The following is a 72089-nucleotide window of genomic DNA, read 5'->3' as shown; positions in this document are numbered from 1 at the left end:
ATCGAAGGAACACACGTACAATAGTTGCATTCTTCCATTGTAACCATTTTTTCCCATGTCGACGTTTATCATATGACTACGATTTTGCAACATTTATCAATGGAGGGTGTTCAATATCAACAAGTCCCTTGGTATATCCATCAATAAGGGAATTATCATTGTCAACATCATATGTATCAACATGTACTTGTTCAAAAACATTCATACTAACATTTAGAGCCACAAATCAACGACTACATTCAGAAAGAGGGAGCTCTAGAAGCAAATGAAATGTCTCTTGTACACCGATATCTCTGTCAACAATAGTTTCACACAACAAACTCTTGTATACATGGGTTGCAAGTTCATTTGGATTTTGAATAGAAGATACATGAATCAACATATGATGGAATGTTTTTTATCCTTTTTCATATTTTGCAACATATTTTTCTATGTAATTAATGACGACGTGCTTTGAAAGAACAGGTTGCCAATCTATATTAACCCTCCACATCATCAATGTTTCATGATTGTGCATATTCAATCTATCATCATTTCGTCTTAGTTCATATTTATTTTCTTGATTCTCATCAACATGGAATTTTGACTCATCACATAGATCCCACGGTACCTTATATCAATATACCAATCTTCCTACTTTCTTTCAGTGGCAAGATATTTCATTTCATGTGATGTGACACTCATCTGATACACATTGGACATGTATTTGTATTAATTACTTGAATTCCAGGATATGATTCTTCACATACATAAAACATTTGATTTTGAGCCAATCAATCAATCCTATCATGAAATTTCTGATTCATTGTATGCATACTAGTAAGAATTATAGGTTTTTCATTTTCTTCTTCTGTTTTTTGTTGAGACTTTCTTTGTCTATATGCTCTTTGATATGCCGCTCAATTTTCTCTATTCACCCTCTATTCTTTAAACTCTTCAGTTGTGATTTGTTGTGCATTTTCTTCTCTTTTTAGTTGTGCCTTTCTTTGTCTATATGCTCTTTGATATGCTTCTCTATTTTCTCTATTCGCCCTCTATTCTTCAAAATATTCAAGTGTGATATGATGTGCATTTCTTTGTTGATTTTGCATGTCATCAAGAATTATAGGTTGATCTTGTTGTTCATATTTTCATTTCCTTTTTTCTTCATTCTTTTCACATGTCATTTCCTTCATATTTTCTTGTCCATTTCTTTTTTTTGTTCCTTTATTTGTCATATTCTCTTTGATATATTGCTCGATTTTCTCTATTCACCCTCTGTTATTCAAACTCTTCAATTGTGATTTGTTGTGCATTTTCTTCTTCTCTTTTTTGTTGTTCCTTTATTTATCTATATGCTCTTTGATATGCTGCTCGATTTTCTCTATTCGCCCTCTGTTCTTCAGACTCGCCCTCTGTTCTTCAGACTCTTCAGTTGTGATTTTTTGTGCCTTTACTTGTTGATATTACATATCATCAAGAATTATAGGTTGATCTTGTTGTTCAGATTTTCATTTCCTCTCTTCTTCATGCTCTTTAGATGTCATTTCCTTCACCCTTTCTTGTCCATCTCTTCTTTGTTGTGTATTTTATTCTTCTATTTTTATTTTGTCTTTCTTTGTCTATATGCCCTTTCATATGTTGCTTCATTTTCTCTATTCACCCTTTGTTCTTCAGACCCTTCAGTTGTGTTTTGTTGTGCCTTTATTTTTTGATATTGCATATCGTCAAGAATTATGGGTTGATCTTGTTGTTCATATTTTTGTTTCCTTTGTTTTTCATGCTCTTCAGATGTCATTTCTTTCACCTTTTCTTGTTCATCTCTTCGTTGTAGTCCATTTTTGTCTTCTTTTTTTTGTTGTGTCTTTCTTTGTCTATATGTTCCTTGATATGCTATTTGATTTTCTCTTTTCACCCTCTGTTCTTCAGATTCTTCAATTGTGATTCGTTGTACATTTTCTTCTTATTTTTTATGTTGTGTCTTTCTTTGTCTATATGTTCTTTGATATGCTGCTCAATTTTCCCTTTGTTCCTCACTTTTTTTCATTCTTCGATCTTCTCTTTCTTCACAACATATTTCTTTTGAGTTCTATATTTCTTCTTCTTCTTGTCTAACACGTTCGCGTGTTTGTCTTCTTATACTCTCAAGAGACACATCATCCATGTGGTTATTATGAGATGACATGGTTATATCAATTACTACAACACAAAAATTAATGCATCTCTTCAATAATCAATAACTACTTTGAATAAATGCTAAAATAAATGCATCAATGCATTTAATATAATATGATTAAAATTAGAATTCACATAGAAATCAACGCTGAAATAAATGCAAATTAGAAATGTTTGAATTATAATAATATAAAGAATATAAAATTCGCATTCACACAAAAATCAATGCACGTAGTGTACTTATATATCAACACTGAAATAAATGCATTTACTACAAAATAAGATTAGAAATATTTGAATATGCCAACACTTAAACTATATAAAATAGATTGTCTAATAACATTTTTAAAAAATATTTAGAGGATAAATAATTTTTTGAGAAGAGTTTTCAGTGGAAATCACATAATAATGCATTTGCATCTCTTGCATATGTATTTATATTTTCCCTCTTACATATGCATTTATACATTGTTATGATAAAGAATGTTCTCTGAACACTTGAAAAAAATATCCTTAAATACATTAAAATACAATTTAAATATCCTTAAATGCGTTTAAATACAATTTAAATATGGCCAATAGAGAAAACATTTAACTAATCATGATTCTAATGCAATTTAAATGCATTTAAGGATATTTATTAAAGTGTATCTAAATGCATTCAAGGATATTTATTAAATTGTATTTAAATGCATTTAATGATATTTAAATTGATATGCATTAGTTAATTTTGCAGGGGTTTCTGGTCACAAGCTTGCTACAGTGAGGTGCTACAGTGCTTGCTACAGTGCTACTACAGTACTGCTACAGTGCTACTGCTACAGTGCCGCGCGCTCCACGCGCTATGCTGCTGTCACTTCCTCTGCTGACTTGGCCTTGCTGTGTCTCTTCGATTATCTCTGATTACTGACTCCTGGTGAACCAGTGGTGAACCTACTCAGAACTTTCACGCTCTTGCAGCCTCAACAATGGCTTTCTCGCCTAACAATGGCCTTGGCGTCCCTTCATTCCTTTGGCGAACTTCCTGCGAACTTCGGATGTAAGCTTCAGAGATAACTACTACCACAGTAGACATTATATATGCACAAAGTATTCAGATGCAGAATGGTATACTCATTTTATTTCAGAATGGATAAAGCTTCTTACAGAGAGATTCTTTACAGAGATTGACTATCTTCACATTTATCGAACTATATGTTGTTCGCAAGGAACAAGCAATACCAAAGGCTACCTAGTGAAAGATAGGCTCTACCTTAGAATATGACTTCAACTCATATACAGACTGGATGACTTTCTAATATGATTCGACCACTTTAGGTTCTCACCAGTGCCGAGCACACTGATGCGCAGGCTCCCAAATCACCTAAGGACTTGAGTTCTTCTCGTGATGCAAGCAGATCAGACTGAACGTCCGCAGATGCAGAGCAGGAGAGGCACTCGACACAAAAATCTCAAAGACTCAAACTAACTCAAACTCTGAATGCCTTTGCAATGAGCCTTACCCTCCTTATATAGGAAGTGAGGGGGGACAAACATCATTGTAGGTCATCCGTGATCTGACCTAAAGGTGAGTGGAATCATTACTTTCGGATAGTGCTAGGGCAACGTCCGCACAAAGATTCTAGTCCGATGGATGGAATAGTTGCTTTCGGGTAACGCCAAAGCGACAATCAGAACATAGATTCCTGTTCGGAAGAATAAATCTTATGGAAGATAACAAAATGGATACTTTTAAGCCCACGAGAAAATAGTGCCGACAAAACAAAGTGGATGCTTTTCATAAAAGCCCACAGGAAAATATAGAACATATTTTATTTACACCGTGAATGCTTTGGTACAACAAAGCTCACAAGAAATCTGGTCACCATTTGGCCCTTGTGACTGGTACAAATTATTACAATATGGATGCTTTTCTCGGAAAGCCCATGAGAACCGTCAAAATACTGTTAGTCTAGGAAATCTATCTCTTTTGTACAACATTTCGTCCCAGGATTTTGTGTAGATCCTATGGACAATCATCGGTTTTCCTAGTACAATCTGATATTGGACTTTGGTTAATACAAGCCATTCCATATGTTCTCTCATATATTATTCCAGGGAATTATTATAAGGTAATGACCTGTAAGCTGACCATTCACCTTCAGTCATTTGTTTAACAGTGTTATAAACAGGGTGAATACAGTCTGTAGTACATTGCTCAATACATGGTTTACAATGGTTTTTGCAATATTGTTCATGCCACACAGGATCCATTGTTGTTCTGCTGACTCCATAATCAGTCCACCAGTCTCTGAACCATTTACATTGTTGATATCCTTGATAATGACCAATGACACTGAATTTGAGTTTGGGGTAGTAGGTTTCTACCTTGTCGTCGATGTTGAGAAAGTCCCACCACAGCTGCTTGTAGTCTGCGAAATTGTACACTGTATCTGGAAATATGATCTTGGGATCATTCCTTGGCCATCTGGCAGCAGGTTGTGTCCGAACATGTCCAGGTTCATTCCAGAGATCTCTTGTTTTGTATATGCAGACATATCTTTCATAAATTCCTATGAGGCGTCCACCATGGTACCAAATAGTGGCAATGTCATGAAAATTCTGCTCCAAAGCCTGCCGTGCAAGATCAACATCTCGTCTTGCTTTATCATATATCATATCATGAATCCACTTGCCTCCTTTAGGGTACACCTTTCTTTCTGGGACAAAGTGTTGGATATCCGTATGAGGCTGCAAGTTGGCATCTAACACCTTTGTGTTTCTGAGCTGCCAAGTGGGTTTCCAGTTTCTCTTATAGGTTTCCCAATCTTGGTCATCTGGGATAGTCCTTAAGACTTCTTGCTTTTGGTGCTGGTCCCACTCAGTGATGATCATCATGACATGATATTTTGTTTCAATATATTCTCTGCTTAAAAAATCAGGAAGATTATTGTCTTTGCCTTTAATATGTTCTACCTGAAAATCAAAGTTTGCAAAAAGAGCTTGCCATCTGGAAAACTTGGCTTCTCTGGCCTTCTTGATGTCTTTTGTTAACACCTTCTGCAGAGAAGATGCATCAGTTCTCAAAAAAAAAGATTTATTAATAAGATAAACTTCAAACTTACTGATGCAGTTCCATGCTGCCTTGACCTCTTTCTCTATTGTGGAGTAGTTTAATTCGGCTGGATTCCATACTCCTGATGCAAATTGAACAACTTGCTCTTCTTTTCCAACCTTTTGTTTTAAGACTCCACCCCATCCAACATTACTTGCATCTGATTCAACAATTTTGTATGCAAGATCATCAGCAACATACAGAATAGGCAAAGATTTTACCTTAGCCTTGATGTTCTGAACTGCTTTTGTATGGACTTCTGTCCATTCAGGAGGATTCTTCTTCAGTCTTTTGTTTAATATCCTTCTGTCACTGGCACAGTCTTGATAAAAGTTGCTGACATAGTTGAGGCAGCCTAAGAACCTTTGCAGTTGGTTCTTGTCTGTGATGACATCTGGAAACTTATCTGCAAACTCTAAAGCATGTTTTTGCAGAGAAATCTGCCCATTGCAGATCGTATGACCCAAAAATTTGATAGTGGTTTGAAATACCTCTATCTTCTTTTTGCTAAGCACCAAACCATTGTGCTTAACCAAATTCTTAAAAATATTTACATGTTTAAAATGTTCCTGGATGTTCTTGGAAAATATTAATACATCATCAATATATACAATCAGCCAATCAAAGTATGGCTTAAAAATACCATCCATTACCTTTTGAAATTTTGATGGAGCATTCTTGAGTCCAAAAGGCATAACGTTCCATTCATAATGTCCTGCTGGAATGCTGAAGGCAGTCTTGAATTTATCTTTTTCAGCAATGGCCACTTGCCAGAATCCCGCTTTCAGGTCAAACTTGGAAAAGATCTTGGCACCTGCTATCCTTCTGATTAAGTCTCCTTTATGTGGGATTGGATAGGTGTCATCAGCTAGGACTGAATTTAGAGGCTTATAATTGATAACTAGTCTCGGGATGCCTCTGATTTGTTCAGCTCTTTTGTTTACATAGAACCCATAACAGTTCCAGGGACTGTCAGATTCTCTGATTAATCTTCTACTGAGGAGCTGCTGAATTTCTTTCTGGCAAAGATCTCTGTATTCTTTGCTCATCGGAATAGCTCTGCTCTTACAAGGTTTACCAGCATATCCTTCCTTGTAAGGGAGCTTGACTGTGTGCTGCTTCCTATGCCATAATGCATTAGGTTCCTCTGAGCAACAATCATCTTCTATTTGTTTCTTTAATTCTCCAATTCTGGTTTTGATCTGGGGTGATTTGAGCTGTTCTTCGATTCTCAAAGTAGATTTCAGATCTTTTAGATCTGACAGTTTGGCTTCGGCTCTATCCAGATCTTGCACAGTATGTACCATTGTAGAAATTCTAGGATTGGAGATATATGGAAGTTCAATTTTCTTTCTTGTCCCTTTTGAAGTGGGGACAGAAATAAAATATCCAGCTTTGCCTCCTTTGAGTTTGAGTGACCCATGAGGTTCTACTGCTGCAAGAAAGACATTACCAAGTATGCAGTCTACTGGGATGTCAGCTACTGCAAATTTCAAATAAATACAGTGGCTATCAAAACAGACAGATGCTTTGGGTACTTCATATCGGAGCTTTTTATTACCCAAGCCTACCACTTCTCTTTCAGCAGCCACCCAATATTTTGCTGGAATATTTTTTATATTCAGGATGTTAATATCTGCTCCTGAGTCAATAAGAGCAATCATTTCAAACATTTGCCCTTTTATGCAGATATTTATCAAAACATGATGTTGTTGGTATGAGATAGTTAATAACCTCATATCTCTGAATCCAAAATTTGGATCCTTCATACCTTCAGCAATTTGAACTTTGTGATTACTGCTATATGAAGCAGTATTCCATGGCTGATCATCTTCTTCTTTTGTCATCTATTTCCCTTTCTGTATTTCTACAACTTGAGTTTTTATTGCAGAAATTTCTGTCTTGAGATTATGAATCTCTCGACTGACTTCTCCTAGAGTAAGTGATCTTACTCTATCAGGCTTCTGTTGATGCCTCTGGAATGATTTTGTATTTCTTTCATATGATGCATCAACGAATAGAGGTTTCTTACCTGAGCTGTTCGAAGCTTTTGCTTTTAGCTGATCCATAAAAGCTTCAGTCAGGCGATTTTTCATCTCTCCATCCTCCATGGCACGGATCTGGGACAGAATCTTCAATTCTTCTTCTTTTGTTGCAGCCATAAGGACTTTTTCTTTCTGGGGCTTAGGCTGTTCCCCTTGTGCATCACTTGATTCACTGAAATATTCAGAATCAGAATTATATTGAATTTGACAAGCACATTCTTCAGAGTCAGAACATAAACAATCTGAAGAACCAGAATCTGAATATTTTTCCATATAAGCATGGAGTTCTTCTGCAGAAGAAGAACTGAAAGAATCATAAGAAGACTCTTCTATCTGATGCTGCTGAGCTATGTCTCTGATTGTGACATTTGGGCAGCGTTCTGTGCTGTGAGCATGAGAACCACATTTCATGCACACTATTGGTCTTCTTCCTTCTTGCTTTACTTGTTTATTTCTTTGGGCAAAAGCTTGGGATTTCTTTCCCTTATTTAGCTTTGACTCTTCACCCTCTGGACATCTAGAGGAAGTGTGTCCAGTTTTCCCACATAGCCAACAAGTAATTTTATTCCATCTTTCCTGCTTACTGGTGTGCAGGTGAATATCTGAGGGATTATAATAATGTGTTCTGGGAATATATTTATAATACCCTCTCTTTTGTCTGGAGGCTTGACCTTGATCTTTGGATAATTTCTTCGGTTTTTGTAGAAAGTTTCTTTAAACTCTCTTCTGGCTCTTTTCTTAGCCTTCCTTCTCTTTACCAAAGGATCATCCAATGTTAATCCATACTTGTTGCATATAGATTTTCTATCAAGCAATCTGGAAATTTTTTCCAGAGACTTATTTACCTTTGAGCTAGTACAAAGACTGACCAGTGTCTTTGTAATGAGATCATAAATCTCTCCCCATGTGTATGCCTCAAAAGGTAATTGAAAGACTTCCTGCATCCTTATATAATCAACAAATTTAGATGGCAGAGCTGCAAGATATACATGTTCCATAACAGGTTCTTTGAGTCCTTGACTTCATATATCCTCTGCATCCAATCTCTGTGGAAGTCATCATATTGGGACATTTTATGGCACTTTAAATTCATCAAAATAACTTCATTTTTATCAGCAATTTCTGTTTCACTTCCACACCAATGTTCCAAGATCATTGATGTAAGTGCTCCTATCATGTTGCTGATAACTGTGCCATCAGGATTATGTATTACATCTCCCTTTTCATCTTTTAGCACTTCTGCTTCCATTGTTTCTATAAGCTTTGGAGATGATTCTGTTTCCCACCACCTGAGGAGTGTCCCTGTAAAACACTGAATAATTGTTCTGCAAGCATCAATTTCAGATTTCCCTCTAAGACACATGAGTTTATATTCTGTATACATCATGTCAATCATTTGTCTTATTTGACCAACACTCATGTGATCGATATTCCACTCTCTGTGGGAATCAGGGAAAAAGGTGTGTGCTTCAGGAAGCTTTCCTTTTCCTTCTATGTCAGGTGCAGGATATCTGGTGAACCTATGCTCAAGTGGTTCATATATAGGAAGGATCTGTGTATCCTGATTTCTTTGTTCTTTCTCTTTATCTGATTCTTCATCCTTAAACAAGGATGCTATTGTGATTTTATTTGTAGCCTCAGTATCTGAAGATGACATGGCTACCTCTTTAGGAAATAATGCTGGAAACCTGTCTACAGATTTCACAGGATCCTGAATTCTTATGCTTCTTTTTACAAGAAAGGAGTTTGGAACTGGTTTCTCAGTTTTGGACAGATTCAACTTTTCAACTTTGTCTGTTAAACCAGTTATAAGCTGTTTAGTTGTATCTAAGTGATCAACTAATTTTTCTTCGACTCCTTCTATTTTATTCAAAGAATCTCTTGCATAAGAACGAATCATACTGGATTCAAACTGTACATTGTTCAAACATCTATTTACATCATTAAGTGATACCTGGACAGTATCAAATTGTTCCTTGACTTCTATTGTTTTTGCAACATTCATTTCCAAGCCTTTTACTGCAGTATTTGTCCAGTTAAGCTGTTCACTAGCTTTCTGAATTCTTCCATCAATGCCTAGAGCATTGTCATCTTTCTGGATCAAAGGGATAGCTTTGGCTGCATTTTGATTTTCTCCTATGACAATTCCCTTGTAAGGAGGAAAGGTCGTAGGGGTTTCAACTTTAGATCCATCTAGTGCAGTCCAAGCATGCTTACTTGCTAAGGTGCTAGTTGAACCAGTGAAGACATTCAGTGGAGCAATATTATCTTTCCATGAATAGAAAAATATCCAAGTTTTATTCATCTCCATATAATGCTTCCAATCTTCAGCAAATTGTTTCTTCTCTATGGGTGTATAGTTCTGGTCAAATTCATTTGCTTGAGGATTCGTATACAGATCCCAATTCAACATGGCTTTCATCCATTGGGCACTAATCTCGGATTTCAAGCATCCATCCATAAAAGAGAAGAATTTATGAATTTCCATTACTGCAGGCTTTTTACAGTAAAAAAGAACAGGGCGAAATCTGCAATCTGTGATCAGACCATGTGCCTGCTCAAGGTATCCCAAACCTTAAAATACAATTTAAATATGGCCAACTTGGAATATCCTTAACTAAATATCTCAGGTTGAGAAGACTAACTAAACGAAATCATTTAGTAAACGTAATTAGTACATTATTTAATAATATTAAATGATTTTTAATTATATTTATTTAAAATCTAAACTTAAACAATTTAAGTGGAGTCTAGTAACATGATTTACGACATTTAAGTGGATTGTCAAATAGCATTATTTTAAAACCAAAAAAAGGCGCAATTGTCGATACCTTTGTTGTGCTCAATACAAATCGAGAATTAACATAATATACATATGGCCAACCTAGAATCGATAACAACCTGTGTGGAAGTTTTGGTATAAAGATTACACATCAATTTAAGCATCTTTTACCATAACAATGTATAAAAAATAACTTGTAGAAAATTCTTAATGCGCTAGTACAATGATTATGTTCAGGAACAGTAGCGCATTCATGCGCTAAAGAACAACAATTTTTGAAGGCCACCAGGGGAACCATCAATCCACTTAAATAGAGAGTCAACGCTCTACCTCCCAGTTTAATTCAACAAACAGAATTTAATTTTTTTAATTGTTCAGAGAGCATCAGCTAACTGAGACTTTGAGACTTGTTTTGACATCTGCCCTTAAATGTTTCTCAAACATCCTGGAACGTAGCTTCATATGCCACCATTATGTATCTTATGATGGCTTTTATATTGTCTTAATATAATGAATTTCTGTTTTTTTCTCTGAAAAAAAAAACTTAAATTCGCCCTAATTTTCATTGATTCAAGGATCTAAAAAACTAATTTAATCATTGTGTCTGCATTTGGCTAGTTAAAATAGAAAGGATTTCAAGAGGATTTGGCATCCTCCATATTCGGTGCTGGCTTAGATTTCGTATTAATTTTTATAGTTTCTGGGAATGGCATTTGTTACTAGGAACATTTGATTTGACCGATTGAGTACAGGGTCAAAATATGGTATGCAATTTTACCCAAAAATGGTGGTTCGATTTAAATTTGTTCCAATACTAAAATTTGAAAACAAAAAATGGAAAAAACATGAAATGTATGTCAGGAGTAAGAGAAATCGAAATCAAACCTAAAAATCAATCGCAGCTGAAATCCTTCCTTGGAAATATTATTTCACATTTCACAGTTTGCTAAAATGCTTCCTCACAAATAGAATTCCACATTTTGTTTCTCGTGTGAAATTTAGGAGTTGTTTTTAGTGTTACTTTTTGGACTTTCGGGGGCCGGAATCAGGTGGAAAAATTTGAGGTGAAATCTTGATTTGTGTTATTTAAACTAGTCTTTTTTACTGTATAAATGGATTCAACACCCTGAAAAATCCCTAGGGCACTTCAATTGTGGAGGGGTTACCTATCAAACCTATCAAACTTGTGATTTCAGTAAATTCCTACAGGATTAGAGAAATTAGAATGGAAAAACCCACTCGAAAAACTTCCAAAAAGTCGCACTAAAGACAACTCGTTAAATTTATATATATAGATAGAGAGAGACGTGAATTTTCATTAGGGTTGACATTAGTTGAGATTAGGTTAAATTTTTAGTATATGTTAAATGTTAAACAATACATGTTTACATTTACGTTTACATTTACATTTTTAAGTGAGATCTAGCCCCATAAACATTAGTTTACATTTACATTTATGTTTACGTTTTTACGTGATATCTACCCTCATACATGTTTATGTTTATGTTTACATTTATGTTTACGTTTTTACGTGAGATCTACCCCATACATGTTTATGTTCACGTTTACATTTACATTTACGTTTTTGTGTGAGATCTACCCCCATACTAGACTGTGCCTCTTGGCGTAATAAGTTCTCATTTATGATATGTTTTCAACATTTTCTACTAGACATATTTATGATACGTGTATCATAATGACGTGCATTATTGGCTTCACATTTTCAAAGATATACAATGTATTTATGGAAAGAACAATTTGAATTTTTTGAAAAGTGGTTTTGCACATGGCTAAAAGAAGACCACAGATAAAGTTGATGCGGATGAATATTAATCAATCTTAGGTGTAAAACTGATAGGTATTAAATGCTCTGATTTTATTAATTTTATAATTAATAAACTGTAAGTTGTCTTATTTATGAAATTTAGGTGTTAAATTGATGTGAATTAAATTGAGATGTCTTTAAGTGTGATTTTTTGAAAAAAAAACTACTTTATGTTCCATTTTTTTTTTGGTCAAGAGTGGAACCTTCAATTAACTGAACAAATATTACATATGGTACACATCTTTACAAGTGTAAAGACCAACAAAAGACAAGCTAGTTGGAAAACAACAAACAACTGGGTTAACATAACCCAAAACCTTACATACATAACCACAAACGCCCCTAGGCATAATTCCTAAGTGAACAGACTGCTAATCACTTCGCAATTCTTTTCCTTCAAGTCTTACCGCTCAATCTCCCCAAATCTTATCCATCAAACCCCACTGTCGATCTACCTTTCAATCGGACGGTAGATACTCACTCTGATCAACCAAGATCTACTGAGATCCACCATTGATCTAGCCTTCAATCAGATGGTAGATACTCACTCCGATCAACCGAGATCTCCCGAGATCCACCGTCGAGCTAACCTTAATCGGACGATAGATACTCACTCCGATCAACCGATTTGCACGTTGATCCTGCGTCGTTGATCAAAACCCTTTTGATCTGACAGTCCACAAGATATCGCTTCAGAAACATACGTGGTAATTATCCGCTTTATGGACCCGATCTAGATTATAACCTTGGTCTAAAAAGATATCAGGTCCGCTCAACCCCTTAACCTCCGATCAAAATGAAACCCGATATCCATTTGATATCGAAGGCCATCAAAACCTGTGGTCTGCAGCCCTTCAACAAGCACGTTGTTTAACAAATCCTCTACTCCCGTAGTTGGCTATGGCGTAAGCAGTTACTGTAGGATTGACGGTTAGGAATCACGTCGGCACTTCGACCAAGCTCCAGGACTTCCGCTGTTGCCCTCTCCCGCAAGTCTCCCTCCTGCTTATTTTTCATGATTTGGAAGTACTCCATGTCTTTTGCCGCCTATCGATGACAATCGTCCCTCAGTTTACCAGAGGGTATAGAATCCCAGTCATACCAGATATAGGTCTCCTTGCACATCATGCCTTCATTCCCCAGACGATCAGCTAACATATTTGATTTCCTTCTCACATGAACAAAACTGACAGTTCTTAGGGTTTGCAAGTGGGAATGAATACACTGAAAGACCTGCGAGAGCCTTCAGTGTTTCAACACTTTTCCAGGTGCCGTTCCATTACACATTTTCTTGGCCACATTAATGACCAATTGTGAGTCAGCTTCAATGATGGCATTGTGTAAATTTAACTCAATCAGGATTTCTAGGCATTGTTCTAAGGCCATGAGCTCTGCCATGTTATTAGTGGCAGTCCAAAATGACTATGGAAGATATCCTTTATGCTCCCCTATTAATCTCTTATGACACCTCCAAATCTAGCCATCCCTGGGTTGCCCTTAAAGGTCCCGTCTATATTGATTTTCAAAAAACCATGAGGAGGAGGCTGCCAGAAATCTTTACTAGTAGTTGTTTTGCTCACTCCCTTAACAGTTCCAAGGGGAACCAGAGAGTGGGGATCCAACTGCCTCAAAATGCGAACCTCTTGGGCCAAGGGGGGGTCCTTAGTAATTTTCCACATAAGGGCTCGTACTGTATCTTTGATCTATCTTAGAATTTGGACAATGATATTCTGGGTCGAGCCTAATTTGTTCTTGAAAATCCTGCCATTGCGTTCTTTCCAAACATCCCATATAATAAAGCCCAGAACCAGAGTCCAGGCCTTGTTAATTATTTCATTACCTAAGAAGTATTTCCTCCAATTCTTCAGAGTGTTGGTGATGTTGAGTCTGTCTCTGTCAGTTTTCCTAAAGACTGAGGCCACCCAATCCCACAAGGTAGAGGTGAAGGGGCAGAGGTTTAGTAAATGCTCCATCGTTTCTTCCTGTAAGCCACATAGATGGCATTTGGATGGGCCAACAAATCCCCTTTTCAGAAGATTCTCCCAAGTGAGAATTTTCTTTTGGTGCACTAACCACATGAATAACGTGACTTTCATCCATTGCAAGTTCCTCCAAAGGTTATTCCAAACATAGTCAGGGTTTGGATAATCAAAACCTAGGGCCATGCGTTTAGATTCTTTGAGGTTAAAAGTGCCTTTAGTGTCTCGACCCCATCTCAGTTGGTCAGACGAGGAAGGCACTAAAAGCTTCCTCTTCTCCAAGTCAAGAGCAAGGGAATCTGCCTGGGCTTTCAAAGGGCTCTCTTCACTGTATCCAAGATTCTTCCACATTCACCATTTTTCATTGTCCCTTACGTGATCCCAGAAGTCACTTACCATGAGTAAACCTTTGTTATATGTGTCATTTTTTAGAGAGGTTAGTTCTTCTCTAAACAAATTTGGTTCCTGTTGCTAATTATCCTCCCAAAACCGAGCAAGGTTACTAGCTCTAATCTCCCAGAAACTATGATGCTGGACAATGCCTCTATTCTCCCAAGCAAGGTTCCAAATGTGGGAGCCCATGATGAGCCCTAACATTCTGATATGATCCCTCTCCTGCCAATTACTTGGATATTTCTGCTTCCAAAGCTTGGCCCAAGGGGTTGCTGATTCCTTGAGCCACCTCCACCAAATTTTTCTCCCGAAACTTTGCTTAGGATTTTAGGGTCATGAAGCCCCAGACCTCCATGGGCCTTAGGTTTGTAGAGCTTGTCCCACGCTACCAACGGCCACTTCTTTTTCTCCTCCCCTTTGCCCCAAAGAAAATCTCTTTGAATACTTCTAATTTGTTGTATGACACCTTTGGGAGTAGGGAGAGCTGAAAACATGAATATGGGTATAGCCTGCAGGACAACCTTTGTAAGAACAAGGCGCCCTGCCAAGTGCAAAGACCTACAGGTCCATTTCCTGACTTTGTCTCGAAGTTTATTGGTGGCTGGTTCCCACACTCCCTTACTCAGAGGTTTTTCAGTAAGAGACATTCCAAGGTACTTGGACGGTAACTGAGCCCTTTGAAACCCAATAATTCTGGTGAGGTTCCTTTGAATAGCAATGTCAGTATTGAAAAAAAAACCTTTGATTTGTCAATGCTTACCTCTGTACCAACCGCCAAAGCAAAGTCATTTAGGATTTGTTTGAAAGCTTTGGCTTCCTTGACCATAGGAATTCCCTGCAACATTGTATCATCCACAAATTGTTGATGAGTGGAGGCATCCCCATCCGGGGTAAGTTTCAGACCCTGGATTCTTCCTTCAGCATTTTCCATTTTGATCGCTCTGCCTAGTCCTTCCATCATGAGAACAAAGAGGAAGGGGGAGAGCGGATCCCCTTGTCTAAGACCCCTAGAGGGAATAAAGGTTCTAGATGGAGAGCCATTAAGCATAATTGAGAAGCTAGCCATGGATACAAGGGCCATAACCCATCTTATCCAGTTGTGGTCAAAGCCATAAGCTCTTAGCACTTCCTTGATGTACGCCCAACTTAGCTTATCATAAGCTTTCGCTAGGTCTAGTTGCATGATCATACCAGCTTGCTTATTGCTCTTAAGAGAGTGTACCACCTCGTGAGCTTGTATGATGTTGTTGAGAATCTGTCTTCCTTCCACAAAACCAGTTTTCTCCTCTGAAACAAGAGCAGGAAGAAGAGGCTTGAGTCTGTTAGCGATCACTTTGGAGATAATTTTGTACACCACATTACATAAGGCTATGGGTCTGAATCTGTCTGGTGTCATAGCTTTTTCCTGCTTTGGAATCAAAGCTATGAAAGAGGCATTAAGAGCTTTCAAAACAGTTTTGGATCTCCTAGAGTCTTCCACAACTTCAAGGATATCTTGTTTGACTGTTTTCCAGCAAGCTTTGAAGAAATCCACATTGAAACCATCAGGGCCAGGAGCTTTCCCATTTTGCATCTCATTGATAACTTTACTAACCTCCTCCTCTGACACTGGCCTGTTAAGATTGTGGTTGTCTTCCCTGGTTACAAGCTTAGGAATGAACTTTGTGAATTTGTTGATGAACTGTGATCTGTCAACGAGAGGCTCCTCTGCTATGCTAAGGAAGTGTTGAACTAGGACAGATTCTATTTCTATGTGTGAGACAAGCTCTTTCCCTTGAGAATCTTTAAGTTTGGAAATTCTGTTATGGGATCTATGATCCAAGGTTGATCTCTGAAGAAAATTCGTGTTTGTTTCTCCTTCTCCAATCCACTGCACCCTCGATTTTTATCTCCATAAAATCTCCTCTTGCATGCACCGATATTCCCATTCGTTCTGTAAAGAGTCAGCCTGAATTTTCCTTTCCTCAGTAAAACCCTTTGAGATGTTGATCTAACTAATCTCCTAGATTTTCTGCTCAACTTCTTTTTTGGCTTTAAAAATATTTCCAAACTCTTGTTTGTTCCAATCTTTAAGCCTAGATTTGATGTGTTTGAGTCTCTGCTGTAGTATGAACATTTTGGTGCCTTGAATGGGCCTTTCTTCCATCCTCTATTTGTCAATATTTCTGGTGAAATCAGGGTGAGAGAGCCAGATATTTTCAAACCTTAAAGGTCTGTTCCTCAGTGTTCCCATAAAAGAAGCTTCCAACTGAATAGGCCAGTGGTCTGAGTCTCTGAAGGGAAGGATTAAAATTGACATATCAAGGCCTGTGATAAGGAGTTCCTCTGAGATTATGAATCTGTCTAACTTAGAGGTGACTTGAGAAGCCCCTCCTCTCTTATTATTCCAAGTAAAAATGCCATTTGCTGTTTTTGTGTCCACTAGCACCATGTTATTCATGAAGTTCTGGAAGGCAATGGAGTCCCTGCTTAGTTTTCTTGTACCACGTTTTTTCTCTGTAAGAGATCTGATCATATTGAAATCTCGTGCCAGAATCCAGGGCATATCAAGATATCTCTCCCTAAGTTCCTCAAGGGAGGTGAGAAGCTTTAGTTTGTCTTCTAGTTTTTGAGGACCATAGATGTTAGTGATCATGTATATCTCCTTATCCCCCAACGGTTGAATCACCATCGATAGATAATTCCTAGAAGCTTCAACATCCAGGATTCCAAGTTTTTGAGGATCCCATAGAGTGAGAATCCCCCCTGCCGAGTTATCTGCTTTAACCTCTAGATACTCATACTTGATTAACCACTTACTGTCTATCTCTCTGATCTTGTCCATCGAACATTTTGTTTCCTGAATAAAAATCATATCTGATTTTTCTTCTTTTATTCGATTGCTAAGATTCCTTTGTTTCCTTCTACTTCCTAGACCCATTATGTTCCAGGTTGTAAGCTTCATTAAGAAAGGTTTGTAAAGGAGTAACTGAATTGATCCTTCATCTTACATGAGTTAATAATAAGTTTCCCAGATTCAGACAGCAACTCGTTCTGTTTTTTCCTTCCCCTTTTCCTACTCTGGTTCTTTGAAGAAATCATCTGTGTATCCTCCGTCGTTTTCACTCCCCTATTCTCTTGGCTGTCATGGTTTCTTTTGACTCTAGAGCACTTTGTTTGTGATCTCCAAAGGAAGAGCTGTTGAACCCTATCAAAATCCTCTTTAGCAGAGATTCAACCCCTTTGGTGATTCCCTGCTCCAGAAAAATTTCTAGATCTAAATTCTCTCTCTCTCTAGAATCTCCTACAGTTCATGGTCTTCCATTCCTGCGTCATTGGTTTATATTCTAATTTAATTTGTGTAGAATTTAATAATATTCATTGAAATTACAAGTTTGATGGGTGAAATCTGCACAATCGAAGTTCCTTAGGGGTTTTTCAGGTTGTTGAATCCATATATGTAGCCAAAAAACCAGTTTAAACAACACATATCAAGATTTCACCACAATTTTTTTTTTGTTAGATTCCAACCAACAATCCACTGGAAGCTCCAAAAAATCACGCATAAAGACAACTTCGAACTAAAATGTTTAATTTATAAATTGAATAACAAATTGGATAATACTAATAGAATATGGAATTATTATAAGAAAGAGTCGAGATGCTTCGTACCAACCAGAAATCCACTAGAAGCTCCAAAAGACAACTTTGAACTAAAATGTTTAATTTATAAATCGAATAACAAATTGGATAATGCTAATAGAATATGGATTTATTATAAGAAAGAGTCGAGATGCTTCGTACCAACCAGAAATCCACTGGAAACTCCAAAAAATCACGTATAAAGACAACTTCGAACTAAAATGTTTAATTTATAAATTGAATAACGAATTGGATAATACTAATAGAATATGGAGTTATTATAAGAAAGAGACGAGATGCTACGTTTTGACCACGAATGGAGTGAAAGCTCCCTGGGTCTATCTAATCAATACAGGCTACAACATGCCTCCAGAGACTTGAACCTGGGTGAGTGGGGTGGAAAGCCGCAATCCCAACCACTTGAGCTAAGAACCATTAGCACATCTATGAAATATTGTTCCAAACAAGTCTATTTGAAGGGATCTCTTCCCAACAGAGCCTAACCCCGAGAGTGTCCAGAGAATTTGAACTCATGACCTCGCAATAGCAGAGGTGCTTAATTACAAAAACTCAACTAATTAAGCTAACCCTCAAAGCGAATTTTGGTATAATATATATCTATATCTATATCTATATATATATCTATATATATATATATATATATATATATATATATATATATATTAAATTCATTATCATTTTTTGGGTTAAAAATAATAATGTGAAGAAGTGATTTGGAAGATCCAAAAGATGCTCAAAGTTCCAGAAAATGCTTAAAATTCAAAGTTTTCAGATGATTTTCAAACTAGCTCCATGGTGTAACTCCAAATTTCATGGATAACTTTGAATCTCCAAATGTCATGGATAACTTTGAAACCGTGCTCACAACGTTGAATAAAGGTTTTGGATATCGTTATAGGGAAGGTTATTGAACTTTGAATCGTAAGCTTTATGAATCTCCAAATGTCATGGATAACTTTGAAACCATGCTCACAACTAAAGAATTTTTCTCATTAGAAGATAGTGATTTTGGGGTTAATCGCTTGGCTAATGGGAAAGCTAAGGACATTGAAGGTTACCAGGCAGAAATCTTAAAAATTGGAGGTCTTGTCCTCATCCCCCACATTCACAAGCTTTTCAATCAAGCGGTCAAGAAAGGGTTACCTAAACCATGGAATCAAAGCCTCATTATCCCTATTTTTAAAAGTGGGGATACAAATAACCCCTCTAATTATCGGACAATTATGATCAACCCTCTCCTAGCCAAGTTATATGGTATTAATTTGAAAAGGAATTGAGCATATGGCTTGAAAGTGAAGGTAAGCAGGCTAAAGGCCAAGCGGGTTTTAGAAAGCAACACTCAACAACAGACCGCATTGTTACACTTAGTATCATTGTGGAGGAATGCCGCAATGATAAATCCAATCTCTTTTGTTGCTTTGTGGACTTTATAAAGGCTTTCAATACGGTTCCTAGAAACAACCTTTGGAACAGATTAGAAGAGCTAAAGGTTCCTTTTGAGTTGAGAGTTCTGCTATAAGGTTATACGAGAATGTAATTTCCAAGTTAAAAAGCAATGAGGGGTGGTCGAAAGATATTAAGTGTTATATCAGAGTTAAACAAGGTTGCCCCCTCTCCCCTACCCTATTTGGCATTTACATCGATAAGCTAGAAGGTTGTTTAGAGGAAGCAGGATGTGCTGACACGATCTTAGCTGGGATAGTCATCATCCTTCTTCTCTATGCTGACGATATTGTTCTTCTTGCAAGGTGCCCATCTGATCTTGATAAGCAACTTAGAATTCTTAAGGATTTCCGCTCTACCATCGGTATGATTATTAACACTGACAAAACAAAAGTTATGATTATCAAATCTAAGAAGGACACTTACGCTAATTTTATGTATGACAATAGTAACTTGGAGGAAGTGTCTTCCTATAAGTACCTAGGAATTGATATTCATCACAAGCTCAACTGGAACTATAGCATTGAGAAAAGGATTAATGGAGGATGGAAAGCTTATTTTGATCTTGAAAATAATTGTAAAACGACAAACCTCGTAATGTGGGATAGAAAGAAGTTCCTCTTTAAAACTTTAGTCACTCTGGTTATCTTACATGGATGTGAGGTTTGGGGTTGTAGCATCTCTAGAGAATCCTGGAGAAAGATTGAGCAAATCCAGAAGCGTTTTATAACGTATAACCTCAAAATTAAAAGCAACACTCCCTATCGTATTCTCCTTCTAGAATTGGGTCTTTCCCCTATCGAGAGCCTAGCTATGACTAGGCTTCTATTGTACAAGCACAAACTCAATAACATAGGAGACCATAGACTTCCTAAGCTAGCTTTAAATTCTAGCCAAAACCACCTAATGCTCAAACGAGGTTGGTATAAAGACACCAGGGCTTGGTTAAACCATTGGGAGATTGACAAGAATGTTGCATTGCAAAACATTAATAACATTAAAAATATTGTTACTTCTAAGTTCAAAGAAAAATGTGGTGTGAGAAAGATTTAGCAGCTAAAAGAAAATTAAGTTATTATAAGGAGGTCATCAACTCCACCCTAGAAGATCAAAAGTATCCCTTTGTTTTAACTAGCTCAAAGAAGAAAATTAATATAGCCAAGATTAGAACGAACTCTCATGAGCTCCATACTGAAACAGGTCATTGGGCAGTTCCTATAACAACATGGATGGAAAGGTTCTGCCATCTCTGTGAGAATACAAACATCGAGGATGAAAATCACTTCCTCTTAGAGTGCCCCGCGTACAACCACATTAGATCTCAGTTTCAAAATCTTTGTTGCAACACTGACCTTCCTAGCCTTTTACAATGTCAAAATTACAGTGAACTCAGGGGCTTCTCTCTAAGCTTTTTGAGCATAGGAATAAAATCTTAAATCAAATTAAATAATTCGTTTCTTTAGGTTCGATAAATCAAAGTTTGGTCTCAATGGACGTTAACCACCACCACCACCAACACCACTATCATCATCATCACCACCACCACCACCATCATCACAATTAAAATGCAAATATAATTTAAATATAGTCAATAAAAAAATATTTAATTAATCATGATTCTAGTGAATAGGCAATTTAAATACATTGAAGGATATTTATTAAATTGTATTTAAATGCATTTATTGATATTTAAATTGCATATGCATTAGTTATAAAATACAATTTAAATATGGCCATGAGAGAAAATACAATTTAAATATAACTAACCTGGAATATCCTTAACTAAATGTTTCATGTTGAGAAGGCTAACTAAACGAAATCATTTAGTAAACGTAATTAGTAAATGATTTAATAATACTAAATGATTTTTAACTATATTTATTTAAAATCTAGGCTTAAACGATTTAAGTGGAGTCTAATAACGCGATTTACGTCATTTAAGTGGATTGTCTAATAACATTATTTTAAACCAAGAAAAAGCGTAATTGTTTTGTTGTGCTCAATACAAATCCAGAATTAACATAATATAAATATGACCAACCTAGAATCGATAACGACTCGTGTGGAAGTTTTGGTATAAAGATTACACATCAATTTAAGCATCCTTTACCATAACAATGTGTAAAAAATACCCTGTAGAAAATTCTTATTGCGCTTGTACAATGATTATGTTCAGGAACAATAGCACATTCGCACAACAATTTTTGAAGGCCATCAGGGGAACCATCAATCCACTTAAATAGAGAGTCGACGCTCTGCCTCCCAGTTTAGTTCAACAAACAGAATTTAATTTTTTCAGTTGTTCAGAGAACATCAACTAACTGAAATTCGCCCTAATTTTCATTGATTCGAGGATCTTAAAAACCTAATTTAATCATCGTGTCTGCATTTGGCTAGTTAAAATAGTAAGGATTTCAAGAGAATTTGGCATCCTTCGTATTCGGTGTTGGCTGAGATTTCGTATTAATTTTTATAGTTTCTTGGAATGGTATTCATTACAGGGAACATTTGATTTGGCCGATTGAGTACAGGGTCAAAACATGGTATGCACTTTTTACTCAAAAATGGTGGTTCGATTTAAATTTGTGCCAATACTAAAAAAAACAAAAAAGTGAAAAAAAAATTCATGTTAGTGTTGGGCACGAGATCACGTTATCTGTCTGTCCATTTTTATCATCCTTTTTGACCTTTTTTACTCATTTACCCATGTTGCTATGCTAAACTCACAAGGCAAATACCCTTGCCCTGTCTCATTGGAATATTTTAATTAATGAAGTAAAGTCATGGAGTCTTATCTATTCGCAACACTAAAACATGTGTTTGACTGTAGCTTGGAGAACAGAACCCTTGCTTCAACATCTCGCAATAGATCTGATAATGCCCTTGTCATAAGAAGGTTGCGCAGCTGGAGTCACGATTCCCTGAAACTATTCTTGGGCCTTTTTTGCTATCTTGGTTATCTGATGTTGGCGCCGTTCCAACTGATGTATATTTTTGAATATGCAGTTACCATGTTTCAAGGAGATATGTTATTCTCCCGCGCTGTGTATAAAATGGGGATTGTTCCTGTGAATGGGGGTTCTCCCATTGATGCTGTAATCACCTCTTATAGATTAATGAAGTATCACCTGTTTTGTTGTTTTAATCTTCTCCATGACTAACGCAGCCTTGATCAGAGAGCTGGGCCCGCTCTTCTGATCAGGTGATGCGTCTTTGTGTGTATGTTATTTATTAGTTTATGCTTGTTGTTATAGTTATTTACTATTTATGATTATTTCTGGAATCCTGTAGTTAATTTAATCTTACAACCATGTTTTGAATCTTAACTGCAAACCCTTGGTCAGAATGGATTACGCGTTTGCCCCTGCATATACTTTGTGCATTGCCTTGAAAGGATACGCACTCAGATTGATAAATTAATGTCGAAATAGGGTGAATAAATCATTCATACCTGGACATCAACATTTTGACGCCGTTGCCGAGGAGGCTAACAAGGTGCAAACAATGATTCGGACCAACTAGAGGGTTAATCTCTCGTCCTAGGGAGAGAATGATTTTTCTCACTCTGCTTCAGGTCCTGAGTGTAGGTGTTTTTTCTGCTTGTTTATTTTTTCTTTTTAGTTTGATTTTGGGTCATTCTCTTATCCTGGGGAGGGAGGAGTCATTTGACGCCTTGCTCCAGGCCCTGAGTCAGATTTATTTCTTTTTTCTAAAACCCCTGTGTGTTTTCTTTTTGGGAAACCCCTAGCTTTTACCCTAGGGAGGGAGGAGTCTTTTGATGCCCTACTTCAGATCTGAAAGTATTAGGCCTTCCTGTGGTTTGTGTTTGTTTCTGGTTCTTGTCCCAGGGAGGGAGGAGTCCTTTGACGCCCTGCTCCAAGCCTGAAATCCTAGGTTTTTGTTTTTTGTGAGTTTTTTCATCTTTGGGAAGGAATGGTCCTTTGACACCTTACTCCAAGATCGAAGCATTGTAGGTTCATACCAAGACCTTCCATCATACCAAATTTTGTATGAACAAAGAACCAAATAAGAGGGGCAGAGGGAGAGCCCCAAAGAGGGGAAGACCAGATCTAGGAAGAAAAACCTATATCCAGCATATCATAGCAAAGGATGAATCAGAGGCGTCCTCTCGCATAGTTGTGAGACCACGGGAAAGGAGAGTGAAGTGCGAGGGACAGTCAGTGGAGCAACTAGTGCTTTCTATGACATTCTCTAGTAATTCGACACAACCAATTCCTCTGGCAGTGGAAGAAACATCCAACAATAGACTTGACTAGGAGAATCTTGTGCTGGTAATAGCAGAGGATGAAATTGCAAGCAGGACATTAACAGGGTAGACTTCTCTAGTAAGGGAAAGGAGGTTGTAGCCGGAGGGTCAAGCCATCAGGACACAGGAGGAGGAAACAAGGAGATACTTGCATCACCAAGAGACTGGGGAAGTGCTACTAAAGCGACTCGACTCCTAGTAGCAAGGAATCCTCAGCCATCCTCCACAGAGATTTTTGAAATCCCCAACGATTATTGGAAGATATTTATGGCTCCCACAACTTCCACCATCAATTTTTCGATCAGGAATCATGGAGTTGGTGCACCTACAAAGCCCATTCCAATAGCAGCCCTACCAAACTTTCATGGGCTTGCTTTAGAAGACCCTGACACATTTCTATTTGAGTTCGACATAGTGTGCTGAGGGTATGACTACAAAAGAGACGCCCACAAGTTAAAGATTTTCCCCTCTACATTAAAAGGGACGACTTTGCAATGGTTCATGGGCATTGGAAGAAAGTCTATTTCCATATGGGAAGATATGCAGACAACTTTTCTAGAGAAATACCAGGATTAGTGTAAATCTTGGAACATCAAGGAGGAGCTTTTCAAGTTCACACAAAAAGAAGATGAGAGTTTGGAAGATTGTGTGGAAAGGTTCAAGTACACCTTACAGAGGTCAGGTCATTCTGACCTAGATAAGGAAATTTTAAAGATTATCCTCCTTCGATCCCTTCGAGAGGACTCGGTGGAACTATTGAACATTGTGGGAAAGGGAGACATCTCCAAGGAGACATTCTAAGATATTTGCAAGTTATATGTTTAGTGCTTGAGAGGGCTTGCAAGAAATAGGCTAGGCATCCGCTCAGCAAAGCGATCTGGCAGGGGTGTTACAAAAGCAGAAATTGGAAACTTGCTAGACAACTTAAGGACATATATCCTCAGTACCCTGTCGGTACAGATGGAAACTCTGCAAGTAAAACAGAAGCAGCTGGAACTGGACAGGACCATGGCAATATTTTTCCCGAAGTGCAGAAAGAAGCACCCGGAAAGGGAATGTCCACTAAACGCCATAGAGGAATGTGTGATCTGTGAGATAAACCATCCGACAAGCTCATGCCCCTCCTTTCCAAGCTTGAAAGAAATATTTCAAGGAACAGGGGAGGACACTGAGCAACTGTACCCCATGGGATCTAGGAAGCCATGGCAGCCTCGACCACCAATGGGAAATCAATGTATGTACCCAGATCCATCTCAGTATTTCAATAATTGTAATATGAATCCTCAGACCATGCCTTATTCCCCCATGTGGTCACCATACCAGTTCCCACTACGGCAGCAGTGGAGCCCTCAAGCCAGTACGAGCTCTCCATGGGCTCCAACTTGGCGAGGATCCTCTCCTGGTCATTTTCCTCAAAAGATGCCACAACAACAACTCCAACTGCCCTCTAATGTACCTCTTGGTAATCAGCTTGCCCCTCCTCAGCTTCTAATGCAACCTAACCCTAATCCTAACAATAAGAGGGCTCATCAAGCTAACATTGTTTAACTGCCTTCATATAGTATCTCCACTACAGAGTTGTATGAAATGAATCTGCGGACAGTTAACATTCAACCTCCTCCAGTTGTCATTGAACAACTTGATAGTGAAGGTAAGGAGGCAGGACCGATTAGTAAAGAGCCAAAACAAACGGATAGAAACCAGGTGCCTCCTATTAAACAACATCAATCTGAACCACCTTACCTAGAGAGACTAATTATGAGTAAACCTAGCCCTCAAGCTGAATTTGATTTATTAGGAGAATTGCAGAACTTATTTGTTAAAATTCCCTTGTTACAAGCTATGAAGGATGTGCCAATCTATGCAAAGACTCTTAGGGAATATTGTTCAAAGAAACCTGCAAAGAAAACTAAAGATCCCCTCATTATACATGTTATGGGAAAATTATCAGACTTCATGATGGGAAAATCAATGCCGGTGAAATATGGAGATCTAGGGAACTCGATTTTGACAGTACAGATTAATGGGGTAAAGATTCCAAATGTGCTGGTAGACCTAGGTGCTGCCATAAATGTCATTACTATTGAAACCATGCATGCACTAGGTCTTCGCAATTTGAAGCATACAACTATAGTATTGGAATTGGTAGATCGATCGATAGTTAAACTTGTAGGGAAGTTGGAAGATGTGACAATTTTAGTGGATTCATGGCATTATCCCATAGATTTCCTGGTATTATATACACAATCTTTAGTGGGCGGTCATCCTTTGATTTTGGGTAGACAATGGCTGGCTACTGCAGACGCTTACATCAGGTGTCATTAAGGAAATATGGTCGTTTCTAATGGACATAACACTAAGAATTTAGTGCTATATCCGCCCGTAGAACCAAATTCACCCATAAAGCCAGCAGGTGGCAAGAAAGCTGTATCTATGGTAGAGGCCGAAATGGAAAATGAAGAAGTGAGCCTAGTCCTCACTATTGGATAGGCCCTTCAGTTGAAAATGGAATCGAAAGATGATGTAATAACTTCCTTCATGGATGACCCTTGCTCCGTTTCAGAGCCAAACCAATAGATCCTAGAATCTATCCTAAGCTGTGAGACTCATGAAACTATGAAAACAACAAAAGGATTAGAGGGGCCCACTGTTGATGCACCCCATGAAAGTGTTCAAGTGGAATTGGAACCCGAGAAAACCTTGAATATTAACCCAAACTTGTTATAATCCTAGAAGAAGCAACTTGTAGACGTTATGCGGAAACATAAAGAAGCCTTCGCCTAGGATTATGCAGATATGAAGGGGATCCCTGCCAACTTATGCACCCATCACATATATATCAAGGAAGATTGTTGTCCTATAAGACAACCTCAGAGAAGAATGAACCCTGCATTGAAAAATGTTGTGAAAGAAGAGCTTCAGAAATTATTGGATGTAGGTTTCATCTACCCTATCTCAGATAGCCAATGGGTCTCACCGTTAGTAATGGTCCCCAAGAAGAATGGTAAATGGTGGATCTGTGTGGATTATTGAGAGTTAAATAAGGCGATGCAGAAATATCATTTTCCCTTGCCATTTATTGATCAAGTTTTAGACACATTGGTCGGCAAGAAGATTTTCTCTTTTCTAGATGGGTTTAGTGGATATAACCAGATCCAGATTGCTCTTGAGAACTAGGACAAGACCACTTTCACATGCCCTGGGGAACATTCGCTTACCGGGTCCTTCCTTTTGGCCTGTGTAATGCTCCTGCAACATTCCAGAGGGAAATTATGGGAATCTTCTCTGACCTGATAGATGATAGTGTTGAAATCTATATGGATGACTTTACTCCATATGGGGACTCATTTTTAGAAGGGCTGAAAAATTTATAAGAAGTTCTTGAAAGGTTATACAAGCATGTGTCTCTCTGAGTACAGTAAAATGACATATGATGATGGAGGAGGGAATCATTCTGGGACATTTGCTCTCAGTTGAAGGAATCATGATGGACCCAGCAAAGATAAAGGTAATTATGCACTTCCCAATACCTAAAACGCCCACACAGGTACGCAGTTTCATTGGTTGTGTTGGTTATTATAGGCGTTTCATAGAAAATTTTGCAAAAGTAGCACACCCACTATTTCAATTACTAACAAAAGATTCAGAATTTGTGTGGTCAGATGACTGTGATGCAGCCTTTACAAAAATTAAAGAATTGGTCTGCAGTGCTTCGATCCTTAGAGGACCAGACTGGGCATTATCTTTCCACATTCATACGGATATCTCTTAAACAACAATTGGTGAAGTATTGGGACAACAAGAGGATAAAGTACCTTACACAATCTACTATGTTAGTAAGAATTTGACTCCTGCTAAATTAAACTACACGGTGACTGAGAAAGAGTTCCTTGCTGTCATTTATGCCATCAACAAATTCCGACACTACATTATTGGGTATCCCACTTTTGTGCATACTGATCATGTAGCCATCAGGTATTTAATGAACAAACCTATTACCCCTAGTTGTATTACAATATGGTTGTTGCTACTACAGGAATTTGATATTACTATAGTAGATAAACTAGGGAAGGACAATGTGGTTGCAGATTTCTTATCTAGGATAGAATAGGATGGTAAGAATACACCAATTGAAGATAATTTCCCAGATGAGCATCTTTTTGCAGTTTCTGCTAACACTCTATGGTATGTAGATATTGCTAATTATCTTGCTACAGGAAAGGTGCCTCGTCATCTGTCATATAAGGAGCAAATGAAGATTATTCACCAGAGTACTCGATATTTATGGATGGCAGGATATCTCTTCCATACAAGGGTTGACTAGTAGATTCGACGTTGTGTAGCAGAAGATGATATTTTTGAGATATTAAAAGCTGCACATGATGGACCCTATGGAGGACATTTCACAGATAAAAGAACAGGTCATAAGGTGCTGAAAATGGGATATTACTGGCCCTCCATCTTTCGCGACGCTGGGGATTATGTTTGAAGGTGTGATAGCTGTCAACGGATGGGACAACCTGGGAAAGTAGATGAAATGCCTCTTTAGCCCTAGATAGTCCTTGAACCATTTGAGAAATGGGCCATCAATTTTGTTGGGCCCTTCAACCCACCTTCTCATCAGAAAGCGTACATCTTGGTCTGTACTGATTATGTAACTAATGGGTGGAAGCTAGAGCGGTCATGAGAGCAACAAAGCAAGTAGTAGCAGACTTTATTTTTGAAGAAATCTTTGCCCAACATAGTACTCCAAGAGAAATTGTATTAGATGGAGGATCACAGTTCACATCTCATATGATAGAAAAGTTGACGCATAAATATGGGGTTAAACATAGATTAACAACTCCCTATCACCCCCAGGAAAATGGACAAGTAGAAAGCACAAACAAGGTATTGGAAAATATATTGACAAAGATTATAGCAAGCCATCTCTGGGATTGGGCACAAAAACTTCAAGAAGCTTTATGGGCATACAGAACAATATGGTGGAATACAATCAGGTTTTCTCCATTTGAATTAGTCTATGGGAAATCTCCCTTGTTTCTGGTAGAATTTGAGATCAGTACACTCAGAATAGCTCTAGAAGTAGGCCTAGATCTATAAGAAGCACAAAAACACCGACTGGAACAACTGAACGAGTTGGACGAGATTCGAGCAGTAGCTCTCTAGAAAACCACTGCTGTACAACAACAGAGAATGAAATGGCATGATAAATTTATCAAAACTAAGGTGTTTCGTGTGGGGGATTGGGCGTTACTGTATGAATTCCAATTTAAGGATTTCAAAGGCAAGCTTCGAACTTGCTAGATGGGTCCATATCAAGTGGACACAGTGTTTGACAATGGAATAGTTAGACTGATTACAATAGATGATAATCATACCTCGTTCTTAGTAAACAGACATCGTCTAAAACTATACCACCGCCCAGCCTCTAAAGATGCCTTCATCAATTTTTTTTTAACTTTATCTGATTTAACAGTCATTGGAAAAGAGCACACTCTCACTCTGCTCTAAATAATAATAATAATAATAATAAGTAAAATAAATGAATAAAAAGTATATATATATATATATCAAAATATAAATATATCTATATATATATATATATATATATATATATTGCTATTATATTATATTTTATATAATAACAAAGAAATATGGTAGGAGAAACGTACAATGTTTGTTACTTTACAGTGCTGTCAAAGAAATATGGTATTCCAAACGTGTGTCACTAAGTGCTGTTATCCACTAAGTGTTGTTATCTCACTAAGTGCTATTACTCCGTAACTGCTATTACTTCGTAGCTACTGTTACTCCACTAGTGTTGTTACTTCGTAACTGTTGTTACTTTGTAGTTGTAGTTACTCTGCAACTGCTGTTACACTGCCGATGCTATTACTCTGCCAGTGCTGTTACTCTGCCGGTGTTGTTACTCTGCCGGTGTTGTTACTCCATAGCTACTGTTTCTCCATAACTGTTGTTACTCCGTAGCTGATGTTACTTTGCAACTGCTGATACTCCACCAGTGTTGTTACTCCGCAACTGCTATTACTCCGCCGGTGCTGTTACTCCGCAATTGTTGTTACTCTGCCAGTGTTGTTACTCCGCAATTGCTGTTACTTCGCCAGTGCCATTATTATGTAACTACCGTTACTCTGCTGGAGTCGTTAGTCCATGACTGTCATTACTCCATAACTGCCATTACTCACTGTTGTTGTTACTCCCTGTGCTGTTACTCATTGTTGTTGTTATTCACTATTATTGTTACTCCCTATACTGTTACTCACTATTGCTACAACTCCGTCAAACATTTTTGCTGCTACTCTGTCAGACATTTTTGCTGCTACTCCACCATAGGTAGGTCTGTAGGTATGTCTCCATCGATTTTATGGATTTAATTAAATATTCCAAAAAGGACATTAAAACATGCTCTGGATAGCCGTCATTAAGTTGGGGGGGAAACCGTCATAATGAATGACGACATATCTCAAAAAACATTTATGACACACGATCTTCACCTAACTGAATCTAATGATTTCAATATTCCGTAATCATACCTTTGATGTGTTGGGATGCGTATTCGTATGCACCGAGTCATGTCAATCACCCTCCCAACATGCCGCGTTAAATTTTTGAAATATTCACTAGTACCACCTTAATTTGTCATCATTTTCAAACGTACCAGTTCTGTTCATCTGTTGTCCACAAAAGCGACCATGACGTTATTTTAGTTACCAAGGGTTTGGAGCCCTGTCACTCTCCCTTGCCAGCCAATTGTAGTCATTGCACTGATTTCGCTTCTGCAGCAATGGATGGCCGATCTGTTCGACATGAACCTAAGGATACAACGAGAGTTTGGAGTAACCAGGAGGTGTGGCAGGTTTTTGAGAATGCAGGCTGGGATATTTATCTTGACAGATTGAGAGGGTTGAATGAAGAAATGACGGTGGAATTTGCATTGAACTTGGGAGAAGGAGGCTCTCGGGTCTATGGAATTGAGATCCCTATAACATAGGAAACCATCGTGAAGGTTAGTGGGCTTCCTTAAGTCAGGCATCGATGGTTTTCGAGAAGGACTACCCTTCCAGAATTTCTTGAGGCCTTTCTACAAGCAGGTGAAAGTATCACGCAGAAGGGTCGGGGATATGGCAGGAACTCGCTACCACATCCATGGGGAGGAGTAGCAGAGTTCGTCATAAAATATATGACGTGCGAAGGAGGATACTCCACCATCTTTAAATACCATCTCCACATACTAGCTCACCTGCAATTTCCATAGGTAGAAGCTTTTTCAATGAATGTGCCCTATTTTCTACTAAGGAGCCTTCACTTATTGGTGCACTCGGCTCAAGGTTCGCGCCAGGTTTTGGCTGTCATCACTCACCATGGGTTGGTTCAACTGTTAATAATGAATGCCATCAGATGAATCCCGATCCCGTGGGAATTGTTTCAGGATTCCATAGAGGAAGAAATAGCAGCTGCTGTGGTTGCCAGGGTAGAGGAACGTGAAGCCATGGAGGAAGATGTAGGGGGTGATGATCATGTTGACCAAGAGGAGCCGAAAGATATGGAGATGGAAATAGAAGAACTGGAAGGAGAAGTGCTTCCCCAAGAGCAAGCCGGAACTATGGATTCAATGGAAGATACAGGATTAATATGGAAAGGCCCACTAGTACATGGCCGAGGCTGTCCCACAAGAACCAGCCTCGCTTGTGGAATTAGTAGAGCAAGTTGATAGTATGGTGGCCATGGAGGTAGACCCACAACAAGCCATAGTGGACGAATTGGTCGACATAGTGACCGAGGGTACCCCACAGGAATCTCCTGCCACCATGGAGCTGATGGAGGAGGATAATCCGATTGAAGAAGTCATGACCACTTCGACCATGGAACCCATGGAAGAGGAGGAACAAAGAAAAGAAGAGCTCAAAGTTGAGGAAATCATGGGGCCTGAGGAGGAAGCACTGGGAGGATTAGGGCGTGGGGTCGACGCTGACCCATAAGAACCAGCGTCAACTTCGGGGCTAGATGTTGGAGATTCGTTCCAGTTCTCCTTCTTCTCCTCTATTCCAAGAGGAGCAAGGGTAACTCGTTCCCCTCGGTAGAAAGAAGAAGAAGATTTCTCCATCCCTGTGGCCTTGAACCTATCACAAAAGCCACAACCATGTGGGGTGAATATTACTCAGGTGACAGGCACCTCGGAGCCAGGAAGGGGAGAAGAGACGGAGGTCCCTGAGGTTGGAGAACTGGAAGGGAACCCAACAGGCACGTTAGCAGGAGAGCATCTTGCCAGAGCATCACCGGTCGCGGTGAGTGCGCACGAAGAAGAGGTAGCCGTTGGCAAAGAGGAGGGACCAAGCAAAGTGGTCTTGATGAATGAGCCAATGACACAGCCAGGTGAGAAGAGTGTGAAGCGCGAAATAGTTGAAGGAAAGTGGGAAATGGAGGAAAACCCATCAGTGGGTACAACGGAAGATGTCTCGCGGGATTTACCCCCAGCTGCCAGAATGGAGGAAGTACTGGTTAAGCAGGAATGGGTAGCGCTGTGTGAAAAGTGAAGGCTTCCAGTCAAGGAAAAATATCAACTATAGTTCAAGGAGATAATGCGGCTTAAGATGGAAGTCAAGAAATTAAGGAAGCGGGTGCATAAAATGTAGAAACAGATAAAGAAATACAAGTGGCATGCTAAGAAGTCCAAGGCCATAGGGGTCGAAGTAGAAACCCAGGTGGACCAGATAGTCACAGCCTCTACTGCCACTCAAACAAACCCGGTCGAACAATTGTTTGAAGACCAAGGGTATGCCTTGACGACTGAAGTGCAGACTTGGAAATCAATTGTGGCCCAGTATAAAAATGAGATCAGAAGGGTTCAGCAAGGAGCCTCCACAAGCATGTTTGGATATGTGGAGCACATAGATATCATGAGATTAAGGCATGCAAAGTAGCAAATCAAGATGGAGCAGTTGGAAAATCAAGTGGCAGAACTAAAGGCTGATAAAGAGCAGATATTCAATCTGGTGCAAGGGGTGATGGCATGTCATCCCCCTACTTCTTGTTATTCTTTATTCTTACACGAACGTTTTCTTTTATTTTGCATGGAAAGCATAAAAAATGAGATTAGCTATGAGATAGAAGATGGTGTACAATTCCTCCGAATCATGAGGAATCATGACATGCCAACTCAACATTTGATGTGTGAGTTTTACCTGCACGGTTATCTACTGGGTCTCGACAGAGATTTTAACCCGGTTCTATATGTAGGGGACATTCATTTAAGGGCCCTCACCTCTTACGTGTTTAATCAGATCAATTGGCAGAAGGTTTTTAACACTTTTGAATCCAATCAAGTTACAAAGCCATTTATAGTAAGAGGGGAACATGAGAGGTCAATCACAATGTTACTAAACATAACACCTTTTTGGGAATTGAGGGGAAGATGGATAAAATGCTGAGGAAACAAATATGGTGCCTTGATCTTTGTGTCAAGCAACTAACTACATTTCAAGATGAGGCCATTGATTGCTGTCAGAAAAGGTGGATGATGTCTCCTACAACTGTCCGGAACAAGGAACCTTTTGGGGCACAAATTTTGCATGAGTGCTCCCCAGAGTACCCAGATATGTGGCATGTATCCAAACATGTGGGACCCGGTGGATGGGGATCCGGTTTCAGTTTCCTATTATTTGGTTGCCTGCAGAAAACTACACTCCAGCATATAATTTTCCAACAGATTGGTGGAAGGAAGTTCTCCTTTCGAATGGGTTTAAGGCTCTAGGAATAAAGATGGCAGTAGAATATGATCTCGCCCAACTTCACACCTTTTTGGGAATTAAGGGGAATAGGGATAAAATGTTGAGGACACAAAGATGGTGCCTTGATCTTTGTGTCAAGCAACTAACCACATTTCAAGATGAGGCCCTTGATTGCTGTCAGAAAAGGTGGATGATTTCACCTACAACTATATGGAACTTGGAACCTTTTGGGGCACCAAATTTTGCACGAGTGCTCCCCAGAGTACCCAGATATGTGGCATGTTTCCAAACATGTGGGACCTAATGGATGGGGATCCGATTTCAGTTTCCTATTATTTGGTTGCCTGCAGAAAACTACACTCCAACTTATAATGTTCCACTAGATTGGTGGAAGGAAGTTCTCCTTTCGAATGGGTTTAAGGCTCTAGGAATAGAGATGGCAGTAGAATATGATCTCACCCAACTTCATGAAGCTTACAGTCTACAAAATCTAGACCCGAGGAGGCAGTGGACTGATGAGGAAATGCAGAAGGCTGGTTGGGGGGAGATGTTGGGCACCAAATCGAGCTATCTTTATTTCCATTTCTATCATCCTTTTTGACCTTTTTGTACTCATTTACCCATGTTTCTATGCTAAAAGCACAAGGTAAATACCCTTGACCTATCTGAATGGAATATTTTAATTAATGAAGTAAAGTCACGGAGTATTATCTATTCGCAGCACTAAAACATGTGTTTGACTGCAACTTGGAGAACGGGAACCCTTGCTTCAGCATCTCGCAATAGATCTGGTAATGGCCAGTCATAAGAAGGCCACGCAGCTGGAGTCATGATTCCTTGGAACTATTCTTGGGCCTTTTTGCTACCTTGGTTATCTGATGTTGGTGCCATTCCAACTGATGTATATTTCTGAATATGCGGTTACCATGTTTTAGGGAGATATGTTATTCTCCCGCGCTGTGTATAATATGGGGATTGTTCCTGTGAATGGGGTTTCTCCCATTGATGTTGTAATCACCTCTTACAGGTTAATAAAGTATCACCTGTTTTGCTGTTCTAATCTTCTCCATGATTAATGCAGCCCTGATCAGAGAGCTAGGCCCGCTCTTCTGATCAGGTGTTGTGTCTTTGTGTGTGTGTTATTTATTAGTTTATGCTTGTTGTTACAGTTCTTTACTGTTTATGATTATTTCTGGAATCCTATAGTTAATTTAATCTTACAACTATGTTTTGAATCTTAACTGTGAACCCTTGGTCTGAATAGATTACGAATTTTCCCCTGCATATACTTTGCGTTTTTCCTTGAAAGGATACGCACTCGGATTGATAAATTAATGTCGGAATAGGGTGAATAAATCGTTCATACCTGGACACCAACAGTAAGAGAAATCGAAATGAAAATTAGAAATCAGTCGCAGTTCATATATTGAAATTTGTTCTCAAAAATATTATTCACACTTCGTATTGTGCTGAAATTCTTCCTCACAAATAGAATTTCACACTTTGTTTCTGGTGTGAAATTTAGGATTTTTGTGATTTTTTGAACTTTCGGGTGTCTGAATTTGTTGGAAAATTTGAGGTGAAATCTTGATTTGGTTATTTAAATTGGTTTCTTGACTGTATATATGGATTCATCACCCTAAAAAACCCGTAGGGAACTTCGATTGTGGAGGGGTTACCTATCAAACTTGTGATTTCAATAAATTCCTACCGAATTTTAGAGAAATTAACACCCACTCGAAATTTATATGGTTAGACAGAGACGCGATTTTTCATGAGGGCCGACATTAGCTGAGATTAGGTTAAATTTTTAGTAAATGTTAAATATGTTAAATGTTAAACAATACATGTCTATATTCTCATTTTTATGTGAGATCTACCCCCATAAACTTTAGTATATATTTATGTTACGTTTACATTTACATTTACGTTTTTTCACGTGAGATCTACCCTCATACATGTTTACATTTACATTTATTTATGTTTTTATGTGAGATCTACCCCATACATGTTTACTTTTTTTTGCTAAAGCAAGGGTCGTACCTTCTATTTCTTATAAACAAAGTTACAAATTACATATAATACAACTGCCCAAAGAGACCTAAGGGACAAAAGATCAACAATTCACTCAGGGCTTGGGTACCAAGCAAAAAATTTGACAAACAGACCAAGGGCCCACAAACTTAACTGCGAGACCTCCAAAAAGCATACCGATGCCTAAACTGTCCTAGCAGTTTGGAAAGTTCTATCAGAAGAGACGCATATCGGGATCGAAGTAAGCATATTCTTTGATTCCAAAAACGGACCCGATGAAAAAATAGAAACCATACTAAACCGAATTCGGGTCCAAATGGTGGAATAAACAACACGCAATTAATCTGCCCGAAATCCACCGATTCCGACCTCACAGCTCAACATGCCCAGTAGATAACAGTGAATCTTGACCCAAAAATCGGATGACCCAAAATTGCAACCTGCCCCCAAAAGCCCACAAGATCTTTTGCCCAATAGACCCCGGAAGAGTTCCTTTGATCTGAGCCGTCCATTCCGTCGCCTAAACCAACAGTTAGGCAAGATTTCGCACTGGAGAGACGACCGAAGATTAACGGTTCGCCCCTCCAAGCTGGATAATCGATCATGACCGTAGATCCACACAGAAAGACCCAACAGTAGAGAATCATCTCGCATCGCACAAGTTAACCAGACATTAGTGTGCGATGGAGGGCTCTACCACGTGTAGGAAGATGGATGGAATCCCAAAATCACTAAAACCATTTTCCATTTTAGAGCAGTGCGATCATCCAAATAACGCCAAGGACGTGGTTTTCCTCTTCAAGGCCCAAAAATGCGAAGATTCCAGAAACCGGTCAAACAATGATTCCTAACTCGTCTGCCTGATTTTCTTGCTTGAACCTGTATCCCAGAGAAGAAGAGAGGCTCACCATTAACTAAGAACCTATGGTATCCGCTGCAGTCCCCCCGATGAACAATGATGACCATCTCGCTGACTTCGGGGTAATTCGTGACGCTCCATCTTCGACCACCCACCAAGGACCTGTTTTCTAGAAACTGAAGACACATACGAAGGCCAAAAGGTTAAGAGCTAGCCTCCATGGCTTTGTGCCTGAATACTCTCCTATCTTCTTCCTCTTGCTCACAACAAAGAGTTTTTAGTCTGCTTTATTGCAATTCCTGCCACTCCATCGAAACCTTGACCTCTGTATTGCTGACCCCCTGATTTGCATGAAGATCCGCTAGCTTGTTGGCATTTCTGCGTACATGATGGAAGCTGACAGTGTGCAGGTTTTGTAGGTGATCCTAAATTCTCTAGAAATTTTTTATTAATTTCTAGTGTTTGGAGACTTTCTCTAGCGCTGTTCCACTATTTATTCTTTTCACTAAGTTAATTACTAATTCAGAGTCCACTTCTACTATTACATTGTAGCAATTACCCTGACTTAGAAAATACAGGTATTGCTCCAAAGCCATTAGTTTAGCCATGTTATTGGTAGCTATTCCTAGGTGACAATGGAAGATGAAGATAATACTTCCCTTGGCATCCCTAAGGACTCCTCCATACCCTGCAGTTCCCGGGTTTCCTTTTGACGCTCCATCAATATTGTATTTTAGATATCCTTTTGGGGGAGGATGCCAGAAATCCTTCTCCATATCCCTCACTGTAACCTTCCTACTAAGACCTTGAGGAGTAAGACCCTGCAACCCCAGTTGTTTGAGAATTTTTCCATCCAAATCTAAGGGAGGATTATTAGGGTGGTTGCGAATAGTGGTGCCCACTGTCTCCTTAAGTTGTTTTAGGATTGTCTCAAACAGGCAATAAGGGGGATTTTTTTCTCCCTTGAAAGTTCATTTGTTCCTATCCTTCCAAACATTCCATATGATGAAGCTTGGTGTAAGGGCCCAGGTTGAATTGAGAATTTCATAGTCCGAAAAATTTCCCCTCCAACTATTGAGGGTATTGATGATGCTCCCTCTGTCCCTGTCGGATTGTTGAAAGATTTTGGCAAATATGTCCCATAACCAAGAGGTGAAAATGCAATTGTTGAGAAGATGCTCCATTGTTTCTTCATGCTCCCCACAAATTAGGCATCTAGAGGGACCCAAAACACCCCTTTTCCTAATGCTGTCCCAAGTCAAGATTTTTCTGTGGTATACCAACCACATGAAGAGTTTTCCTTGGTGCCTCCAAAGTTTCTTCCAGATTTTGTCCGGAACCTTGGGATCCAGCTCAAGGAGAATGCCTTTTGCTTCTTTAAAATTAAAGGTGCCCTCTTTATTATTGCCCCATCTTAGTTGGTCTTGTCCCTATAAAACTAAGATCATTCTTTGTACCACTATTTTCCTTGGCTCCTCTGCTTTTGTTTTCAAGGGGTTGTTGTTTCTGCAATCAATGTTTTTTCAGATTATCCATTTCTCCATCTGCTGAGTGTTCTCCCAGAAGTCCTTTACTTTAATTAATCCTTGTGAATCTGTCTCATGCTTAAGGTTGAGGAAGTCTTCTTTTAGTAGTATGGGTTCTTGTTGCCACTTATCTTCCCAAAAAAGAGCTAGATTCCCTTCTCTGATTTCCCGGAAACTATTTTCTTGAACTAATCTTCTGTTTTCCCAGGCTTGGTTCTAGATGTATGAGCCCTTAATATTCCCTGACATTCTTATGAGATCACTAGTTTTCCAGGATCTTGCATATTTTTCTTTCCAGATCTTTTCCCATTGAGTCTCTGGATTCTGAACCCAGCACCACCATAGTTTGGCCCCTAAAACCTTGCTGAGTATTTCCTGATCATCCAAGCCGGGCCCTCCATGGTTTTTGGGTTTGCAAACTTTTTCCCAAGAAACTAAGGCCCATTTCTTCTTCATCTCCTCCTTACCCCAAAGGAAGTTTCTTTGTATATTTCTGAAATGCTGCAGGACTCCTTTAGGAGCTGGGAGAGCAGATAACATAAAAATAGGGATGGCTTGCAGAACAGCTTTCGTAAGAACCAACCTGCTAGCAAGATTTAAAGATCTGAAGGTCCATTTACTGATTTTATCCTGCAACTTATTAATCAAGGGTTCCCAAATGATTTTGAGCATTGGTTTAGCAGTTAGAGGGACTCCCAAATATTTTTAGGGAAGGGAATCCCTTTGAAAGCCAAGAATTCTGGAAATATTCCTTTGAATCAAAATATTGGTATTAAAGAAAAAGATTTTCAATTTGGAGAGATTAACTTCCATACCTATGGCCATGGCAAAGACGTTTAGGATTTTTTTATATGTTTTAGCTTCTTTGACTGTGGGGATTCCTTGTAGCATTGTATCATCTACAAATTGTTGATGAGTTAGAGCCTGAACATTCTTTGATAGTTGAAGGCCTTTAATCTTCCCTGTAACTTTAGCATGCTTGATAGACCTACAAAGTCCTTCCATCATGAGAATGAAAAGAAATGGAGAGAGTGGGTCTCCCTGTTTGAGGCCTCTGGAAGGACTAAAAATCTCAGAGGGAGAGCCATCCAAAATAGAGAAGCTGGAGGAAGTAACTAAGGCCATCACCCACCTGACCCAATTGTCATCAAAACTAAAGGCAATAAGTACCCTCTTCATATAGGTCCAGTTTACCTTGTCATAAGCATTGGCTATATCTAATTTCATGATCATTCCAGCCTGCCTTTTGCTACTTGACAAGTGAACCACCTCTTGGGCTTGAATGATGTTGTGTAAAATTTGTCTACCTTCCACATAACCGGATTGTTCCCTTGAAACTAGGGAAGGAAGTAGAAGTTTAAGTCTATTAGCCACTAATTTGGATATTATCTTGTAAATCACATTGCAAAGAGCTATGGGTCTAAACTTATCCCGTGTTTGAGCAATGTCCTGCTTAGGGATAAGGGAGATAAAGGAGGTATTGAGCCCTTTCAAAATAGTTATGTTCAACCTGGAATCCTCCACTACATCCAAGATATCCTGTTTAACAATATTCCAACATGCTTTAAAAAAATCCACATTAAAACCATCCGAGCCTGGTGCTTTTCCATTCTACATTTCTTTGAGGACCTAATCTACCTCCTTTTCAGAAATTGGCCTATTCAGATTGAAGTTGTCCTCTCTAGATACCATCTTTGGTATGTTTCTAGTTACCTCTCTGATGGACTATTCTCTATCTAAATTATTTTCCTGAGTAATGCTTTGGAAGTGCTAAACTAACACAGCTTCAATATTCTCATGGGAGGTAAGAATATTCCCTTCTTTGTTCTTAATTGAAGATATTCTGTTGTGCATTCTATTTGCCATGGTGGACCTGTGAAATTTTTTTGTGTTACGCTCCCCTTCTTTTAGCCATTGAATCCTAGAATTTTGTCTCCAAAAAATTTCCTCTTGTTTACATAGATTATCCCATTCTTGATGATATTTATCCACTTGGTTACTTTTTATTTTATCAAATCCATACTTGATTAGAGCTTGGTTGAGAACCTTCATTTTGTTTTCAAAAAATTTTTCTCCACAAAAATATTGCCAAAATCATTTTTGTTCCAATCCTTTAGTCTAAGTTTGATATGCTTTAATTTTTTATGAAGAAGAAACATTCTTGATCTGTGAATCTGTAAATCTTCTGACCACCATTCTTTAATATTATTGAGGAAATCTGGGTGTGAAAGGTAGATATTTTCAAATCTGAAAGGTCTGTTTCTGAGAATGCTCATACCTTTGATCTCTAGTTGAACTGGCCAGTGATATGAGCTTCCAAAGGGTAGAACATCTGCTATTACTTCCATATTTGTTAGCATCAGATCCTCTGAGATCATGAATTTGTCCAACTTTGAGGCTACCTGAGACTCTCCTCCTCTTTTATTATTCCAAGTAAAGAGGCCAGTATTCGTTTCAGCATCTATTAGGTCCATAATATCAATAAAGGTTTGAAACCCTAAAGAGTATTTACTTAGAATTCCGATTCCTCCTTTTTTCTTCGAAAGAGTTTTGATCATGTTGAAATCCCCTCCCATGATCCAAGGTTTTCCTGCATGTCTGTCCTTGAGATCCACTAGTGAATCTAGAAACTTGATTTTGTTGTCAATTCTTTGAGGGCCATAAACATTTGTGACCAGATAGGTGTACCTGTCTCCTACAGGTTGAATGAAAATTGATAGATATTTCCTTGTAGCCTCAACATCTATTATGCTAATTTTTTGAGGGTTCCAAAGAGTGAGAATTCCCCCTGTTGTATCCTCTGGTTTACCTTCTAGAAACTCAAATCTACTAAGCCATTTACTATGGATTTGTCTTAATTTTTGAATGGAACATTTCGTTTCTTGTATAAAGATTATGTCCAACATTTCTTGTTTCATCCTATTACTAAGAATTCTTTGCTTTCTCTTACTCCCTAGACCTCTAATATTCCAAGATATGAACTTCATAATTAAAGATTTGTAAAGGAGTAGCTGGCTAGATCTTTCATCTTACCTGAGCCTATCATTAGCTTGCCACACTCCATCAAGAGTTCATTTTGTTTTTTCCTGCCTCTTTTCTTACCTGGGTTTCTTGTTGCTAGTCCCACAGTTGTTTTCATCGTCTTCACCCCTCCGTTATCCTGCTTATCTATATTTTTTCCTTTCTCCAACGCATTAGCCCGTGTTTTCCATAAAAACAACAACTGTATTCTGTTGAACTCTTCATGAGGTACCGAATCCACTCCTCTCGTAGTTCCCTTAATCAAGAACCCTTCTAGATCTAGGTTTTCTTTATCAAGGATCTCCTATAACTCATGGTCCTCCAGGTCCATTTCACTCTGGGTCATTTCCTTATCCATCTCAAGTTCTGTTTCACTCATCATGGTTTCTTTCTGATAATCAGTTTCTTGAGTTTGGTCACGTTCTTCTTCTTCTTTCTTTTCCCCAGGATTTACTTCCATTGCTTGATCTTCCTTTGTGATCTCTTTCTTTTCCTCAAGAAATTGGAACTTATTTTGACTGGCCTTTAACCCTTCATCTTGATGTTGCTTTGGTCCTTTCTTGCCACTTTTTCCTTGATTCACCACTTTCTGAAAGTTATCCGTTTCCTTCGCTGTGTTAGCCTTGCTGTTATTTAACACTTTACCGAGTGGACAGTCTCTAAATAGATGCCCATTTTCATGACATCTACAACATCTGAATGGAATGTGTTCATAGTCTATTGTTTTCACCCATTCTTCATCAAAAAATTCCAGGATCACTTCATCTGTTAGAGCTCCTGATATATCCATTTCCACACATATCCTGGCAAAGGAAGTATATTTCCCTCTTCTTGTGGCTTCAGAAGCTTTGACAAAACAATCTAATTTATTGCCTATGGCTATTAACGATTCATTTTGCCAGTAGTCAAGGGGTTACAAATAATAGAGTCTTACCCAGACCGGTACCGAAGTAAAAGTCTTTCGCTCCGGGACAAAATTCATCATCCATGGTCTCATGTAGAGTCCAGCTGCTGCATAAAAGTAGGGTCCTCCTTCAAAAACTCTGTCCTTGTCTTCAATATTCATGAATACCACAGTGAAGAATCCCTTTGACCCAAGATAAATGTTTCCAGTGATATTTGATCCATGTCTGTAATGCTTTTTTAGTGGGCCATAGTCCCATGAACTTATAGATAATATCATATTCATGTGATCCCTGTGTGCCTACAGAGCAGGGTCGTTTAAAATAACTCTGGGTGTGATCTTAGCTTTGGGTTTGCAGGGTCCATTTTGTTTCTTGTCTTTAGTTCCCTGTTTTTTGTCTTCTATCTCCTTGTCCTTTGTGCCATTGATTTCCTTAGTATTGTCTCCTACTGTCTCGTCTTCCATATTTCTTTTCCCTTCCTCTAAAGGATCTCTAGCATTTTATAGAGGTTTCTTACCTCTATTGGCAACGACCTGCTTGTAGGAGGGAGAGGCTCTCCCTCCTCTGCGACCCTCCATGAGGAACCCTGATTGCAACTCACTGAAACCCTAAAAGCTCGCCTTTGCTGTTTGCCGCCGCCTTCGATGCTCTCAAGGGATCTTTAATCCACCCAATACAAGTTTACATTTACATTACATTAGTATATATTTATGTTACATTTACATTTACATTTACTTTTTTTACGTGAGATCTACCCTCATACATGTTTACATTTACATTTACATTTATCTTTTTACGTGAGATCTACCCCATACATGTTTATGTTTACGTTCACATTTTTGTGTGAGATCTACCCCCATACTGAGTGGTAAAGCCCCTCTCGGACATTTATGATAAGCTTATCATAATGACGTGCATTATTGGCTTCACATTTTCAAAGATATACAATGTATTTATGGAAAGAACAATTTGAATTGTTTTAAAAGTGGTTTTGCACATGGTTAGAAGAAGATGAGAGATAAAGTTGACGTGGATGAATATTAATCAATCTTAGGTGTAAAATTGATAGGTAGTAAATGCTCTAATTTTATAATTAATAAATTGTAAGTTGTCTTGTTTATGAAGTTTAGGTGTTAAATTGATGTGAATTTGAATCCATATATGTAGCTAAAAAAACCAGTTTAAACAACACACATCACATATAAAGACAAATTCGAACTAAAATGCTTAATTTATAAATTGAATAACAAATTGGACATGTTCTCGGGCTAAATCTATGGAATATTTTTATTTTTTTATTTTATTTATTTATTTTCAAATAGGAAAGACCCAATGAAAGCTCCATTTTATTTATTTATTTTCAAATAGGAAAGACCTAATGAAAGCCCCCGGGGGCCACCTACTCCTTGAGCCTAACCTATTCAATACAGGCTAGAACATGCCTCGAGAGACTTGAACTTGGGTGGGTGGGGTGGCAAGCCACAATCCCAATCACTTGAGCTAAGAACCATTGACACATCTATGGAATATTGTTCCAAACAAATCTATTTGAAGGGATCACTTCCAATAGAGCTTGACCCTGAGAGTGTCAGGAGAATTTGAATTCATGACCCCGCAATAGCAGAGGTGCTTAATTACAAAAACTAAACTAATTAAGCTAACCCCCAAAGCTAACTTTGGTGTAATATTATATTTAATATATATATGAATTTTTAAATTCATTATCATTTTTTGGGTAAAAAAAATAATGGGAAGAAGTGATCTGGAAGATCCAAAATATGCTCAAAGTTCTAGAAAATGCTTAAAATTCAAAGTTTTTAGATGATTTTCAAACCAACTCCATGGCGTATATTTTGTCATCCCGAATCCAATGCAACTTGAAAGGGAAAAAAATGATATCATATAACAAATTTATAACCAATCAAAGTTCAGGTCCAAGCAAGGCGAAAAGTGAAAGGTCAAAGTCAAATTCAACGTTCAGGGTTCCTAAAGTCAGTGGTCAACCCATGGTTCTCGCTGACACAGGGTGTGTCCAGAGACTGGCAAGTGTCATTGAGTGGTTAGTGGAATGTTGACCAATGGATTGGTTCCACGAATCCCAATCAAAGGGAGACATGTGTACCAATCCAAGGAGGCCACGTGGCCCTGTGGTGTCGACCAAAATTTATTTAGTGTGCTTGGTGAGGGTCGAACCATGGGCCTACCGGTCATAGTTCACGTGACTTACAACTAGACTACGATGTTGCTTTATATACATGGAACAAATTTTCTATTTAAAGGATATGGGTGCCACATATGGGGGAAGATATATGGCAGGAGCTTGATATACATGGAACAAATGTTATATTTAAAGGATATGGGCACCACATATGGGGGGAAGGGATATGAAGGGATCCCGCCATATCTATGATATTAGTTATCAGAGCTACTGTTAGCAGCGACATTTGGAAACGGGATCCAACAGAGCAGCTCAACCATTGATGTTAGTGGCCACTGTTATATTAACCATTGGTAATATGAGTTGGGGTGTGACAGTCATCTCACATGCAATGAACCCCGCCCCATATTTAAAAAAAATTACCATATATATATATATATATATATATATATATATGAAACATATCAAACCACCAAAATATCCAAAAACCAATTGCACAATTTGTGGATCAAACCCTTGACCAGGGGCTTTATGAGTAATGAGCCCAACCCTTGGGCCATAGGTTGGTTTTGTTGTATAGTTTACAATGCTAATTCCTTTTGAAGTTGCAGTCGATAGTGTTTTTGGCTTTTTAAGGCCATTTGGAGACATTTTTTACCATGGGAAGAGCCTAAATAGGGATTTTGAGACCTTCTGAATGCGTTGGTAGCATTATTTTGATGATTTGGAGCTTAGATTTTGATGTACATGTATTTTGTGCATTTTAATAAGGAGGCCTCCTAACTAAAGACCGGGCCCGAAGTTGTAGGCTTGAAGATATCCAAACTTCATTATCAACGTGCTGGTGTCAATTTGTATTATGTGGTTTGTTGTTAATGTTTATTTGTTTCAATTTCCTTTTAAGTTTCCTATGTCAGTTAAATTGAGCTCTTTTTAATGGTGATTTTAAATACATGCAAACACTTTTAAAAAGTTAATGAGCCAATATCAATTTTGATTGGGATTTCAAATCAAGAATAAGTTTGAATATTGAAAGGTATGGATAATGAAAGCTTGAATAATTCAAAAAACAATTGGTTAGATTATTATATCTTCATAATTTCAAACTTCAACTATCTTTAAATAAATATCCAATAATATGTTCATAAATTTTGTTATATAATATTTAATTATTGTTATGCCAATAAGTGCTTTACAACTTTGTATGGGAGCCATGCTGTAGTGGTGTAAATATTTGCTTATAAACATTTAAATCTAGGCTCAATTAAAAAAAATAAAAGGTTAAAAGTAATATAGAGCCTATATGGGGGAGATGTTGTGGTGTCGATAAATGAGTTTAAACATTTAAATGTTGGCTCAATTAATAACCAACCTAGATACACCTCTAGAGGGTTCAAATCCCTTTTCACTCTAAAAGTGATTTGCATCTCAAAATATTTGATCATTCTCGGTGCTTCGTAGATCTAGAGTTAAGATGGATCTAGGCCTGTATAATTATTGATTATAATTAATAATTTTATGTTTTTACTTTATTTTTATTTTTATTTTTATGTAATTTGACTAAGTCAAAATGTTTACTAAACATCACATCATATCTATCATATTGTACTACCCTGGGGAGCATCGAGAAGTTAAAAATAGTAAAAATACTAAATTCAATTCATTATATTTAATTTTATATTTATTAATAAAATTACGAACAATTTTTTAAATAAAAGAAAATCATAATATACATATCACATTAAAATATATAACCTATAAATAGTAGCTATAATTAATATCTATTTTACCATATAAATTAAAATAATGATTATGTAATCATATTCAAATTTAATTAATAAACACCTAAAAACTTAATGCTTACAAGAAACTCACCCCATAACTAGGTGCCTCCTCGTGTAATTAAACATTGAGGCAACCAATGCCAACACACCATAACACATTAATGGGTATGGTTGGGTGGTGGACTCATTCTGAATATTGTGTAGCCCACATTCAATGTGAGAGGAATAGTGGCAAACAAACAGATCCTAAGCATTTACACCATGCTTGGGATATGTATTTTGTGGTTAATTCATAGAGGAACATACATTCCCTCACTCATCAAGCTTCATAGGTCATTCATCTCTGCTACATTGGTTGGATGTTGTTTTAGGTATCCATCTTATCTGCTAGTCCCTATAGTTGGTCACAATTATTCTTGCTAGCCTCTAATGCTAGCCTTTGTTGCACCTTCTCCCTAACTGGCCTAAATTTGTCATAGAGGCCTTTGTTGTACTTTATCTTTGACTATCCTAGCTAGTCTATGTTTTTGGTCTATGATACACTTGTTAGCCTTTGTTTTTGGACCTCGCTGCAATTGTTGGGTAGTAAAGGTCAAGGAGATTAGAACTACAACTAGAAAATCTTCATCCAAGATTACTATGGTTTGAGAAAGAGGTCATGTGAGGAGAGGTGGGCGGGGATGAGTGAATCATTCTCCCCCACCTTACTGCAATCAAGAAGTATAGAAATTTGACAAAGACATGCCTTAGCACATCTGACACCTGGTCACTGTTATGGAGGCTCAAGATCTCATGAAACTAGCAATGATCACTGGTTTGTTAGGAACTTGTTGGGTCGCAACTTGAGGGACTAGGAAGAGGTCTCGAGAGTTGTGGAAGGAATAATTATGGAAATGGAATTCCATCTATTCCAAACTTGTTCAAATTTAAGAGACTTGTCTAGGTTTTTGGTAATTAAATTCCCTCCTTCTCCCCCTCCTCCAACTTCATCCAATTCACCAGAGAGGTCAGATAATTCTAACTCACTCTTTCATGGTTCTAATCCTTGTAGCTTGAAGATACCAAGGAATTTGAATTCAAAGGATAAGTAACTAGGAAGTGCTACAGAGAAAGCTCAAACTTCTAGCCCTGTGGAGAAATCCCAAACTTCTTACCAACAAGATTGTTGTTTGTAATATCCCAAAATTTTATTTGGCTAATTTTCGCATAATTTTTCTTCAGAAACTATGTTGTAAATTTATTCAACTAAATTGCAAACCTTGCAATAATAAATTAACAATAAACATATAAAACTTCAATTATGATAACTACAACTAAAAAATAAACAATAGACACATGCGGGGAATATCAACTTTATTATATTAATAAATACGTACACATGCCAATACAAAATGACTGAAAGTAGCTCAGATGTAATATATGGCCTCGAAAATAATCTACTATGATGCTGAAACTTGGCCTCCAAAACTAAACTGCACTGAAACTACTAAGCTCACTTGTGAGTTCTGGATGAATTCACCAACGGGAGAGACAGGTACTCACCCACTCTCACTGAATCACCCGAGGGTTTCTGTCCCGAGGCTACTGTTGAAGCTGGGAACTTCCCAATCTCCAAACATATCCATAAGAAATAAATACACAACTCCAAGATGTCCCAAATGATCTCCTCCTCCTCCTTTTAAAGACTCCATAGATAGATCTCCAAACTTCTAGAAGTATTTTATTTTATTATTTTATTATTATCCTAGAAGCTCCTCCTTGAATTTGTCTTAAGTGACTTTTTAATTTATTTAAGTCATTTTTGGCCCTTTCCTTTTAATTGATATTTTCCCTTTTTAATTAAATGACTAATTAAAGTAATTTTAAGCTGGGAAAATGGTAAATTTCCCACCATACTCTCTCCGGCCACTAGAAATCACTTCTGAGCATCCCATCTTATAGATCTTCTCGTTTTGGTTCCAACGAGCTATTACAATAAGTGTTTCATCAAATATTCCTCTTGAAATTCCACCTTGAGCGTAATTAATTAAGTTATGCCCAATAACAACCCCAATTTATAGGAATGATCATAAGACCACAAAACCAAAAACAAGTTGTGTGGAATTGCTCATGATGATGGATATGCCAAGAAAATGTCATCGGATCCAATAAAAAATACTTAAAAGTCCCGAGAGACCCTTGATGACATAATCTTGATCCCATGACTTAGTGATCTTGTGCATTGGAAATCCACCCCAACTATACTATAGAGAAAGATAAAAATGAGGACATGACACTGCTACACACAATAAAAAATCTGAGGCTTCTCAACAGAAGGCCACCACTAGTATGAACAATTTGTTCATTGAGTGGAAGCATCCACCATGGATTCTAGAGGACTAGAATAACCTTTTCCAATACCTGTCCCAACATGTCCAATCATGTTAACAAGTTCCAGGAAAGGCTTCCTCAATTTTTGTTCCTTCACTATATTTCTTATGATCTCTTGATGTCTCTGTAAGGCATATCTTTGTTACAATATTATGAACTCAAAAATTGTCATCAATGTTCTTAGGAGGACCTTCTAGTTTCCCTTTTAAGGGCAAATGGTCTCTCCCTAGCATTTTCCAAGCTAGTATGGTTTTGGTACCTATAATGTAATCATATCAAATATCATCTACACATGTTAACCCCTATATGTACTTTATTTAAATTTTTGAAAGTCTATTGAAAATTTTGCTTACTTACAATATAAAAAGATTCTTACCATGGATATTATTAACTTGTAAATAATTTTTGTTACAATATCATGTCTTATCAATACTACATGCCCAAAAACGTAACTCATTTTCCAATCAAAATATTTTACAAATGTTTTATTTTAATTTAATTTTATATGATTTTTTAAATTAAATCTAAAATAAAAAAATTTATAATGAATTTTGAGATATATATAACCCTATAGCCTCATTACTTGTAACTTGTTATGAAACCAGCTCACAAAAAGATATAAAAGATAGATCAATGCCTTAGAATTCAGCCTCTTTGAGGGGGAAACCTCCTTTACATTACATAAATGAACAATCTTGGGATGATACAAATGAAAATACCTCCTTTCTATATATTGGAGTCTAAGGGGTCATAATGTAATCAGAGCCGGCATAACAGTAATAAGTAAGGGCACAATAATAACAATAGTGGGCTTCTATGGGGCACAAGAGTAACTATATGGGGACTACATGGGTACAACAATATAATAAGGGGGTTGTACTAATAACAATAAGGGGTTACACTAGTAGTATAGGGGCCTAACATGCCCCTATCCTTCAAAAGTGTTGTCCTCAATGCTTGAGTAGTTCTTGATGCTTTTGTATAAAATTCTTGTCCTCCCATGTGGAATCTTCAGTGGGTAAGTTCTTCCACTTGATGAGATACTCTGAAATTGATCGATTCTGTAGCTATCGGGTTCTTGTTTCTATGACCGCTCTAGGTTCCAATATGATTTTTCCTTCCTTGTCAAGTTCTAGCAATATTGTTGGAATTGGGATATTCGACAACTTTTGAATGAGTTCCCTCCCTGCTTCACCATTCTTCCATTCATACCTTCCTTTGTTTATCAAATTTGGTTGGATAATTGTACCAAACTCTACCATTTCTGCAACCATATGTTCAATGTCACTCCTTTGGGCATATGGATATCTATAAGGCTTGATGTTTGGAGGAACAAATCTTGGAATAAAATGAATAGCATGATCGTGATCATGAATACGTGGGATACCTTTGGGAATTTCAAATGCCTTGGAATGATTGTCCAGGACGTTTTTGGAGATTTGGAGAAATACATGATTTCGATGTGCAAATAGTTAGCGAATATAATTGTGCAATTACGCCTCGTTGTTCTTTCTTTATAAGCTTTGTCATTCCGTCAGAGTTGATTATCTTTCCTGGTTTCCCTGTGATACCCTTTAATTCAACTTCCTTTCCTTCCGAAGAAAATTTCATAAAAATTTCTTGAAAATTAAAAGCTATTGTACCCAAGGATTGTAGCCATTGGACTCCTAGTACAACATCAGCACCACCCATTGGAATGAAAAACATTGTGCTATTCAATACATATTCTCCCATGGATAGCTGGATATTATGGCACTTTCCAAAGCAATTTATGGTTCCTCCACTTACAACCGTCACTTGACACTCTGGTTTTGGATCTAGGAAGCAATTCAAGTCCTTGGCTATCTTACAATTAATAAAATTATGGGTACTACCCGAATCAATCAACACTATTACCTTTTTCTTCTTGATATGTCCTTCTATCTTTACCATTTGAGGAGTGGTAATTTTGACGAATGCATTACAAGATATGGTCGGATTCATTTCTTCTTTCTCTGGGGCTGGTTCCTGGGGAGTATCCTTTTCTTTTGATGTTTTTTGATACTTTTCTTCTTGATATTTCACTGTTTGAACCTTCTTCTTCTTGATATGTCCTTCTATATTGAAAGTTTGGGGAGTGGTAATTTCTTCCAATGCTTTACAAGATATGGTCGGATTCATTTCTTGATGCTCGATGTGATCTTTCACTTCTTCAATATTTTTCTTCTTGATATGTCCTTCTATATTGATAGTTTGAGGAGTGGTAATTTTGGCCAATGCATTACAAGATATGGTTGGATTCATTTCTTCTTTATCGATGTGATATTTCACTTCTTTAACCTTTTTCTTCTTGATATGTCCTTTTATCTTGAGAGTTTGAGTGGTAATTCTTTCCAATGATTTACAAGATATGGTCGGATTCATTTATTCTTTCTCTGGGGTTGGGTCTTGGCGTATATCGTCTTCTTTTGATGTTTTTTGATCCTTTTCTTCCTCCTCTTCATACTCCATGTAAAATAATTTCTTCTCAGCACACTTATGACCTTTAGTGCATTTTCTATCACAATTGTAACAAAGCCCTTTTTCTCTTTTTTCTTCCAATTGTTGTGGTGTAAGCCTTGTAGGTTGTGGAAGGCTAGGAGAAGAAAAACTTCCATAATTATAGTCATGAGTGGTGGGATTCCTTGTTTTCATAATTTCTCTTTCAATTTTTCTTGCCAACACGAATGCCTCCTCCAAGAATCAAGTTCCCAAAAATGAACCTCATGTTGAATGTTATCCTTTAAAGTCCCTATGAAGACATCAATCCTTTGCTTCTCTAGAATATAATTTACCCTTCTATTCAATTTTTGAAAGTCTTCACTGTGCTCTTCCATTGAACCCTTTTGTTTGAGATTTATCAATTGGCTAAAGAAGGATTTTCTCTTTGTGTCCTCATAATGTGCTATCATTTCCTCTGTGAAAATTGACCACGTGACAAGTGGTTTACGAGAACAAAGCCATTTATACCATAAAAATTGATTCGGTTATAAATAATTAGATGCAATATATACCTTTTTTAACAGTGGTACACCATGTAGATCAAAATATTTCTCCATCTATCGTATCCAATTTACCAAATCCTTGCCATCAAACTTCCGCATCTCCCTTTTTCTTGATTTTGGGAGCTCGATCTTGAAACGAATGTAACCCTGTAATTTTGAATCTTCCAATTCTGAAATTGTGACCTACAGTAGCCCTTTGTGTCCTCTTTTCAATGCCACCAATTTTATCCAAATTTGATTCTCCAAGCAAGAGTTATGCCAAATCTCCCACGGTGACTTGATTATAGACTAGTTCAGTAGGGTGAACTTGTATGACATGACAAGTGTCACTTTTTCAACGTTTGGATCCAAAAAAATGTACAAAAGAAACTATAGTCTGTCCTCTTTCTATAACTTCTTACAAAATTTCAATCCGATGCTCAGAGAGAAAGTTATGATGATTTTCCCCAGGTCACTTGTTTGGAATGTAATTCAGGGGTCTGCAAAAATCCTAACTTCCTCAGACTATATCTCTAGAAATATAGTGATAAAGGATTTGAAATTTGGAGCCAAGGTTCAAACCGATTTTGTCGCAAATGGGATTTTTCCTTAGCTTCTAAAACTTTGTAGCGAAATAGTTATAGCGAAAATCTCACAATGACCTGTTTGGAGTAGTGAAACCCTAGAATCCACAGCTCTGATACCAAATGTTATGAAACCAGCTCACAAAAAGATAGAAAAGATAGATCAACGCCTTAGAATTCAACCTCTTTATTACACAAAATATTGTCACCATGGATTTCTGTAGTCAGTGTGAGTCTATCATCACTCATACTGTCCTCCTTTGCAAGTCCCAAACCTTAGCTCTTCATGTCAAGCTTTAAAAATGAGAGAAAGTCCTTAAAAAATCAATAAAGCTCTAGTTTCACACTTTCTCTTACTATTGCCTATGGTCCCGCACCCCTTTTTCCTATTACCTGCGGACCTGCCCTCTCTGTCTCTAAAGGAGTGGGTGCGGACCCCTGTGAAAGTCAAAATGGCACAAGTTTATCCTTAAAAAACTTACTTGTGGTTAATTCTGAATGATTCTAGAAGGATTCTTGACGTGGATGGTTCGCTCCTAGGTGGTTCATGCATCCCAAAATTAAAGGAGGTAATCCCTTGATAAGAGGGGATTATCCCTTTGAAGGAGGGGTTTATCCCTCTGAAGGTGGACCTAGTAACTTCCCTCCATTGCACTATAAATTATGGCATTGGGCTGGTTGCTGGGGAGGTTAGAAGCTGAACATTTTAAAGGGTAAATGCTGGTGGAATTGAGACTTCCTAGTTAAGCTTGAGAGGAGAGATTACATACCTTTTGGCTTCATTGGGAAGAGAGTGAAACTTGTCAAAGTAGAGGAGACTTCTTGCTAGACCCTGGGAGGAGCTTGTACAACATCAAGGCACAGGTTGTAAAGTTCTTCTTTGATTAAAGTTAATACAATCAGATTCATTTTTCTCAACAAATTGTCTTATGTGGTTTGTTTCATAAATTCCTTGATCATTATGATGAATATGCTTTATTATATTGGCTTTTCAGGTGCTATTTAATGTGTGTGCTTGTTTGTGTCTGTAGACTCTTTATAAAGGAGCTCATTTGGATCAACAAAGTGTGGCTTCTACAAACTTGCACTGGACCCAAGGTAGGCCTAAAACACTTGTTTGCCTTTATTTATAAATTGCATATTTAGAGAAAGATAGAATTTGTTTGGTTTGCTTGTCGCTAGATATCATTAGATACTAGGGAGGTTGATCTTGTCCGCTAGAACGACTTATCCGGCCGACAAAATGGCGAATCCATTGGGGAACTTGAATTTTTGATTTTTCCTTTGCTTTTACTTTGGCTTGAGAAACTGTGTCTTTGTTTCTAGTTTTTAACTTGATGTGTGTGGAATTGGGTAGGTTTAGTAGATCTTGAATTATTTTTTGTTTTTCATACTTTTGGGAGAGGACCGCACCCTCTACTTGTAACACAGTGCAAACTTATCCGCACTTTTGCTTTACACACAGAGCGGTACTGCAACTAGTTGTACTGGGAGCCTGCGGACCCTGTCAAAATTTTGGAAAACTTAAAATTTTCTCATTCAGTTAAGCTTAGGTTTTGTTTATGTTTTTTAGTCTCTGCCCAGGTCTGCATGTGTCTTGTCAAAAGCCTTGTTTATGAGTTTCTTTCAGCGTATTCTTCATCTCTTCAATCTCCATTAAGTTAATTGGGTGTTTTGAGTTTCTTTTTGAGAAATTCCTAATTTGATTTCCTTTGGTCATTACTTGGAGGTTTGTCTTAGTCTTTTCACAATTTTTCATCTTTTTGCTTTTGTTTTTGCCTTTGAGTGTTTTTATTTTTTGATCTTTGGAACTCTCACCCAATTTTCTTGACTTGCACTTGATTGGTTCTTAGATTACATTAGAATCATCTTGTGTTTGAGAATTCTCTTGCATAGATCACATTTGCATAATTAGAATTCTCATTTTCAGAATATGAATGAAAAATGTGCATAGATTACATTTGCATACTTTTCATGTGAATTGTGCATAGATTACAATTGCATAGTTTACATTCTAAAAAATCAATCGTAGATTTAGATCAACTTTCTTTGATTTGAATTTACATATTTTTATTCTTTTTTTTAACATACAAAAATAAAAATAAAAACTGTTTTGGAATTGATTTGCATTAGTTTTTCTTGATGAAATTAATTCATTAGAGAATTTGTTATATTTTCTCTTAGTGATCAATTTTTTGCATTGTTGGAAGTGAATGGAAACTCTCTCCTTAGTTTAGTTAGGATTCATTAAATTGAAAAGATTACATTATCATATTCGATTGCATTCAGTTTTGGGTCAGGTCATAACACCATTGGTTTCATATCCATTTACCCTTTTGAGTAATAACAGCCTAAATAACACAATGCTTAATTAAAATTCATCTAGTAATTTTTACATTTTTAGGGCTCTTTCCACCAATCTAGCTTAGGCTAGTGTCTTGGAATAGGTTTTAGTTAACTCTCCAAGACAGTAAAGCAAACAAGTAGTCGATCTTGCGGTAGGAAATAAATTCCAACTATTACATCTATGCTCTGGGAAGCTCCTCTTATAGGAGTCAAGCACAAGATTGTGTCCGAACCAGTGGGGTAATCAATCCTTTTTCATTGGGAACGATACTAGATATACACGTATTAAAAACGGTAAACGTCGGATTAACCATTGTCGAGGAGCCTGGGGTCACTTGTTGGTAAACCTTGGATTATGTCAAGGAGCTTTCAAGGGGATTGAGCTTGCTACTCTGCCCTTGCGTGTGTATCGGATCATAGACTGTTCCCCCAGGTATATTTGTTTCTGTTGGTAACCATAGTGACCATAATCTATAGGATTCTTTCCTAAGGTGACGACGGAGGGAAGATCCCATTGTACCTGGAGCAGACGTCGACTAGACTCACTTGGATTTTCTGGGGGGTTCTCTTCACTCGAGATGGTTTAGTGGAGAAACTTGTGCCAGTCTATTCATTAAGCAGGTTGTCGGGGTAACTGTTCCAACCACCATTTCTGTATTGAATTTTGCGACGTTAGATTTCATCACCAACTAGTGTTTTCGGTACGGAAAGTTATTATTTGTGTGTGGTTTGACTCCTAGATTTGATAGCGCGTGTTAATTTGTTTGTTTTTACTTTTAGAGACCATAGGTGTGAATTGTGAATTTTAATTGTTAGGTGTGAATTGTGAATTGTTAATTTTAGTTTTAAATTGTTAATAAAATTCACTGAAGTTGAATATAATGGAAACTGTTCCAGAATTTACCAACCAAGGAACCCTTCTTAATGAGAATCCTAGTACTTTTCCTTACTTTGGAAATGTTGGTCCTCCTTATATGCCTACTTTGTCATTACCTGGATTTACAATAGGTTTACCGATATTGTTATTTTCAACTTCATTGGCCCCAAATACTCCAATTGTTCCACCTCAACCAAATGCTTCACCTCAATAGAGTTCACCATCTCAACATCACCAACCTTGTGTTGACCCTTTACCTTTTTTGCCTAATTTTTCTTCCTCCATTTCTTCCTCTTCGATTGGTAAAATCCTTGATGCTAGTAACCAGGTTGCTAAGAAGAAGAAGAAAGGGAAGAAGAAGAAGAAGAAGAAGAAGAAGCAAGATAAGAAAGAAGTCAACCAACCAACCATGGCTATAAGTGTTAGTTGTGTTGAGGAAACCTCCAACATGCATCGTAAACCCAAATACCCTTGCAGGATTTGTAAGGGTGACCACTTCCTTATCAATTGTCTTGGTATTCCAAAGGTCTTGGAAGTATGGTCAAAAAAATCTCATCAACTTTCCATTGATTCATCAACCAGTGATAGTCAGGTTTCTGGGAAAAAGGGTAAAGTTAGGTTTCCTTGTAATTTATGCAAAGAGAGTCATCAAACTCACATTTGCCCTCACATGGATGAAGCCTCAAAATTGTTGGAAAACCTTACTATTCCACAACAAGAATTTCCAACTGGTTACAGTAAACTTTCTCCCAACCTACTGTCAATTGACGAAGTGATTGATCTAATTTCAAGTACAGTCGATCCCACTCTTCCATTGGAGAGTGAAACTCATATTACTCAGGTTGATGATCCATTAGTTGATCAAGTGGTCCATTCAATTTCTCATTTGGTCGATCCCACTCTCCCTTTAGAGAGTGAACTTCATACCGCTCAGGTTCTTCTTGTTACATCAGATTCTTCTACGCCAGGGGGCATTTCACCTATTTCTACAGAACTCCCTCCAAGTACGAAGGTCTTTTCCTTTGATTGGAATAGACTGACAGAACCTCATCTTCCTTCCTGCATCCCTTTCCAAATCATTGTCAAGGCTAGTGGTAGGGACATACATCGCACGCAGGTAGATGAAGGTGCTTCTGTTAGTATTTTATCCTCAACTGCTTGATAAGCTTTGGGTTCCCCTCAGCTTGCGCGTATTACACAGAATCTAAAAGCTTTTAACAGAACCATTAGTGAAACTTTAGGGATCCTTCCTAATTTTTCTATTACATTGGAAGATAAAACTATCTGTATTGATCTTATGGTAGTTCGAGGTCCCTTGGATTTCAATTTACTCCTTGGACGAGACTATGTTTATGCAATGAAAGCTGTCGTATCAGCACTCTTTCGCGTGATGTCTTTCCCTCACAATGGAAATATTGTGACTGTAGACCAGATTTCGTTCCCTAGTCTTGTTTAAACTACCAATAATATGACACCCCTAAATGTTCCTGATTCTAAAGTGGTATCTACCCCACCATGGGTTAATTATGTGGCAACAGGTCCCATGTTTTCAGTTACCGATGTAAATGAGCCTCTCACTATTTGCTCATCTTCCTTTGATTCAGATTCGGTAATTGACATGGAAAAATCTATGGGATTTCTTGAACGTGATGTTCTTATCCCTTTTGAGTCCCTTGACATGTGTTCCTTCCAGAGAAATATTATTCCTTCTGATGAAGACCTCTTGGAAGCCATGATCAAGGTGTGTCCGTTGACATGTCTTTCTTCTAGTTGGAAGCCATGATTAGTGTCTGCGAGGATAGTTTGTTCCCATCTACCCTCATTAAAAAATGAAACTGGATGTTGCGAGGATAGTTCCTTTTCCTGTCCCAACCTCGTTAAAAAATGAAACAGATGTCCATGAGGACAGTTCTTTTCCTATGTCAACCTCATTAAAAAATGAATTAGGTATGAGGATAGTTCTTTTCCTGTGTCAAACTCATTAAAAAATGAATCAGTTTGTTAGAGGATAGTTCCTGTTACTGAGTCAACCTCATTAAAAAATGAATCAGGTACGAGGACAGTTCTTTTCCTGTGTCAACCTCATTAAAAAAAAATGAATCAGTAGGTTATATAGGTAGATATGAGAATAGTTCCTTGTCTTGTGTCAAGCTCATTTTCAAACATGAAACAAGGATTTTGAGGATAGTTCTTTTCTTGTGTCAACCTCATTAAAAAATAAAACAACTCCCTTTTCGAGTCGAGTCTTTTCAAGAACTTGAAAGTAAACCTTCATTCCATCCACTTGATTAAACGCAATGAAGCTTGGGGGGCATGTACCTCGCTTTGCATCGTTATGCAGGGGGCATGCGAAATTTTTGAGCATAGTTCCTTGTGTGTCAAGCTCGTTAAAAAATGAATCAAGGATTTTAGAGCATAGTTCCTTGTTAGATAGATTGTATAAAGTAGACTTGAGCATAGTTCCTTGTCTTGTATCAAGATCGTTAAAAAATGAAACAAGGATTTTAGAGCATAGTTCCTTGTCTTGTGTCAAGCTCGTTAAAAAATGAATCAAGGATTTTAGAGCATAGTTCCTTGTCTTGTGTCAAACTCATTAAAAAATGAAACAAGGAGTCATGAGCATAGTTCCTTGTCTTGTGTCAAGCTGGTTTAAAACATGAAACAAGGGTTTTGAGGATAGTTCTTTTCCTGTGTCAACCTCATGAAAAAATGGAACAACTCCCTTTTCGAGTCGAGTCTTTCCAAGATCTCGAAAGTAAACCTTCATTCCATCCACCTGGTTGAATGCCATGAAGCTTGGGGGGCATGTACCTCATTTTGCATCATTATGCTGGGGGCATGCGAACTTATAACAAGCACTCTTCGAGGGGGAAACCTCCTTTACCTCTCATAAATGAACAATTCTTGGATGATACAAATGAAAATACCTCGTTTCTATATATAGGAGTCTAAGGGGTCATAATGTAATCAGATCCAACATAACAACAATAATGTAAGGGCATAATAATAACAATAGTGGGCTTCTATGGGGTACAATAGTAACAATATAGGGACTACATGGGTATAGCAATATAATAAGGGGGTTGTACTAATAACAATAAGGGGTTACACTAGTAGTATAGGGGCCTAACATAACTTCTCCCTCCCACCCCTTGGATCTTCTAAGTTGAAGGAGTGGTTTTAATTTTCTTTAACTTGACCTCCATAGTCCCGTTATAATCGGGTCACAAAACTTATCATTATTTTTCAACTTCTTTAAAAATTAGAATAAACACTTCTATCACGTTCACCTCATCAGGAGTTTTTTGGTGATATAAGTTTTATCGAAATCCAACTCCTGAATAAAAAGTTATGGTTATTTAAATCCTGGCCAATACAACTGTCATCACATTAGCAAGGTACTACCATGTAGCACCCATGTGGTAGCCTCAACCCACCTGGGTGGTCCACATCTCCTTGCTCTACCCACATGGAATTTACCATACTCACATGGCCTCTACCATGTTACACTTCACTTAGGGCCCATTGGATTGGCCCAATAACGTGTTTTGAATATTCCCATTGAATTTCCACAACTCAATCTTTGGACCCCGAAACTTGAGCAAGATCCCTACCCAAAGTATGTTCGAACTTGGACCTCTTTCAACCCTAAACTATATTCCCTGGATCCTCACGCCCAACCTTATGACCTTGAACCCTACTCAACCTCAAACTCACATCTCCCAAGCTACAAGCCCTACCTGGCCTCAAAATCATGTCTCTTGGGCCCCAAGTTGTACTTGGCCCAAACTCATGTCTCCCGATCTCTACTTGGCCCCGAACCTTCCTAATTCAACCCGATTTTCAATGTTTTCTTCCTTATGCCATTTTCCACTAGAATGTATTTTCCTGGCCCCATTCCTTTTTTTAATTGTTACTCTTATGCACACCATGAACTCAATCCCAAGCAGGGTTAGGTTCCTTTTAGATATTTACAATTGGAATTCATACCCAATAATTCTCAGCTCTTTCTATTGAAGTGCTCAAGCATATCGTTTCTTAGGTTAATACAAAGCCCATTCAAAAGACTCTTACCCATTTATCAATGTGTTAAACCATGCATGATGGCATAACAATTATTATAAACATAACATTATCACAAGGAGTCTTGAGCTCCTATCACATACACATATACATATATATATTTATTGGATATGGATTCATGAAGGAATGAAATGAAATATAGATTTAAAACATAAGCACAAAGATACAATGAAACTGAACTTGAATTAGTAAATAACACATATTGAAACTACTTACATGCAGAATGAAAGCAAACTAGATCGATCAGTGGTAGCTTATCTATGAGAATAGATGTAACAGCTACTCGCCTTCCTGAATTGTGTTACAATGAGGCTGAAAGGTCTTTTATATCATGAAGAAACAATGAGAAACCTTAAACGTCCAAAAACCTAACCCTAGGAGATGAAACACTAAAGGATTATGTTCCCCAGTGAGGTAAGTTGGAATGTCAACTTCCATGGGTTGTAAATTTGGCATACAATCTCCATTTGGCATGCATGATAACTCATTAGAGATGCCTATCTGAGGAGAACAACTTTCAAGCATAAATATGAGTCAACTACTCACATGTTCTCATTTCCCCAAAAATGTCAGTTAAGTCCTCAAAATGGCTTTGGAAGTTTAGGACATTAAAACTACCAAAAATAGAAAAATGAAAAAATAGGAAAATCATGTTGTGAGCCAGTGGAACAGGTGGGTGGTCACCAATTGATCTAGGTGACTTTGGAAAGGATAAAAAATGAAATTCTTCAGATTTCATCGAAACTAGGACTAGAACATAGAGATTGTCGTCATGATTCTGATGTTGCATATGACACTCAAATCCAACTTTGTATGCTCAAGATATTCACAATTAAAATTTTGGCTAACTTGGCCCCACTAGCTAAATTTAGTAGAGCGCTAACTAAATTTGGAGCACAACTAAAATTGGTAAACTAGCTAAATCTGATTGAACCTACCAATTTTGTGGAAACTAATAAAGCGACATTTTGGCACTCCACAGTGGCCGAAATTGATCAAATTGTCACCTCTATAATTTTTCCGATAACCTCTAAAAATTCAGTGGGCAGTTTTTAACAGTTTGTTTAAAAATAAAAAAATAAAATTATTAAATGGGGTGGCATGCCACCACCCCACCAACTCCTCCCACTATTATATATAGAAAAACATTTTAACTGTGGGTGGGCCACCAAAATGGCATACACGCCACTTGAACCCCACCGCATGTAACAATCGGTTGTTTTATCCCATGACCAACAACCATTCTAAAAGAGGGTCAGTAGGAATCAAGCTTTCCCAGACAAATTGGTTGGACCGCCCAACAGGTGGCTCAAAAACAAAGCATATGCCAAAGCACAACAACCAAATATGACAAACAACATAACCTTTCCCAAAGAAAACAATTGCCACCACAATTCAAAGTAAACACCATTTAAAATATATGGTGAGCACCAGTATTAACATGGGGCAGATATGTAACCCAGAAACCCATTACACAAAACTGAATTTTCCATATGACCATCAACCCCTCAATGGGTGGTTCTTTGGAATTCACACCATAGATTAATATAAAAGCTGAGATTTCCTTTACCATTGAGGAAGTGAAGAATAGGACCGAGGAGGATTGCGAAGGGCGAGAGGTGGAACCTAGCTAGTAGTGGAATTATGAGCATGGATAACGAGGTGTGTAACCGTGACTTTGAGGAAACATGACGCAGTTCCATGCGGCAGAATCCTGACACAAAGAATCTTAGAGATTCCATAGAAGATAATTTTTTACGATTTCAGAAACATGTTGAGTTTATACTCAACTAAATTGATTTTTCTCGAGGGGTTTGATGGTGCAATCCATTTATTCATCTTAGCAATGGATTTTTATTTTGTTTCTAGAAGAGAATATTGTGAGGAATCTAAAAGATTCTCGGGGAGCCTAGATTTGGGCGAGACAAAAAGGGGTCATGTTTATACTCAAATTTCACAGTTTTTTGTAAGGAACACGATGGTGCATGTCGTTTCTTCATTTGAGTAGTTTATGTTCAAGACATCCACATACTTGGTGGTATAAGGTGTATTTCTTCCTTGTGTTCATTTGATTTTGTTGAGGGCATGGTTTGAAACTGAGATCCATGTATGCCACTTTGTGAGAGGATCATTGAATGCCACTTTATGTGAGAGATTGTTCCTTGTCACACTGAAGGAGATAATATTATGAGTGGTATTTATTGTAAGGAGTAGGTCTCTTGGGAGAGACATGCCACTCTAGATAAGGGGGTTCATCCTTGTATTAACAGATATTGCATCATGTACTCATCATCTACTTGCAAATAATAATGAAGCGGCCTCCCCACTCTTGACACTGGGCTCGGAGACGTAGTCCACACTAAACGAACTCTATTATCATATCATCTACTATGTATTCTTCATGGTTATTGATTCCTTGTTCATGTTGATGGTCTGCTGAAGTGTTGTTTAAGAAATCACATTTCTCATGATTTCAAATGAAAATATGCGCTAGTAAAAGGTCTCGTATAATGGGGATTTTTGTTTGAAACCATTCATGTAAATTTCTTAGACTACTAATATCCACTTGGATTATTATCCATAAATAAAATCTCAAGCATAGATAGAGCACATGAATTCCTTAATAACAATACATGCTACAATTCCATAATCCATTACAATGAAGTACAACATAGAAAACATAAGTTAAACCACTTATCTCATATTGTATGTGATATTGGCAACTAAGATTGAGACTTCAACTCTCCACCCAACCTTAGACTAACTGTTTTGTAGGATTTCTCATAGTCAACCACCCTTGAGCTAGATTCAAGGTCTAAGGAGGTATTTTTCTCAAGATTTCTCAACCATTCACTCACATATGTTGAACAGAGCCATGTCTTGGGTGTTCTCAACAACTCCAAACTGTTACACCGTAGTGGCTTTTAATCCAACAAAAAATCAACATAGGGGTCAAGCAAGGAATAAAGAGTCTCAATTTAGTCTTAGAGAGAGAGATAAGTATAAATATAAATGAGGTTTACCAGTTGTGTTACTTTTGTAGGAATAAGAGCACACTTTCCAACAACTTCTTAATGGTGCTCTCACTTATGTTCTTAGTGCCTCGAGGGCTACACTAGTTGATATATGCTGAATTTGTAAATATGAATAGTCTTCATAATGTAATTTTCTTCACTTAATGTAACCATATTTATCGTTTTAAAGCATACTTATAAATTCTTGAGTCAAAACAAAATTTATTTTGAATCAAACTCCCATTGTGACTTTTAAAATATGTAAATTTGAATTTTTGAAATGAAATTTTTAGCTCCAAAAGTGACAAGTTGACTTCTCTCCAAGTCAAGTTAGCCTTGATCAAGAGACACATCCATTCACCCTAGACAAACCACTATATAAATGTAGTTCATGTTCCTCATTTTGGTAATTCACATTCCTCTCACAAGACAATTTCTAGGCAAGTGAGTGAAGGGAAAGAAGGACGAAGAAGGAAAAAAAGGAAGGTCAAATTTTCCCTCTCCTCTCTCTCTAGCAACTCACACATGTGAAGTAATGTCTAGCTCTATGATTCACATTTTCTAGGGTAACTATTTTAGGGGGCCAAATCTTTTTGGTTTATTGGGGAAACTACTGTATTGTTGAAATTCAAAGGCAACTGGCTATTACTAGAGGGCCAAAATTTTGGAAGTGCAGGATTAAGAGAAAAGTGTAATATTAGTTTCGGTAACTTGACTTGGAGGAGAAGACCAGGTTTGAACCTAGGTCTAGGTCTATCTCTCATTGAACAAGAATATTTTCTATATTGAAAAGGTTGTTGGGTTTTTCCCCATAGTGGGTTTTCCTAGTGTAAATCTTGTCTCTCTTTTATGCATCGTGATATCTATTGTTATACTATTATTTATTGTTTAATTTATGAATTATAAATTCTTAATAATATATGGAATAAATTAAAAAGAATATCTACATCAAAAGTAATTATTTTAATTTCATAAATACTGTTCTAACCCTATTTGCACCAGAAAATCAACATGGTATCATAGCCTTGGTGAAGGAAGGAAGGTACATTGAGATCACTTTGACAAATCCCTAGAAAGAATTATATTCAAGATCTTTTTGCAGATTGGTTTAGATGGCTAAATCTATGAAATATGAAAGCAAGCTAGAGGGAGCATCAAACTTCAAAGCTTGAAAATTTAGAATAAACATTGTTCTTGCCAATAACAAGGTTTTGGATGTAGAAATTCCCACTGTAGATTAAATTGATTATGCAATGTACTAAAGCAAAATACTTAACCTACTTCTACAATCAAACTTGCAGAAGCTTAATCGATTTTTGAGCAAGATCAACCAGAACACATATAACAGAGAAGAAGATTCAATCACACATGAAACACAGAAGAATACTCTCGGGAAAGCCTTAGCCTAAAACCCCAATATCTGTATTATCATACAAGTGGAAATATGTTCATATTACAAAAAGAATTAGCTCACAAGCTATCCTGCTCTCTCTGCAATCCAACTGTTGCTCATAGATAGTCAAAGGCTTCTCAGAAACCTTCTCCTCTACCCTCCAAGCCTCCTATTTCCTTGTGCAGTTTTCCTTGGGTCCAGTGATGCCGCCTGTGTGAATTGGCCTCTTCACACACTCACTAACCTCTGATCTAACTGTGCAATCTTGAAGGAGATAATTCCTTCTGCATGGATGAGTTTCCTATATAGGAAAAATCCTCCAATTGATAGTAAACTGTCCCATCCTTTGATCTCAACTGAGTCTCTGAATGAACTGACATGCATGAATTATTTATGAGAGAATATTTAATTATCTGAAGTGCATCAGTTACATGCATGCATGCATTAACTAACTGAACTCACAATCAGTACCACAAACTATTGGAACTAATCTAACTGGACTTAACTCAGTTAACTGAGCTAACTAATTACAACTCATCCTGATCTCCTTTAATCAAGGGATAACTTCCTCAATCAATGGAGAAACTGTTGCATGTCCTCACATAGAATTCATGTTTGATTTTCTACAACTAATTAACTCAAGATGAATTAATTAATTATTTACAAACAACTGCTAAGATCAAATTCGAATTTTACTTCTCAATTTTATTTCAGGGACTAAATAAAATTGGAATCTATCTCAAAATACTATTTTTAGCAATGCTATTTTTAGCATTTCCATTTTTCATTCCTTGTTGCTATATCCAACACTGGTACTTGAGATGCTATTATAGAATTTCTATTTTTAACATTTCTTGTTGCCATTTTCAACACTCCCTCTCAACAGGAAAGGCATTCAACTTGAACCCGATCCTGAACCTTTGGAATGTTATGCATGCAACACTTCTCCCAAGTGTTGTTGCTCCAGCAACTCTAGAAACAAAAAAACTCCCAACTAACCTACCTATTACATCCTCTGATGTTGAATCTTCCTTTTTCGCTCACAATTGCTCCCTCTGTGACCTATGAGTTGCTGAAACACTCCATGCATCTCGCACCGTTGCACACCTCTCTGTGCCATCCTGCACTGGTGTAACACTCCTGTGCCTCTCGCATTTTTGTAGCCTAATAGCTCTGCGCTGTCCTGTAGCTCTCTCTGCTGCTCCATCTACATCTACCTCTACCTACTCAGCCAGTCCTGCTACTCCTTTTTGGGGCTCCCGTAGCAAGGTCTAATCAAAGAGGTTGGGTACCTCAATGATCCTACCCCTATTCCAACCTTCTTGGGACTGCCACTCCACATCGCCCCATCTCTGACCTGGAGGTATGGATGCATGTGATCCATCTGCCCACTTGGCCTGAAATTTCCCCCTAATGGAGGTCTCTGCATGAGTGGATGCCTCCACTTGGTCCCTTCTCACCTTCTCCAGTTGTGGCTGCTCCACAACCTCCTGAAGTTGCTTCACGAATTGTGGCTCCTCCACAATTGTCTGAGACTTCTTTTGGCACTGCATATTGAGAGGTAATGTACTCTCCCTCTCAATCACCAAGTCTCCGTCAGTTGCCTTGCTCCTCAAGGCTTTGCATGCATCTTGAATCTCAAGACCATACATGTTCTTGAATCATGAACCGATCTGCTTCACTTGTCTCGTGGTCGAAGGAAAACCTTTCCCTTACTGAAGACTACATCATAACCTTTGTCTACCATCATTGTGATCGACGCCAAATTTTTCCTCAGTCCTGGTAGATACTTGAAATCGGTCAAGGTAATGCGAGTTCCATGCTCCCTCTGAAAAAAATGGTGCGTACACCTGAGACAATGTACTTTTCATCATTACCCATCGCTATGAGTATCTAGAGATCTTTCTCCTCTAGAGTATTGAACAAACTCTTATCACCGGTCATGTGGAAAGAAGCTTCACTGTCAAGAAAGAAACCACATCCCACCACGGATGAAATCATGCATGTGAAGAGGGTGAAATCCAACTCGAACTGTGAGGCCAATGCCTCACTTTCAGATCCTTCCTTGGATCCCATCTTGGATTTCTTCAGTGGACAATTTGTAGCAAAATGGCCCACCTCATGAAAATCAAAGCATCGCACTTTATATTTGTCAAAATTCTTCCCACCATGGGAAGAACTGGATTTGGGATGGAATCCTTTTCCTTCCCTTTCTTTTCCTTACTTGCTAAGGTGCAATTTTCTTCATCCTCCTTGGATGAAGAACCATCTCTGGTGCTTCTCCTTATCTCCTCCTGCATCAGATCCCACCAAAGTCATTCCCAATCTGGCAGTTCCTCTCTTCCATTTACCGAGTCTTGGTAGCTATGCCAGCTCTTAGGAAGACCAAGGAGAGCAAGAATCACCATTTCATCAACGGCTGTCATGATCCCTACACTTCCAAGCTCATCCCTGTAGGTGGTGATATTGTTCAGATGTGTAGAGATCATGTCCCCTTTTTCACACTTGACTTTTCGAAGCTTGTCTTTCAGCGCTAGCTTCCTCTGATCGCTACTGTTTTGATATAGATCTTTCAATGTTTTCCACATTGAAAACGGTGTCTCCTTCTCATGGAGGCTCAAGACAATGTGGTCTTGAACTCCCTCTAGGAGGATTCTCGTTGCTCTAGCCACACATTTCTTCCATTCTGCCAATTCTATAGCATTAGTTGCTGCTGGCTTGTGGACTTCTTGATCAATCAAGTCCTTTAGACCATTGTCCTCTAATACTACTTCCATGCGATCCTTCTAGGCTATATAACTTGAACTGCCATCAAGGGCATACTTGAGTCTTAAACCGCTGAATGCCATTGGTGAAATTGAGATGTGATAAGAACTCGATTTATATATTCAGGAACCTCAAACTTCAAAATTCTCCCTTCTTGTATATTGTTCTTCACCTTTGATCACCTTTTCTCTGATACCATGTAGAAATTCCCACTATAGATTAAACTGATTATGCAATATACTAAAGCAAAATACTTAATCTACTTATACAATCAAACTTGTGGAAGCTTAACTGATTTCTGAGCAAGATCAACTAGAACACATATAACAGAGAAGAAGATTCAATCACGCATGAAACACAAAAGAATACTCTAGGGAAAGCCTCAGCCTAAAACCCTACTCTCTGTATTATCATACAAGTGGAAATATGTATAGGTTACAAAAAGAATCAGCTAACAATCTATCCTACTCTCTCTACAATCCAACTGCTACTCATAGATAGTCAAAGGATTCTCACAAACCTACTCCCTTGCCATCTATGCGTCCTATTTCCTTGTGTAGTTTTCCTTGGGGTCCAGTGCTGCCACCTGTGTGAATTGGCCTCTTCACTCACTAACCTCCGATCTAACCGCGCAATTCTGAAGGAGATAATTCCTTCTGCATGGATGAGTTTCCTATATAGGAAAAATCCTCCAACTAATAGTACACTATCCCATCCTCTGATCTCAACTGGGTCTCTCACTGAACTGACATGAATGAGTTATTTATGAGAGAATATTTAGTTATCTGAAGTGCAACAGTTACATGCATGCATGCATTAACTAAGTGAACTCACAATCAGTTCCACAAACTGTTGGAACTAATCTAACTGGAATTAACTCAGTTAATTGAGCTAACTAATTACAAATCAAAGTACAACTCATCTTGATCTCCTTTAATCAAGGGATAACTTCCTCAATCAATGGAGAAACTGTTGCATGTCCTGACATAGACTTCATGTTTGATTTTCTACAACTAATTAACTCAAGATGAATTAATTAATTATTTTACAAACAACTGCTAAGATCAAATTCGAATTTTACTTCTCAATTTTAGTTTAGGGACTAACTAAAATTGGAATCTATCCCGAAATACTATTTATAGCAATGCTATTTTTAGCATTTTGATTTTTCATTACTTGTTTCTATATCCAACACTGGTACCTGAGATGCTATTTATAACATTTCTTGTTTCCATTTTCAACATTGGATATCTTTATGGGGAAGGTTATTGAACTGTAAGATGATGTAGTAAAATAAAAGTTCAAGGAAGATGACATTGATGCGATGATAAACATAATAGACTCCATTAGGGATCATTTGGTTCCCTAAATTTCAAATCATCATACCTCCAAGAAGATTTATGATGCCCTAATAAATCTCTACACTATCAAGAATGTTGGTCATTCCATGAGTTTAAAGAATGAGTTATGAAGTACAAGGATGACGAATGATGACATTGTGGCTTCATATTTCATGAGGACTTCACAAATAAGAGATGAAATACAAGCTATTGGAGAATCGATTCCTAATCAAGAACGTGTGAGTACAATATTCAATGGTCTCCCTAGATCATGGGATGCATTTACAACATGTATAAGCAGTTGGAAAGAAGATCTTTCATTTGAACAATTATGAACATCATGTGCTAAAGAAGAAGTAAGATTGATGATTGGAGATCGTCAAGATGAATAATTTCAAGCCCTTGCAAATCCTTTCCAGAACAAGGGAAAAAAGAAGTTTGGACCTCAACATAATAACTCAAGAAAGGGATCTTCTTCCTCTAATAAGAAGAAATAATTATCAAAGAGACGATGCTATGGTTATCAAGAATATGGAAATTTCAAGAGAGATTGTCCTAATACGACTAACAATAAAAGAAAAGGGAAACAACAAGATTATGCATTAGAATTCGAAGAAGATGAAAAACCAAATAAGTCCAAAGGTGAAAAGGATTTCTTTTATTATTCTTCCTTGAGAGGTTTTTTTGTAGATGATGATGAGATGTGGCTGGTAGATAGTGGATCATAAAGACAGATGGCTAGAGAGCATAGGAATATTTCAAGCATGATAGAAAATAAGTTGTCTCAAAGGGTTGAATTGGGAGATAATAACAACTATGTAGTCAAAAAGAGTTGGAAATGAATCTATAGAGCTAGAATTTGGTAACAACATTCATCTCAACAATGTCATTTATATACTAGGTTTGAAAAAGAATCTTGTTTTTGTTTCCTATTTAGAAGATAAAGGAGATAGGGTTTCTTTTGTGGATGGAAAAGTACTTGTGTGGTCAAAGAGATCTAGTATAGATGTTGATAGGGTTATTGGGATTCATGATGGAAGAATGTATAGAATCATGAGTCAACTAGATCAAGCATTAATACATGATGAAATATATTCAAGTGAGTTATGGAACTGAAGGTGTGGACATCTTCATTTTAGAGCATTTCCTAAATTAAGTGAAATAGTGTAAGGGTTTCCTGAACTACATATAAAGAAAAATGGTGTATGAAAAGGTTGTGCTCTTGGGAAGAACATCAAGAAACCATTTCAAATAGTGACAATAAATCTAAGGAAGCTCTGGACCTGATTCATTCTGATGTATGTGGTCCAATGCCCATAAAATTGTTTGGTGATTTGTTGTACTATGTAACATTCATTGATGAATTATCTTATAAGACATGGATATATCTCTTGAGGAAAAAATATGAGTTATTCGACAAGTTCTAGGAATTCAAGGCTGCAGTGGAAAACTTGACATGTAAAATTATCAAGATACTGAGATCTAATAATGGAGGATAATACACCTCGAAGGAGATTATTGCTTTCTACAAGAAAGTTCGAATTAAGAGGGAGATAACTGTCCCCTATAATCCACAACATAATGGTGTAGCAAAACGATAGAAAAATTCCATTAAAGAATCTATTAAGGCCATGATTCATGAAATGGACTTGTTCTTTTTCTTATTGGGAAAATAATCATGGAAAATTATATACATTCAAAATCGAAGTCCTCATAGATTTATGGAAGATAAGACTACTGAAAAAGCCTTCTCTAAAGGAAGCCAGAGGTTAGGCACATGAGAATATTTGTTTGTCCTATTTATATTCATGTTCCTAAGGATAAGAGGAACCAGATTGAGCCTTTAGGAAATAAAGGCATATTTGTTGTATATAGTGAATCTTAAAATTGTTACATAATATACATTCCTGAGCAACAATGGATTGAGGTTCGTAGAGATTTCACCTTCAATGAGAAAATGGCATATTAGAGGTATAAGAAAGTCTTTGTAGATTCCTTGGAAGAAGTAAAGTAAGAGGTTTCAAGAGAAGAGAATTTGAGTTCTGCGAAATGTACCAGAAGGCGAGAAGGGCTTCAAGATCCAACAAAACTAGTCATAGTTCAAGAGATCAAGAAGAGACAGACATGGCTTAGATCCACATTAGAAGAGGAAAAAGGACACGAAACTCCTGATGAAGCATATAGAGAGGTTGAGAAATCTAAAATGTTATCTTGCTATGCATATCTCATGACAAAAATCATTGATGAAGAACCTTCCAGATATGAAGAAGTAACTGGTTAACAGCTGTGGAAGGAATCAATGAATGAAAAGAACTAATCAATCATGAAGAATGATGTCTTGGAAATCATTAGGAGGCCTGAAGGGAAGGTTATAGTGTCTTCCAAGCAGATATACAAGATTAATCATGTTGTAAATGGGAGTATTGACAAATACAAGGCACAATTCGTGGCTAAGGGAAAGAGGGAGAAGATTGTGATGAGAATTTTGCTCCAGTTGCTAGTGTTACACAGTATTTTGTCACACGTCCTGCACTTCCCCATGAAATACCTTGAAGTGCCTGAAACATAACCATCATGCCATGTAATCATTCATATATGAAGTATAGATCTTCCTAAGCCTTTTATTGGAAAATTCCTTGAGCTTACTCTAAAACCCTAATTTGAGAATCATCACCCTTATGAGACTAAAAACAATGATGATCAGTTGTTGCACTATACTTGACCTGCGATGGCATCACTCTGTTCACTTGTATACCCATGATGATCCCAAAAACGTGGTTTTCCCAAAGAGAATGAGAAGCTTTGTGATCTAGAAGCTTCCATAGCGGTGAGTTGGAGGTTGTTTGGCATAGATGAGGTCTAATTATCCAAACTTGGCTTCTTGGTCTTATCCCTATGAGCTACCTCCTTGAGATAAGGGCCTACTACTATCGATTGAGAGATCTTAACTCCCTTACCGAGCCTATATATTTATCCTCTCCCATTCCCAAATGGTTGCTATGTCTATTTGCACCCTTATGCTAAGATTGTGTCTATATGCTACTCATTTGGCTTGGAGGAGTGCATGGAGAGCTTAGCTTGGACTTGGATATGCATTCAAGGAGAGCCTATCAACATAAAGTCTTGGTTGTATGTTTTCCCTCATTTTCTATTAATACGCAACTATTGGTTCATTTTCCATTGATGTGTATGCTCATGTATCATCTATCTTAACATTCCTTGATCAGTTAAGTAGGTTGTTTTTGAATATGTTGTTTGTATTTGTGTGCCTTGTTATGTCTTTATCTCTTGTGCAGGTGCATAAACGCTGTGAGTGATGCAAGTGATTCAAGGTCTTCAACAAAGGAGATTGATCATTTGCAATCTATTGCCTATTACAAAATTGTTTGTTTTTTGATTGAATCGAAAGGAAGTGCTTGTTGTTATTCTTGTGTTTCAGAAAGTGAAAGTGTGTATCATTGAACTATTTTTGAAACATTTTTTGCATTCAAATTGAAAATTGAAAGAGATTTTCTTGATTAGTGATCTGTTTTCATTTTATTTTGCTCTTTTGCACTAGTTTGCATTGATTGCATCTTTAGTGAAAAGGAAAATAGTTTTGTCTTTATGGCATTGCATTTGTTAGTAGAATGAAAGATTAGATTTCATTTTATTGCATTGAAAAGTTTGTATTGACGCTTTTTCGATTGTTTGATGCATTGATTGGTTGTTTCTCTTCCTTTGTTAGAATAGCCTTCATTGAATGAAAAGTTTCATTTTCATCATTTAGTTGCATTCTAAGAACAAGTGACATTGTTGAGCCCTCAAAACTAAAACTTAATTCAAGGATTAACTTTAAAATTGACCTCAATGAATCTAAGGAGCATTTGAAACATTAACGTTCATACATAGTGGTCTAGGATAGAGACGAGTTTTGACGTCTATAAAACTTAGTAGTTTTCATTAGAAATACTCTTGCATTAGACAGTGCTAGCATGGCCTTGTGCTCCCCGTACCATCGAGTATATAAAGGGAGACCCTCATAAGTTGCAAACCTGTATCCATAGGAAGATGAGTCTGCCGCCTTGTAAACATGATACATCGAACACAACATTCGGGAAGATTTTCTGCACGTATGTCAAGTCCTTGGTAAATTTATTTTCTAAGGTGTATATTGCAGTTCATGATTACATGGTACTCCTTTTTGCCTAGAGTTACTTGAGTAGTCATTTTGATCTTTCTGACTCATTAAATTTTAAAAGATCATCGAGCACTTGTCCTTTCAAGCTCGTTAAACCATCGAAAGAAACTAGAGTCACCTTTTTGTCATTTTCTCGATTCTTAAAAGATGAAAAGGAAAAGTTTTTGTTTCAAATTCTAAAAATAATTGCCCAAGATAACATGTCAAACCCATGTAGTTGATTCTTGGCCCAATCTTGAGTAAATCATTGTAAATTTTATTTTTAATCAGGTCTCAACGAATCTCCTTTCCTTTTATTCTCTTGAGAGAAAGTCATCATGGCTAAACCATTGAGTTCACCCAAAATTTCTGCTTCGTTGTCTGATATTGAAGGGTCTTCACAAGTAGTTCATCCAGAACTTCCTTAGTCACTTGAAGCTCAAGGTTTTTAACTTGGGATTGTCCCAAGCATTCAACCCCTTTCTTCTTGTC

This window comes from Pinus tabuliformis, chromosome 2_1 (assembly GCF_031772625.1).
Source record: "Pinus tabuliformis cultivar Carrire ecotype Pingquan chromosome 2_1, CPIR1, whole genome shotgun sequence".
NCBI lineage: Eukaryota > Viridiplantae > Streptophyta > Pinopsida > Pinales > Pinaceae > Pinus > Pinus tabuliformis.
Note: the sequence above shows the minus strand (reverse complement) of the source record.